At 42.8% G+C, this 62,917-nt stretch overlaps 2 protein-coding genes across 2 annotated transcripts in view; both read right to left on the reverse strand.

The window, feature by feature from the left end:
* Positions 1–332: 332 nt before the first annotated feature.
* HHLA1 (HERV-H LTR-associating 1) lies at positions 333–36,491 on the reverse strand. Its single transcript, XM_026659642.1, has 15 exons — positions 36,416–36,491; positions 34,527–34,586; positions 32,836–32,916; positions 32,282–32,365; positions 32,106–32,189; positions 30,392–30,475; positions 28,576–28,632; positions 28,374–28,460; positions 26,076–26,168; positions 24,494–24,721; positions 22,505–22,576; positions 22,178–22,249; positions 4,696–4,852; positions 681–763; positions 333–376 (listed from the first exon to the last, which is right to left on the reverse strand). Exons 1-15 carry the CDS (start codon positions 36,489–36,491, stop codon positions 333–335), a joined length of 1,362 nt encoding a protein of 453 aa, XP_026515427.1.
* A 22,426-nt stretch (positions 36,492–58,917) lies between these two features.
* Positions 58,918–62,917, reverse strand: part of KCNQ3 (potassium voltage-gated channel subfamily Q member 3) — a 247,554-nt gene continuing 243,554 nt past the window's right edge. The window contains exons 12-14 of the mRNA XM_026659953.2: positions 61,691–61,789; positions 60,991–61,075; positions 58,918–60,031 (exon numbers count right to left, since the gene is read on the reverse strand). Of these exons, the coding sequence (XP_026515738.1) occupies positions 59,294–60,031; positions 60,991–61,075; positions 61,691–61,789 (922 nt within the window). The 3' untranslated portion in view covers positions 58,918–59,293. The remainder of the gene's footprint in view (positions 60,032–60,990; positions 61,076–61,690; positions 61,790–62,917) is intronic.

Raw genomic sequence — 62,917 nt, forward strand, 5'->3', positions numbered from 1 at the left:
AAATTATTTCATATTTATTATGATCTCTTTAATGTAATTTTGGACAAAACTAACAATCTGCGTACATTAACAGACTTTATTGATATCTTTTATAAAGCACAGTTTAAAAATCTTTTTAAAATATTTCATTACAGTTAAATTTATTGTTTGAAGTTCACCTGGTTTTATACATCATATATACAATCCTTTGGAGGAAAAACAATCTCTAGAAAATAGCTGGTTGATACAAATATTTGTAACTAACATAGATAGCCATCAATTCTTGTTAAATGGAAAAAGACTACTAAAGACTGCCAGAACTCTTCTCATTTGCAGTAAATTCCCTCAGTGCTTTAGACAGATTTACAGATGTTTGTAAGGCATTTTTGTTTTAACGCTGGAAGAACAAAAGAAAATCACACTCAGAACATATTTCACAAGGAGAATTTCTAAAACATATTGTAAGCTTAATTATACCTTTTTATTTCATAAATAAAAGATAATAAAATAGCTATTGGGGAAAGACTCTTAATTGCTCTGTGGAGATTTAAAGCATCTCGTTAATGATTTTTAGATCACGAGCGGCTCCATAACCTTTTGCAACTTTACTGAGCCAGATTTTCAGCGGCTATAAATTGATATACCTCCACTTTGACACATTTAATAGACTATGGAAGAGTATAGCCAGAAAGTTTACTTACTTTGTGAGTAAGCCATTCTTTTGACCCTTTCACAGACGTAAGTTGCATTTTTCAAGAACCAGGAATAGTATTCAATACAGTACCTAAAGATTTAGTCAAAGTTAGGGGAGCAATATCGTTTCATTTATTGTGATTTTATACGTACATTTTTTCAGGTAAGTGTTCTAGTTTAAATAGACAAAAAATGTATGCTGCATATAAAAGCCTGGATTCTGATTTTGTTCATGTCGCTATAAATCTGGAATAATTCCACTGAAGTTAATGGAGTTACCCATGATTCAAACCCTGTGGCTGTCAGATCAGATACCGTCCCAGAATATTTATCCATTGATAGCCCAATTCCCAGTCTTTACTCAAGTAAAACGGCCATTAACTACAATGGGAATTTTGCCTGTGGGAGGACTGCCTGACATTTTATTTGAAGATCAGGTAATTCTTATAAGACTTGTGCTTTCAAAGATAAACACAGTTAGCCCAACCTTGCTGTCACCCTAATAATGCAATATAATGGGCTGACTCCATATATTCTTTTTTGCATGGGACTATAAAGCCTACACTGTACACATTAAATCCCACTGAGTCAATGGGGCAATGCTGAGTCACACCAACTGAAGATCAGACCACTATAAGCCATATTACAAGTGCAATGTCATCAGGGATAATTACCCAATGACACCTACTAGGGATTTGCTTCAGACAGATTTGAATATAGGGACTAATCTAAAGACCATTGAAAGACTCCTATTGATTTCAATGGGCTTTAGATCAGGCCCATAATGGAATATGACATATTTTCTAAATAGAGATCAAAGATAGGTGAGGTCATATCTTTTACTGGACCAAGTTTTCTCTTGTATCTTTCACCAACAGAAGTTGGTCCCATAAAAGATATGACTCACCCACCTTTTCTCTCTAATATCCTGTCACTGACATTGCTACAACAATGGAAGATATTTTCTAAATGTCTTTTCTTCCATTCTATATTTCCATTTCTCATTCCCACATGCGGAAGTTCTTGATTTAATTGGCTCAATATAGTTTTTCCTCTCAAAATTCTTAAGCTTTCAAGGCCACCAATCAAGTATACAGATTCTCATCTAAAGAAATTATTGTCCACATTCCTCTCTCTTTCAGGAATAGGGATTAATGGGAATAGCCCAATGCAAGGCTATCCTACTCATACAGAAGTATTATCAAAATACTGAGAGGTCTATATTTGTAACATTTATCAGTAGCTCTAACCGTATTTAAACATTTGGCGATTTAGAGTAGGATTTTTTAAAGCACTTAACATTGCCCTAAGTCTGCTTCCAGTGAAGTCAATGGCAGTTTTTTTTATTACACACTGTCAGGACAATGCTGAGCACTTTTGAAAATCTGTCCCATAAAGCACACTTAAAAGAGCCATTTTTAACAGAAGAGTTTAACAGAGGAACAACTTGAAGGCAGCACGAAAAGGGTGCTGAGATGGGCATGCCATACATAGAAGCCTTGAGGACTATATGGAAGCAGGAAACCACACACAAACTCCTTCCAGCACAGAACATATTGTTCTCTCTCAATTGTTCTTTCAGCTCTGCTAATTTGACTCTGCATTTTGTTGGTGTAAGTTCTGGGAACAAGTGGCTCTGCTCTGGGTGTGAGAGAGCTCCTCCCCTAGCTCCCAGGTACCTGATTTTCCACAAGCTCATCACTAACAATATTTAAAAGTTAGGAAAAAATTATGTTGTCCCCACCCCGCCCAACCTACAGCCAACTAGAAGAAGTCTAAAAATGATTGTCCTGGGTTGTCCAGCTACATGCAGAGTTCAAAGCCCTCTTGGAATAGAGGAAGACAATCTAGTGCAGAAACTGGGACGGATCAAAGGATAGCTCAGTGGTTTGAGCATTGGCCTGCTAAACCCAGGGTTGTGAGTTCAATCCTTGAGGGGGCCACTTAAGGATCTGGGGCAAAATCAGTACTTGGTCCTGCTAGTGAAGGCAGGGGGCTGGACTCAATGACCTTTCAAGGTCCCTTCCAGTTCTAGGAGATATGATATGATATCCTGAGCCTAGGGAGGGAGCATGGAAAGAGGCACTGTGTATTTAAAAAAGAGGGGAAGAGGCATGGTTAGTTGAATGCCTCAGAAAGTATATCACTTATCTAGGCAATGAACCTTGCAGCACCTTGCAGAATCAACCTAAGCAGCACTTTTCCTTTACCAACAGGATTTTCTATTGCAAACACACCAGCTGCTATTTCTGTGCCTTTTACATCACAATGTTTTTGATATTATTGGGGGAAGAACCCTGCTGGTGAGGAGCCTATTAAAATATGTACTTCAGTGCTGGTTCAACATCGAGTCTGCAACTGGGATTTCAGAGGGACTTTCATTTTACAGTGACAGATTCAGCTAAGCGAATGCCTCCAGTTTATACCCATCTCATCAGGCACATGATGCTCATTAATTGTGGCTGTATGGTCGGCGTTAACATCAGCCCAAGAACACAGTGAACTCAGGAGATCTGCTACCACCAGTGAGCTGGATCAGGCCAGGCTGCACTTGCATTGCTGGTTAACAACACATGGTTGGAAAATTTGCCAGTGAACCATTTTTGTAAAGGAAAATGGCTTTTTTTTGACAAAATGGACTTTTCTGCAAAAAGTGTCCAATTTTCTCATGTTTTTTGGGCAAAATAGTGAAATTAAAATTTTTAGTTTGTTTATTAAAAACCTCAAAAAATCAAAGAACATTTTTGACAAAAATGAAAACTCAAATAATTTAATGAAAAAAAATCTCCACCATCTCTCCTGTTTACGTTCAATGCTGGTATGATTCCACTGACCTCAGTAGGATTTTGCTCTCTAACAGCAGGGCTAAAATGTGGCTTTTTATCGTGGAAGTATGCACGATCTCCTCCTACTTTTCCTGTATCTATAGCCAAGCTACCAAGTTATGTAGGAAATAATCTCCTAAACCAGTCAAAGCAAGAGGGCTTGAGCTGTGCCAGATGGTTTCTTCAGCGCCATTTTCAACTGAATGTATGAGCAGGTGTTACTGAGTTTTCTGAGAATTAGAGAACTACAAAACACTCCTCTGCTCCAATTTACAACCGAGAAAGAGAATCCTCTATTGTTATACACTTCAGTGTAAATAGCCGCCTGAGGCCTATCTCAGGGGAAGCTGGAGAGCAATGGGAGAGGCACATTTTTCTGGTTCACACAATGACTTTCATCTTGTGTTGGACACATGCAGTGGCATCCAGCCATGGGATTTTTCACAATGAGGCAGGTAAGTGTTAACATCCCCATTTTACTGATGGGGAAACTGAGGCACATCATTTAGGTTATCCACTCCTGGGCTTTATTCCCAGCTCTACTTCCAACTTGCCCAAGGTCACGCAGCAGCAGAACAGAGCCCAGGAGTCCTGCCTTTCCCAGTTTCCTATTCTAGGCCTGAGGGAAGATCCTGGTCCCTCAGCTCCATCACTGTTGTGCCCTCTCCTCTCATTGGGTGTAGGCACTACAGCAGAGCTGGGAAGGGGGTGAAGGAAACTGTCCACTCCCCTGATCCTAGAGCTAGTTCCACCATCAGGGGAGTGGACAGTTGCCTTTGCCCCCTTCCTACAACCCTGTGCCTAGCTGGGAATCTGACCTCTGATGATGAACAAAACCAACCTGCTAGAAGAATGTTGCCCCAGTGTACTAAACAGTCCTTCCAGGCAATGAGTGGCCTGTGTGAACACAACATTCAGGTTACCTTTATCCCAAACGAATCACTGACTGAAGCTGAGGGACATGCCCTCTTCTCAGACTCCATTTTGCCCGCCTGCCCCCACATAAATCCCAATCCCAAGTGATTGGGCTGATGCTTCCCTGAAATGCGTCCTCCCTGCATGCTTGATTGTAAGGTCCCGTAGGGCCAGACTTGCAGACTTTTAAAACTAACTGTTGGTGATTGGAAACTGTCCTTTGAGAGAGCAACGCAGACCATCTCAAGAAGGTAAAAGATGGCAAAAGGAGGGCTAGATTTACCTCATGGCTTCTTTTCTTGAATTTCTTCTTTGATTGACACAAAGGCACTGCTGGAAAAATTTACACAGCTCCATCACGCAAGGATTGATCTTTTGAGCCATAAAGGTAACAGGAGGGGAGTTCATGGATGGCTCTTTAAGAGTTGCCTGTGGACATCCTAGAAGAAATATAACTCTGAACTAGTGTGAATACTTGGGAAAGATGCTGATTGACAAGTTCATTGCACTAAATGTCATAAAAACCAAACCTATGTGGGACAAAACTAATGGAAAAACATAGTACACAATTTGGGAGATCTTTGAGTTTAAAATAGGGAGGTCTCGGCTCAACCCATGCTAACACCTATTTAGCACAACTCTAAGGAATCTTCTTCTTGAGTTCCTATTTAGTCTTTTACAGAGCATCATTTATAAGTGGAAGTTCAATATAACTGAAACTGCAGCTTTGCAAATTGTGATGCACTGAAAAGATTGAGAATTTTATTCCATTTCATTATAAATGACATTTTCTATATCCAGGTTTCACTTTATAGAGGATACAAAGGATTCTGACCTACAGTTTTGCACCCATTCATTAAGAAGGTCACTGACAGCCTAAAGCAGAAATGTTTCCCAGGTTTGGACACCTCATTTTTATTAATTCTAATGGGAATTGGGCATCCAGTTCCTTTAAGCAGCTCTGAAAAATCTCAGTCAAAATACCTTAGCTGTGGGTGCTTAGATGAGTATATGGACTAAACAGTCTCTGGTGAAGGGTAGGCTGAAAATTTGACCCAAAGCCTGTAGAGTAATATTGTTTCCATTTTCATTTGTATTTCATACATGTTTTCATCATCTGCACTGAATGTTCTAGCTTCATGAATTCCCAAACCTATATGATTGAGGTCTAACAACAATCTCTAGATTCACTGAGGCTTCTCAGTGCAATTGTGATACTGTACCTTCTCCTATAGACTTGTGATGATCTGCTGGAATATGAATTGTTAAGTAATGCATCACCTGGTTCATATTTTTGTCCCTTAGAGTGAAATATGCCGGAGTTCACAGATGGCAGCCTCTCACTCTTCTGCACCTCTTTTTATATATCTGTTTAAGAACAGGAGAGCAGAGGCTTTGACACTAGCTGAAATATTACTGAGCAGGCATTGATGTTACATTTGTTTCTTTGTTTGATTTATATGATAACAAGCAAATGCAACATCCGTTTGATAAGATCTAGATTGCTTTGCACTGGCAATTATATTACCAAGAGGCTTTGACAAAAATTTCCCCATTGGGCTTTAATAAACCCTATATATGATGTGCGTATATGCTTACAGAAAGTGTTTTTTCACTTGTTTCTCTGTTTAAATAAAACCACTTTCTCATAATGAAGAAAAACCTTGCAGAGCCTTTTTCATGTTAAGTGCATTGTCCAGAAATGTTTGTTTCATTCCCTGAAAACTTTATTGACGTTACTGATAGTGTAGCACAGTATTTAAGGGTGCACACGTGTACAAGAAAACATTATAGATGGATCTGAGGTATCCGACCCTGAAAACCCATTTAAAAAAAATCTGCCTTTTGGCACAAGCTGGTTTGTTACAAAAAAAAGAAAATTTGCTCTTCCGAAATATTTTCACAAGCCCCGGAGGCAAGTCTTTATTCTCTGCTAGGGATGATCTCATAGAGTCCAGAGACGCAATGAATTCTGCCAAAGGCAACGAAATGGAACGAAACCTCCCTTCAATTTGATGGCAAAATTTTAACACTAGCGTCTTGGCCACACATCCCTGTTCTCTGCACCCTGTGACATTGTTAATGTGAGGCTTCAGTCAATGTGAGGCTTCAGCCAGTCAATGTGAGGCTTCAGCTTTTCAGACTGTGCCTCTTCTACTCTTATTGAGAAATACCATTCTCAAGCACTGTACTGGGTAAGCCAGGCCAACATTTTAGTAATAACAGCTATTCCCCCAATCCAAACAGGAATTTTAAGTAAATATTTTGTTTTTTAAAACACTTTTATTGATTTTGTTCAGTAAATATAGAAAACATCCTGCCAATCAAACAATTCAGAAGGCACAACCGAATTTCGCCACGAGGAGGTGGTTTGCATGGTGACTATTAGACTTTGCCCAAAGGATCATAACTTTTATCCTACAAAAAACAGAAACTCAGAGGTGAGGTTGACTTGGGATAAATAAACTGAATTCAAGTACCAATATCATAGGTCCAGTCAATTGATTGACAAATGATGCGGTCATCCATTGTGAGGTGACTGTTTCCTTCTTTAGCAGGTGCCTAGAAGAAGGCTGAGTTTTTACAGTAGGCACAATCCATGCTTACTGCCCTGGTTCACACCCCGCATGGCTGATGCTCCTTTTATCATGGCGCAGTGGCCATCAGTGAATAGTATTTTGATGGATTCCATCCTTTTCTCTTATTCTAAATGTGGGGTTTAAAGATGTTTCATGTTTGTTTGTTAAAAGCCTCCTGATCCAACTGGGTGGCCTCTGGTGGTTTTAGTAGAAGACTTTCTCTCATTGCAGTAGTTTCACTTGTGCTGTCATGTTTTAATTGATATTTTGGATTGTGAGGCTTAGCGCACTTGAGATGAGAGAGGCTTCTGAAATAACACCTTAATGATTGCCCTGTCCTGTTCATTCCCTTTGAAGCATCTGGCATTGGCCATTGTTGGAAGACAGGATACTGGGCTACATGGTCTGACCTAGTATGGCTGTTCTTAATGAGCCTTCCATGGTAATGAAAGCAAACACCAAAGATGAACACACACTTCAGATGAACTGTAATGGCCAAATAGTTTAATTCCATAGTGACTGCACAGGTCCTATCCTCACGGACCCATGAAGACAATGGTCTGGTGAGTTTTCCATTATATTTAGTAATTACCGTAACTTTGGTTGTAATTACATAAACTTCACATTGAGTTACTGGACCATTTACCCGAAAGATACAAATGGATCACCTGCAGCTAACATGACTTCCAAAGGGTTTTGTGGGACCTGTTGGGATGCTGATATTGTTTCCTTAGTCCCTGTGTTTTCTTTTTTGTTTATTAAATGTATGCAATGATTTCTTCTCATTGTAGGGCTATGTGGTTCAATCTCTCTCTCTTGCTCCACTAACCCATCTTCATTTCTTAGTCATTTCTGTACATTGGTCTCCAAAAAGACTCCAAATTTTTATCAAAAAGAATCTCCAAAATAGGCAATCTCTTATCAACATCTGGCCCGATTTTTTACAAATATCTTCTCTGTCTCGTGGTGCCATATTGAAGCTGAGGAAGTCACAGTGTGAAGTGCAGAGCTGCTTAGCCACCTCTTACTGCTGATGGTGTGTAGTGACAAGGAACAGCTGAAGGATTTTTTTATTACAGCAGAAACCAAAATATGGTGCCTTAAGGACTAAACTAGACCTGTCCCAGGGTTATTTTAGATGGAGCATTTGGATTTCAGAAATGTCTGTGTTCTATTAATTGGCTTCCTGTTTCTTTTTGGGATTTTTCCCACCTCTCTTTAGACTTCTTCACCCCCTCCACCATCAAAGACATACTGCACAAGTAGTACCTGCTCGCCTGTTGCACAATGATAAATTAATGTTAGGAAATAATTTCATGAACCTTTCACTACCTATGCTAAGAATGCATCAAGGATATAAACCTCCATCTTTGAGAACAGAAGCAAAGCACTAATTACCTGGGGTTAGAAAGAAGGTTCTCTATTGGTATGTTATTAAAAAGTTATGAATTATGGAGTGGTGGTTATATTTTCCTTTGATAAATCTGGTACTAGCCGCTATTTGACATGGGACTAGACGGATCATGGCACTTCCTACAAAATTTGTAGAAGTTATGGCATATGACACTTCAGATCTCATTACATGAAAATCCCCAGCAAATACTCCATACATTAATGGAAACAATCTGGTATGCGCACATGAGCAAGACTTTCACCACTAGCTTGCAATGTAGACAAAGCCTGTGGAGAGACGACATTTCCTCACAGGTCAATGTCACTATAGGAGGACATTTCACTCTAAGTAGAGTTGCCATTTCTGCATATAGCAGTACAGAATACTGAAACAATTCCGGTCCACGTCACTATGTGTTATTTTTAAGTGCTTGATAGCTCAGTCACAGGATAGGATTAAGGTCAGGTTTTTATTTTGTTTTTGTGGGTTTTTTTTTACATGCAATATAATGTAGAGCTGGTCAAAATGTATCTGTTTAAAACTTTTTTATGATACAGGTCTTCTATTCAAAAATGAAACTTTTCTGCATTTTTTTTATTTTTCAGATTTTTTTTTCCATGGGGAAAAAAACCACAAAAATTGGTTTTCAGTCCCCCCTCCACACCCTTCCCCCCTCCTTTTCAGTAGCAAAAAAGGGGAAGAGAAATGGGGGGGGGGAAGATGAGAAAGGAAGAAAAACATCTTCATTGTCAGTTTATGAAATGTTTTGTTTTTTTCAGTTTTGAAAACCAAAAAAATGTTCCGTTTTTTTTGTTTTGTTTTTTAGTCAAAGACAAGCAGCACCACCTTTTTAGTGCCCTGCATGTTTTTTGTATTGTGTTGTCCTGCATTTGCATTTAACTAACACTCTCAATATGGGCAAAAAGAACAAGGAGTACTTGTGGCACCTTAGAAACTAACAAATTTATTTGGCCATAAGCTTTCGTGAGCTAAAACCCACTTCATCGGCTAGATGTCAGCAAAGACTCAATACAATTCTTGTGAAAAATGCAAGCTTTAAACATTGGCTGGTGGGATAATTGTCTTGTGCTCTGCCACTTATCTTTTAAGTGTTTTTGTGACAAGGGGAAGTATTTTTTGTGAGCTCCCTGCTCTTGTGATGCAGTCTCATGGAACAGGAAAACATCACACGCAATGTTAGGGGCCTAGATCATTCTTGCCGGCTCCTCTATGCACTGATCTCCTTTGACCCACATGGACAGAAAAGCTGTATGGCCCCATTTCCCCTTCCTGGAACCTGGCAGAAGAATCCCCAGGAGGGAGTCGGGATCCTTGTGGAGGGGATCAAGACCAGATCTAGGTTGGGAGACAATGGTCATGGTGGTGGAGGCCCAGGACAATGCTGCCCCTCCCCCTCTCCTATCAACCCTACAGAAATTAGGCAGAAACTGTAGTGCAGTCCTGAATTGTATTATATTTCTCATTGAGCCCCTCCCTAGTGGGAAAATAACAGTCACAAGGAGTCCCAGTCACAGCCTTGGCCAGGAAAGGCTCTAGTAGCAAAACTACCAAAGAATGGAGAGGAGATGATGGGAGACTTGGAGACTTCTTGACTCCTATAGGGCACCCTCCCTAGAGAGAATGATTTGGGGGCATTCACAGAGAGGGACACTGAACGTTGTGGAGCAGATGGAATGCATGGTGTTGGTGACACTGTTGAAGTTAACTGGCTTCAATCAAGTTGCTCTTGGATTTACGCTTGGGATCAGGATCTGGCCTTAAATCTATATAAGATTCCTTACACACAGGATATAATCTCTCTGAAAGAGTAATTGCATTTTTGGGTCCAAATACCTCACATTCTTTATGGTTTCTGCAATCTTATGTTATATGATAGGAGAGGTTATTCCACTTACACTTGGATTAATGAAGCTCTGTTGAAATATGCCTGAGTTGTCTAGTGCTGACATGAAGTTTAATATAAAATGGCATCCAGGGGCTGGAGGAAAATGAAGGTGCTGTCAATCTGAAAGAGATTACTACAAAGCAACATCTGCCCCCTTTGGAACTGGCCAAGCTAGCAGTAAAATTGAACCATCACTGCATCCCAAACTGCCACGCATTCTGACATCTGGTAAACATCTGTATGTCAAGAGTCCAGGGAAACTTCAGATATTGCACAAGCACTTGCTCAAACAGGCAAGAGCATGTAACTATCAGCTCATTTAGTGGAAACTCCACTTCAAGTGTTCCTCTGCCCTACAACAGTTTTGCAGCAATTCAGTGAACCTGTCTCTTTACTATCATTTGACACTTATGATTTCCCATTTAATGCCCATTAAAACTTACTGGTTTCTTGTTCTAATAAACTGTCTTTAATGACATCACATTGAGTCTGAATTTTAGACATAGACTGTGTACTGAAATGGATGTTAAAGTTACCTGATAATGCATATATATAAATATACATATAGCTCCTTTCTTATAGGCTCTCAAAGCTCTCTGCTAAGATAGGCAAGTATTATTCCCCTTTCACAGCGCTTAAGTGATTTTCCCAAGGTTAGAATGGGTCAAACAACTTCTGATGGAATGGTTTTCTATTAGAAAATGCAGTTCTGTTGAAACCAAAATGTTTTGTGGGAACATGTTGATTCTGATGAGCTGTTCAATGGGAAAAAGTTGAAACTAACTGTTTCAACTTTTTCGTTCCATTTTCATAATGTTGAAATGTTCTGTTTTGATGTGCTCACCTGATTTCCTATATAAAATATTAACACACATATATATAATGTGCTATTCTAATGTGTTGACACTATCAGACTGAAACCTGTCAGTTTCCCAACTGGAATTTCTGTTCTGTGAGAAAGTTTGACTTTTTGTTCTAAATGAAAATGAATTTTCCACAAAAAGCTTATACAGTGAGTTGGTGCCTCTCTGACTAAGTGAGCACAGACCTGCGAAGAGAACTCAGGAGTTGTGACCTTCTAGTCCTCTGCTCTTACCCCTGGTTTTGTGCATACAAGAACACTGTGGGATAAGATATAGATAGCTAGGAACAATGGTTTTATCACTTAGTATGAGTGGAAAACTGTCTCTGCTGTGGTGATTTCATTGCTTTCTTCGGGCAGGTCAGCTTACTAAGTGGAAATATAACTATAGTATTTAATAATGTTGACATTGCAATATAAATTGTTATTTCTTCTTGTAATGTTCACATAACAGTATGGTTTTCAAATGAGACGGATGGATCTGGTTCCTCAGAAGGACGTGTCAAGCAAGCCTGCCTCCTGCTGGCAAGTGCCTAAAAGTCATTTTTGGGAATAATACTCTGTTCATTTAAAAAATACTGCCACTGCATTCATGCCATTTATGTGGAACTCACTGTGTGTGTGAGAGAGAGCTCTTTACCATTACCTGTTACAAAGAGGTCCTCCAATCCCATGTTCTGCTTCTCACTGCCATTTTACAGAATTATGTGACAAAGTCAGAGAACACTTATACTTGTGGATTCTTGGAATAGTGCTTCCCCAGACATGAGGTCCGCGAATTACTTCATCCTGTGGGTGACGTCAGTTTTATACCGAAGGCTTGATTCATCCATTGGGTCCCCAGAAGTTCTTGCACAATGGTGCAGGCTGCCTATAGCCTTCTTCCACGATGAGACCCAACGCCAAACAGTGCACCCCACAAAGTGTCTGGTGCCTGCCTAGCAGGTGCCAGGATCAGGTGGGCTGAAGATATTCTGCCATCCATACTCTGTATATCCCTGTGCCTCCATCAAGCCCCAACTAATTACATACAAAGAGTCTGATCCTGAGAGGTGCTGGTGTTGCTGAGAATGCCGGGTGCTTAGGATGAGGCCCATAGGTGTTGCACTGTCTGAACCGCTGTTTATTTTGATGATGAGATAGCCTGATAAACCATCAGATCAAAGCAAAGGTCTGGAAAAGGAATTTTCCGCACTCTGATTTACTATAGGATTTGCAACATTGCACATTAGTCATTATTGGAATGAGGGTTGCCTTCCCTTAACACTTCAGGTAAAGGTCTCCAGAGCACTGTTGATCCCTTACAGAAACTCATAAGACGCCAGGTAAATAGCTAGCTAGCTGGAATTTCTTTATTTCTAGTTGTTGCTAAAGGGACATTTAACCTGTCTCCGATTCTGAGGTCCTAGAGATACCCATGATTTCCAGTCTTCACAGAGAAGGCCAAGCTGATCTGAACCAAACACAGAGCTTACAATAAAAAACACCACAATCAAAAACATCTCTGTGCAGAATCATTTAAAGAACGACTGCGGCATGGCCCTCTGCTTGCCAATCAGGTATGTGAACCTAATTCTTCTCTAATTCTTCATTTCTCACCATGTAGGATACAAAGAAACCAAAAATACATCCATTAGTTATGCTAATCATTAATTTCCAGTGACAACCAATGGGTGCTATGGGGAATAAGATATATTCACCTCTTAGAATGGCTACATATATTTAAGCAGAAGAAAAACAACAGAGATCAAGAAGGACAAAATAATTAGCTACCTACCATCATTGCCTGCGGTTTGGAAGCCTTCTAAATTCAGAACTTCTTTCTAGTGTCTAGTATTTATCAGTTGCCTACTAGTGAGTAAGTTTCAGTAGAAACTCCCCAGTCGAGAATGCCCAGTGTCCCAGGCTACCTTGCTCTCTCTTCTTGTCACTGCCTGTTTTGCTACAGGTTGTCCATCATTTGGGGTTTTATGCCTAATTACTTCTTCCAGTCCAGCTCCATTGCTTTTCATGGCTGACATCAATTTCAAGCTATAAATATGCATTATACACAGGTGAAAATTACACCTCTTTAAGAAACGTACATCATCTAGCTCCAGTTTATGTTCCAATGCTTTGAATTTTTACTTCTCTGAGGCTATGTTTACACTACAAAATTATGTTGACCTAAGTTATGTTGGCATACAGCAACTGCAGTGATTACATCGCTTGTGCATGTGCACACTATGCTACCTGTAGCAGCAGTGCGCGTCCTCACCAGGAGTGCTTGTATCAGTGCAGCATGCCGTGCATGTCAATAGGTGTCCCACCGTGCAACTCACCACTGTTCCGTGCCTGGTGTGTTAGGAAGTTTTTGCAATGCCTTGTTTTGCAGGGGCAGCTAGGAGCATGGGGGCAACTTCCCACAATGCAGTGTTCTCCATCCCATCACTTGTACTGCAGCCTATAATATTTTGCATCTTCTTTTCAAAAATCCCCTCAAACCTGTGCGGCCTTCCTCCCTGTCAGCCATCTCTAGCAGAAGCATGGCGCCTGCACAACTCTGCACTATTGTCATGAACACTGGAAGCACAGGGCACACAATCCTGCAGTGTTGGCAGAGCTGCATGACGCTTCCTTGGAGGCAAGATTGCTGTGGGACATAGAAAGAAACAATTCAAGGTTGTTGGTGGTGATCACGGAGCAGCTAGAGAAGGTGACGCGCCAGTTCTGAGCCTGAGAAACAAGCACTGACTGGTGGGATTACATCGTAATGCAGGTTTGGGATGACGAGCAGGCTGCAGAACTTTCAGATGCACAAGGCCATATTCCTGGATCTGTGTGCGGAGCTTTCCCCAGCCCTCCGGTGCAGGGACCCCAAAATGAGAGGGGAGCAAGAGGTGATTGCACTGTGGAAATGAGCAATGTCAGTTTGCTACCAGTTAGGCAGGAATCAATTTGGAGTTGGGAAATTCACCGCAGGCGCCATTGTCATGCAAGTGCGCAGGGCCAGTAATCACCTCCTGCTACACAGGACTGTGACTCCGGGCAATGTGCAGGACATAGTGGATGGTTTTGCAGCAATAGGCTTTCTGAACTGTGATTGGGAGATAGCTGGCCTGCATATCCCTATTTAAGCAGCAGCCCACCTTGCGACATAGTACATCAGTAGAAAGGGCTACTTTTGTATGGTTATGCACTTGCTGGTGGATCACTTTGGATGCTTTACTGACATCAGTGTGGGCTGGTCAGGGAAGGTGCATGGCGCATGCATCTTAGAACACAGGACTGTGCAGAAAGCTGGCAAGCAGGGACTTTTCTTTCTTGACCGGCGGCTTACCGTTGTGTACATTGAAATGGTAATAGTGATCCTGGGAGACCCAGTCAGTCCCTTGCTCCCCTGGCTCATGAAGCCATGCACCAGCCATCTCGACAGCAGCAAGGAGCGCTTCAACTACAGGCTCAGCAGGTGCCGAATGACAATTGAACGTGCCTTTGGTTATTTGAAGTGTCACTGGCATTGTTTTCTTATGAGATTGGACCTCAGAGAGAAAAAGTTGCCAATGGTTATAGCTGCCTGCTGTGTCCTGCAGCATATCTGTGAAGCAAACGGGGCAAAGTTTCTGCTGGGATGGAGAGCAGAGGTGGAGCGACTGTCTGCTGAATTTGAACAGCCAGATACAAGGGCTATTAGAAGAGCTCAACACGGAGCTAGATGGCTCAGACAGGCTTTGAAAGAACATTATAATAGTGAGCCTGAGCAGCGTATCTGGCTGTAGTGTGTCTCTGCAGCCTTGCTCTTTTGCAGCCCAGTAGCATTCTTGTAGTGATTGCTGTGTATGTAGGAATATAACACTGTCAATGCACCTATTGTTTGTGAATGATGTTACGGTTCTGTGACAAAAAGAAGTAACAGGAAACTGGAGCATGTCAAACCTGCCCAGCACCAAACGTTGTGAATTAATAGAAATGACTCTTTATCCAAACAAAATAGAATTTTATTCCATAACATGAACGAGGCACTTCAAAAAAAAAAGCATTTAAAGCTTAATAAATTAAGGGAGCAGAACCTATGAAGGGGAACAGAACCTATGAAGGGGAAAGAACAGTCATTTCCATTTCAGGTACACATACACCAACCAGGGCTTTCACAGGTCAGCGTATGTAAAGCTGTGGTTGTCTTTAATGTCCCCCAGCATGGAGTGGTAGGAATAGTGCAGCGACCCCTGATGCCATGTGGAATGTTGTGGGGGATGGTGTAAGGAGGTCCCGATATTGAGTTCTCTATGGGCTACAGAGGGAGGCGAGCACCAGATTGTTGGACCCGCAGATCTACCAGAGTCTGCAGCTTCTCTGTTTGCTTACTGAGAAGCCCCACTATATCCTGGTGCATCTTCCTCTCCTTTTCCTGCTGGGATTCCTGGGCCTTTCTCCTCTCCAGGCTGTTTGTAAGGGTGATCCTCCAGGCCCTGATCTGGTTCTCTGAAGCAGCACAGGCTTGCAGCATTTCCTGGAACATATCATCTGAAGTCCTCTTCCTTCTCCTCCTTATCTGGCTCAGTCATTCCATGGGTGTGGAAGGGGAGCCCCTGAAGGCCACAATACCAGCAGCTGTAAATACAACAAAGAGGTATCATTGTCCAGTGTATTCCCAATGGAAATCGAAACTTAGGATACTGCCACACTCCCATTGATCCCCAAAAGTTGTAAGCACTACATTCTCACTTCTCCTTGGGACCAGTCACACCACTTGCCTGGTGAGTATGGCCCGTGGAGAGGTGGGGGAATAGCTCACAGCCATGACTATAGCTGTACAGGGCAATGGAACTCAATACTGGCACCATTTTCCACAGGCAGTAGTGATTTTAGCTGGTATCTCACTCCCGAGGGTAACGGAGGCAGAGAGCGCACAGCTGCTGCTCGCCTGGGTACTGCAATGGTGCCTGCTGAGTGGCATGGGAAAGTGTCCTGCCAAGGTGGAAGAAATAAGGCAGCCCTCCCCAGAAACCTTCGGCAGAGGATTGCAGAGAACCTCCATGAAAGGTTCATCGAGATCTCTACAGAGTATTCACGGGACATCTCGGTGCACATAAACAAACAACTCTGTGTGGCCTCCCTCTGCCTAAACTCTGGAGGAGAATGAAAAGCAGCTGGGAACTCTACCTCCCTTGGTAGTTGCACTACCTCTTCAAGCACAAGTTTAAAAAAAAAAAAAAGAGTAAATCAACAGATATGTCCTGCTACTTTGGAGGTTCCATCCCTGTAATTTCAAAGCAAACTGCATACTCACCAGAGGTTCCTTGGACTCGTCTGTGCTCGACTGGCTGGACGGCGGTAGAGTCAAAAACATGTCCTGGGTCGCTGCACAGCCGGATCCCCATGTCACCTGTGCCCCATATTCCTCCTCCTCCTCCTCCTCACTGTTCACAAAAAGGGCCTCTGACTCGGGCTTCTTGGAAGTATCCACAGTGGTGCTGGGGTTGGTAATGGGGTCTCCGCTGAGGTTGGCTTGTAGCTCTTTGTAAAAGCAGCAGGTCTGCAGCTCAGCACCAGATCGATTGTTGGCCTCCCTGGCCTTCTGGTTTGCCTGCCACAGCTCCTTGGCTTTCACGCAGCACTGCTGCTGGTCCCTAGTGTAGCTCTTCTCCTGCATGCCCCAAGCAATCTGCTCACAGATATCCACGTGTCCAAGGCTGAGTCAGCGCTGCTCCTGCACAGCCTCTTCTCCCCACAGGCAATTCAATATCTCCTGCCTACTCCAGGCGGGAGCGTGTCTGCAGCATGTAGCCGGCATTGACAACTGGGCAGTTAAACTCAACAACGGAGAGTTGCCAGGTGTGCTCACCAAGTGGGCAACCAGGAAAAGGAATGTCAACAACTCTTGGGCTTTAAAGGGGTGGGGCAGCTTGCAGTCTAGGCAGCAGAGTTCACAACAGTAACCAGTGTGGTCAGTGTGGAGGATTGTGGGACAGCTCCTGGAGGCCAGTAACATGACGTAAGTAACACAGCATCTACACTATCACTGCACCGACCTAACTACATCAACCCTGGCTGTCTGCCGCTCAGGTGTTATTAAGTCGGCGTAGCAGGACACTTACATCGACGGGAGCCAAATTTAAGTGAAGACACATAGACAGCTAGGTCGACATAAGCTGCCTTGTGTCAACCTAACCATGTAGTGTAGACCAGGTGAGAGAGTACTATTAAAATAAGAAAAGTGCAAGTACAGTGCCCAAGCATTTGGGAAAAAAACACAAAAGATGGCTGAGAGCAAAGAACACTGGCTCCAAACTCCCATACAGGTAAAAAACAAATGAACAAAATATACTGAGACGCACTTAGAGAGTTAACACTCCCAAGAAGTGTGATCGTGCCTGACTAAAGAAAATTGGATGTTTGCAGTAGCAGCTGCACGACATACATGCACACGCCCACATTTAGATAAGGGCTCGTTGTGAATCAATAACCAGACGGCCGAAGACAGTATGAGTTGGTATGCGCAAGAGCTTTCCTGAATCAGAAATATCATTGTTAGACTGCCAAGTAAATCTGAACCAAGGTTTTGTTTCCAAGTCTCTGCATGAAAAACCCAGGGGTTGCTGAAAAAAAAACCTCTCTACCTTCCCTGAGCATGCTGCTTAGGAGACATTGGCATAGGGAATGCAACGTGCCAGTTCCATCTCTCAGGCAGCTCCATTAGCACAAAAGGACCACAAGGAAGCAGTGTTTGCCTTAAAAAACTAATTGCAGCCCACATCGTTAGTTCTTCATATTGCTGCTCCTATTTTGACCAAGCAGTTATCACAGGAAGTTCTGTGCTATTCAGATTTATTAAAAACCCATTTCAAGCTACTACGATTTTCTTTGACAATGTCAAAACATTGTGTTTTATTTTTCCATATGCTTCCAATTAATCTATCACAAAGTCCTCCACAAAGTGTCCCTCCCCTATCTCCTTTGGAACTGTATTGGTACCTCTTTATTGGTACCTATTTATCCACACCACAGAGATATTCAATTTCCTATGTGCTCAAACCCACCCATGGGTCTTCATCAGAGAACCCCTCAATTACTGTTTATGGAAATGGTTACAACACACAGATTAGCTGGACATGTTTCCCACTCACTCACCTCATTTCCCACCTCCTTCCCCAAATGATGGATACAGGAATTTTACTGTATACTTTTACTTTCTAATGCTGTATACAGAGTGTAGGAGATAGCTCTTCATTATACAGCGGTTCTCAAACTTCATTACACCACAACCCACATTCTGTGGAATCACTCCTGTCTGCAGAAAGCCTCTTTGGATTCCATTTACAGAAAGTGGCTTTGAGAAACCCTTGAGCTTTCATGTGCCAGTTGCCTGATGCCCCATTCCCACCACTTATTTCACTTCCGAATGCTGGGTTGGTTGTTCTTTGCCCTACCTTGCCCTCCCATACAATAAAATTACATTTATCATCAGGAACCATGGAACATCTGCTTTAACTCCTCAGGCCCAGCAGCGCTCGGAAGTTAATATCACCCTTCGAAACAGAAAAGGTCTGGCTCAAAGCAGAAACGCTGCCGCCATGCCTGACAGCCCGGCTTTTCTGTGGGAACACAGAAATCATTTCATTTTGATCACATGAATTAGCCTCATGGGATCCACCGAATTTCCTTTCTCAGGAGCACTTTATAACTGAAGAACAAAACACAAAGCGGAGCAAAATAGGACAGGAAGAGATCAGAGTCTGGTTCATTGAGTGCTTTGAAATATAAAGAACATGGGATAAATTTGCATCACATCACCCTAACCGGCTTTAATTAGCAGACAGGATGAGTGAATGTCATGTCATGGAAAAGCAGTTCACATATTAACATGGGGGCGGGAAGAATGAAAGTACACTCAGCCCATCATTTCTGGCTTTTGACCATGGCAATTCAGGAATGGAGCAGCTATCCGCAGCAGCTGAGAGGGATGACAGGGGGTTACCTGTGGATGATCACAGGGTAAAGAGTACCAGCATGACAGGGTAGGTCACAACGAGAAGTATTCGGCTGCTGGAGACCAAAGGGAGAAAGACTAGTAGGGAGTCAGAGAGTGGGGTGGTGGCCACGCTGGGCATAGAGAGGAAGGAGAGTAGGGTGGGCAGACTGAAAGTAGGCAGGGGGCAGTGGGAAGCAGAGATACATGTGGAGAGGAGAGGTGGATGTGTGCTTTGTGGTGGCAGTCTTCAGACTGAGAGATGCGTTGCCTGATTGGGAGAAGGTCCATGACAGTCATTATGAGCTATTCTCAAAAATGAGAATGAGAATTAAATGAGTATGAATAATGAAAAGAGAAGTAACCTTTCTGGAATTTGCTGGTAACTAGGCAGGAAATTGGTGTGAATCAAGTGGGAGAGGGAAAAAAAACATTCAAAATCTATTAAGCACCAGCAAAACGTCAGCAGCCATTCTACCTTGTGCCAGGACCAGGTCATATTGCACCAAGCATTTGGGAAAAACCAGAAAAAATGGCTGAGAGCAAAGAACACTGGCTTCAAACTCCCATACAGGTAAAAAACAAATGAACAAAATATACTAAGACGCACTTAGAGAGTTACGTGCCTGACTAAAGTGTCAGGACCAGGTCATATTGCACCAAGCTAAATAGGGACGGGTCAGCAGTTGTCAGGAGACTAACTTGGTGGTGTGGTACGTGGTTTGATGATTCAGTAGGTCACATTCTTTTCTCTGCATTACTAACTAGCCAAAGGTGCTAGCACCAGTCTGGGGGCACTGTGCTGCACTGCTGTATGATGAACAGTAGAATCAAGGTCTTGAATACTCATGGTCATCAAATATCCCATGGCACTTTCTGAATGAGTCACTGGGGTCCTGGCTAGATTCTAACTGGGAAATTTACATGCTTAATTAAATTCCTTCCACTGTTCCAGTCACACATGCTTTTCTTTTTCACAACTTGTCCTACATTGTTGTGCAGCATTGCTGTGCACTGTTAAACAGCTTTCATGTTCCACCCGAGAGGTGGCTGAAGTGAGCCCTTTGAAAAGGCACTCTGGGGTGCTCCAGATTGAAAGTCACATTATAAAAACAGGTATCATTGGAGAACTGAGTTCAGTGGCTGCTCTCAAAAGATAGCTTATATGAGTCAAATAAAGTGAGATTAAGGCTCAGTTTTTCAAAGCTGCCTGTAGGACTTGGATGCCAAATTCCCATTAACTTTAGTGGCTTAAGTGGCTCTGAAAATGTTTAGCCTAAATCAACATACAATCTTAAAATGAGGTATTCACATTCCAGTCCAGGGAAGGAATTAAGATCAAGTGAAAATCAAGATTAAAAACCCTCAAACCACCAAATTCCACTCTTCTGCCATATGAGGCACCCCCATGGATCAAGGTAAGATTATTCTAAATGCTTGAGTTCTTCTCCAGCCCAAACCTCAATAACCCTTTGAGTTTTGCCAGTCACTGACTGCAGCTGGGGAAACCATCTTTAGAGTTTGGTTTCCCTTAGCTTCCGTATGGCTCACCGCAGCCAGAAGACTCAAGTAGGAGTATGTAGCTATACATACTGAGGCCTAAATGTGGAACCAGCAGGGACAAGAACTGCAGCAGGGCATGAAGCTTCAAAATGCGGCATTAATTATTTTTGTACACTATCAATAACATTTCCTTTGGCCTTGTTTTCATCGCCTGTATTTCTTCCATGAATCATTTGCAACCAAGGCAGTGATGAGCCAGAAATACAACCCATGATCCAATCACCTCCTGAACGTTGAGAGAGCTCAAATTCAGCTCTGAATTTCTCAGCTTGGGGCTGGCTCTAAAATGAACTAGATAAAACCCCAGATAAAGCCTCACTCCTGAACTTGGGGAAAGTGTGGATCCACACACCCCTACCTAAATAGTTGTGTGGTTGGAAGACAGGATGGCGTTTGGAGTGTGGGTTAATTGAAATGGAATGGGATGTTGGCTTACGTCTTTATGTTTATGAGTTTATGTTTCTATTCTAAGAGTCATACCCATGCATCACACTCTTACTGAAGTCAATGGGAGTTGTGCTTAAAAAAGGATGGCAAGGTGTGGCCATTTACTTTTCCACTTCAGCAGTCACACTAGACATGTTTCTTCCTATCTTAAGCATACAGTATAATGGATAGAGCTGTCCTCACCAAGTTTATTCATGTCCTATGATAAGCACTGGCAAACATCCGTCAGATTTCCTATATTTCTGGCTGCCGTTGTGTTTAAAAGCAGAAGTTTCCTTCTGCTCCCTGAATCATGTTTAAAGCTTTAACTTGATTTGCTATGCAGATTTAGCCTAAGTCTACTTCTAAGCTACTATGTCTTCCAATTGTCAACTCTGGACTAGATGACTTGAGGCTAATTTCCAAAAGAGTTCAGGGCCAGATGTTCATGGGTTCAGCACCCACAGTTGGGCCCAGATTTTTCAAGAGAGCTCCTTCTAGGCATCTAAATAGGGCCCAGATTTTCAAAAGTACTCAGCACCCATTGTGATACTTGTGGCCCCAGCTACATACCAAAGCTGCACCTAATGTGCTGAGGTCTTGTGAAAATCTAGCCCCTGACGGGTATCCTTGATGTGCTGATATTTATATCACCGAAGGTGGTTGGCCTCATCCTGAGGCTTAGGGACTGCCAGACTGGTAAACAGTCTTGATTTTCTTTCTCTAGATTACATGTCTTGTGTAAAGCAACAGCGATTGACTTTTATTAGTAGGAGTATTTGAAGCATGCTATTTTCTTTTGGATAAGGGAGTTTTCAGATTCTCCCCAAAGTTAAAACCAACACATGTAACACATAGGTGAATGCCTTTTTAGTAACATGTTTTATATATTAGAGTTACATGACTCACAAATGGAACCAAAGTGAAAGTGGCCCCTTTTATATATGGGAGCACACAAATATATGTAACATCAAAATATGACATACTATCACATATTTAAAACACACCTGCCTTTTTCACATGAGGAAATCTGAGCAAGTGTATATTGTCAATACCCCCATTTTTTGCTGCAGAGAGCAGGTACTTACTGGAAGCTGTATGCAGTTTTGGTAACACTTCAGGCTTGTATACAGGGGTAGACAACAATAATGAAGGCAGATCTGTTATAAATGAAGGGAGGAAAAGAATATATCAGGCCCTGGCATTTTAATAGAAACATATGGCAGGTTCAGTAAAGGATCAATAGACCACATAGAATTACACATTTGACAAATCATCTGTTTATATATGTGTGTATGTATGAGCCCACATACAGGGACAAATTAATTAATTCCTCTATCATAAATGTACCAGGCAGCATTCTTTACAGGTTATCTCAAAACAACCTCAGTCTTGTACATAAGAAATAAACTTACCCGACTCCGTTTGGATAGATACTTTGGTTACTTCAGGAGAAGCTGGCTGTGTCCAGAATGGATACATTTCAGCTATGGGAACAAAACCAAACATGTTTCAATATCATTTTAATTGTTATGATTTCTTACCTGTATAATGCCAACAGCATGCTTGGTGTGCTATAGGCAGATAAAGACACAGGACTCCTTGAACTAGATGGCATATAAAATATGGGGAGATGATGAAAGGTGAAGTTCAACATGCATATTGTTAGTCCCACGGTTTTGGCAGGTCACTAATTAGGTGAGGGTAGACATGGATTTACAATATGCCCCCTAGCATAATTAAAAAGGCCGGGAGCATGTCAGAGAGGACTTTCTAGGCATACAAGCCACCGTGGCAGAAGGCCCGGGCATGAGAAGAACAGAAAGTGGCTGATAGCTAAGTGGCTCGCGTGGAGTGAAGAAGGCTGAAGAAAAAGTCAGGAGCATGGAGGCCTTGGCTGGGTAAGTAGCTGCTGTAGGACAGTCCTAATAATTTTACGTAGCTCCCCTACAATGATGAAATCTCCTCACTAGAAAGAGGAAGAACTTTCGGCAAATCCTGCATTTGTTCAGCAGAGATGGAGGGCACTGGTGAAGAGGTACCCGCTGCAGAAACAAAGAACGTATATTAAACTGTCCAGCCAGATTTCAGAGCTAATTCAATACGAGTTACATAATATATGTCTATGGGAAAGAATTATGGACTAGATTTTCAAAAACATCAAGTGATTTTTGCGTGTCCAACTTGAGACTGGAGCTGCATGGAGAGAGGTCATTCCATTTCGTGGAGGCGCTTCATATTTCAGAATTAGTTTTTGTTCCAATTTGGAATGAAAACCCAAAGTTTAGAAATTCTCTGTGAAAGAGAACGGTGCCCCAGCTCCAGGGCAGTCCACCAAGGGACCTTGGAAGCCCTGGGGCTCTGGTTCATGGGGAGCCTGCATGATGGGCTGCCCAAGAGTGCCTGACCTTGGAAGCCCTCTGTCCCCAATTGGGCTGGGAGCCACAGTGCTTAGGAGTCATGGCTTCTAGGCTCTCAGTTCCCTAATAGACCCCTGGGTGGGCTGCCAAAGAGCAGGAAGGGAAAACTGGCAGGAAACCAGGCATGTGTGTGCCAATTCTGCCACAATTTAATCGAAATCAAACCATCTCCATGAAAAATCACTTGTCACTTTTGAAAATCATGGCCCAAGCTCTTTCCTCATCTGACTTGAAATCTTTCAACTTTGACACGTACGGAAGCAAAAAGTTACATGTGCTGGCTGCTGATGATGTTTGTGGGAGCTTTGATCTCTGGGTGGGCAAGCTGTGCCCTTATATGCACACACTAGCTCTCGTTTGGCCTTTTGAGGTACCACCAACCTAACTCGCTTCTCTTCCCTTCTTATGCTCAGGTTTTCGGGTAGAGGTTGGGGTGTTTAATGTCTGGAGGGTCAGAAGAAGAGTTTCTATTGTTCTTTGCACCCCTGGGACACTGCTCCCTGAAAATGACAGGGATCGGCGGGGGCTGATGTAATTTGTTGAATTTGAGGACTGTTTCCTCAAGATGGCAGCGAGCTCAAGCCTGATGCTTTTCCTCAGGAAGTAACATTTCAGTGGATTGGGGGCCACAGAAAATCCATGGCTGGATCTAACAGGAGCTGTTTTTCTCTCCCTTCCCCATCCTGTTAAGCCCACATTCTCCTTCCAGCACACAGCCCCTGAGTAGCTCTGCAGAGGGTAGGAAGTTGGGCCAAGAAAGAATCATTTCCCCGGGCTACAGAGTGCCTGAAGAGTCACTCCACAGCTGCTGCTCCAATGCGCTCCCTACACAGGCAGGGAGGACAAGCTGAGTGATCACATGAGCAGGATTTGGCCTCTAAGCCTCACTGAAGATGTATAAGCAAAGGACATAGCCTACTGAGGGAGTGAAAGCCCCTTATGTTCCCAGGCATCTGATCACAGCAGACCATTCTCTGAACTCACTTGATGGCTGCATTTGGGGTAAAATATCATAGCTTTCCATGGTAGTAGGAGGCGGCCTTGTAGTGCCATGTCCTTTTGAAGCATCTGTCTGTAACCACAAGGGCAGCTGTAGAATTGGAAATCCAGATCCTTTCAAACCAATAGTCTTTGGCCATGTGGGAAATCTTGTAGAGAGGATTTCATCTCCTTTCCATGCAACAGTCTGTTCCCAGGAAGGCATCCTTGTCGCTAAAGCCATAAAGGAGCAGGAAGGCTGTTGTTATCTGATGGCACATGGATGTACACTTCTACTGCAGCACAGCCAATGCCAAAACATCCAGAAAATGGCGAGCATAACACTTTGGGGAACAGTCATGGCTACAGTACATATGGTAAAACCTGTTGATTCCTAGTACACGTTGAATGGCAACTACTCAACCTCATTAGTGAGGCCAGGGGAGAGATGGATGCATGGTATAATTTCACTTCATTCAACATTTTCTGTTTTCTGAGTGGAAAAAAAAAACCAAAAAAGTTTTCAAAAAACAAACATTTTACTGAAAAGTTTTCTGTTTATTGTAAAAAAAAAAAGGGAGGGGGGAATTAAATGTTATTTTTTAATTTTTTCCCCTAGAAAATAATTCTACTGTTTCCTAACCAGCTCTACTTCTGAGCTAAGAGGTGAGGGTTAAGGAGGGGGAATTGTGTGAAGGGCATGTGGGGAAAAAGAAGAGGGATGAGTTTGGTGGGAGTGGTGGGGGGCAGAAACTGGGATTTGAGAAGGATTGGGGAAATTGGGTGGAGGGAGTTGAGACTGGGAATGTGAAAGACAGTGAAGGTTTGGTGTGAGAGGCTTGAGAGACAGCTCAATGGAAAGGGAAAGGGTTTGGGGATAAAGAGAAAAGTGTCTGTGAGAAGGAAAAAGATGAATATTTAGAGATAGCTGGGAGAGAAAAGATGGTCCAGTAGCTTGGGCCCTGGCCTAAGACTTGGCAGATGTATTTCAAATCCCTGCTTTGCCACAGACCTCCTGCATCTCCTTGGGAAGTCACTTAGCCTCTCTGTGCATTCATTCCCTATTTGTAAAATGGGGATAACTAGCTCTTCCCTCCTCACAAGGTATTTTGAGGATAAATACATTGAAGACTGTGAGCTACTACAGTAACGGAGGCCATGTATGTACCTTCAATAGCTAGATAGAGAAAGAGGAGACAGACTGGTGGGAAGGAGGGGTTTATGGGCAGAATTAGTGAGATTTGGGAAGCATCTTGAACAGTCTCCTCCATCTCACATGCCCTGCAACCACATTTCCTTAATTCACATCCCTCCTTAAGACACTTCTTCTGTGAACAATGAAGTTATTTTAAAAAAAACTTTGGGCCACTCTGTGCACAGAACTTCGAATCCCCAATCAGACACTATTAGCCTGATGTGTAATGTTTCTCCAGTTTACATATCTTGTGCTTTAGGAAAAGGCTGTGCCTTCCTCTAGATTTTGTCCTGCACCGAGCACACAGTGGTGCGAACCAAATAAGAGACATAAATGCATTTCAACTAGTCTGCCCAGGAGATTCAATATTTAGCTCTGAGGATACTTGCGTACTTTTAAATGTCCAAATGTCTTCAGGGAGCTCGTCCATGATCTTGTCAGGGTCTTCTCGTAAGGTCATTAAGCTGGGAAGAATTGAGTCTATATCTTTTAGTTAGTAAAAGTTAGAGTTAGTCGTATCCTATCATGCTCATAATCTAAAACAAATTTGATAGCATTTGGATATGTAAATCAAACACACGGGTTTAGATCTAGTTCTGGTGTAAGAGAAACAACCATTGTCTTTGAAAGAAAAGTAGCTATTGGGCAAAACGTCTATATGTTTTTACTGTTTTCTTAAATAGGAGAAATAATTCTCTTGGACTTAATCATGCACAGGTAAAATTCTCATTGACTTCACTTATAATATTTGTGATGTTCATATTGAGCAGAAGATCAATTCACCAGTGGAAGCGTGAGGCCAATGCTTTGGGGGGAGGGATAGCTCAGTTGTTTGAGCATTAGCCTGCTAAACCCAGGATTGTGAGTTCAATCCTTGAGGGGGCCACTTAGGGATCTGGGGCCAAATCAGTATTTGGTCCTGCTAGTGAAGGCAGGGCACTGGACTTCATGACCTTCTGGGGTCCCTTCCAGTTCTAGGATATCTCCATTTGTTATTTTAGGTGTAGCTCAATCTACCATGCAGTTTAGGTTACTACAACAGGTGTTACTGTAGCAACTGGCCAAGTGTGTCTTATCCCCCTCTAGTGGCTAGCTCACATAGAAGATAAGAGCTTATTACTGCTGAGAGTTAATGGAGTTAGTCCTTTAAATCAAGTGCAGTAGATTTAGTGTGGTTTTGGTACTGACAGTTCCTAGCTCTGGAGATCCTATTTTCATACAAGTGTTTGTTATTTCGGGGACATTCACCTAGATTTACTTTCCCAGATGCGTATCTATGGAATGAACACAAGTGTCTTACAAACCTTACAGACTATACTAGATACCAAATATCATCCATTCATCTCTATAGGAAGAGACTGGGCTGCAGTGACTGACAAGTTCACTGCTAGATAGAATGCTAGCTCCCTCACCTCCCATCCATATCTTAGTCCCTCCAAACATCTGGAGAAGCCACAGCTCATGGGGTCATGACTACACCTACCTCTCACACCACACTCATGTGGTGCATAAAGAAAAGACTCTCCTTTTCTGCCCCTAAACATGGTACCAGCATGTCACGCATCCACTAGACACCTCTCCATTATCTCCCACCTTTCAAAGAGATGTGCAAATTCCCCACCATATCTCCAACTGGGGTAAATGCAACACCTTTCCCCTAAATGACTATGCTTTTGTATCCAAATTAGAAATATATATCTCTGGCTTCTTTTCTCTCAGTAAGCAAACCACAGACACTTCCTAAATCTTACACCAGGCACTTAAGACCACACTCAAAGGATAAAGCATTAGATGAACATCTAATCAAACTTCTTATTATTTTCTATTAATTATTTGTGCTTTCTGAGAGCAAATTCAAGGCCATAGTAGTGCTGTTGAATCAAATCCTATAAGGTTTTGAACATCTACAATCCCCAAGGAAGTCAAAGGGCTATGGGTATGCTCAATACCTATCCCCACTTAAGGGCCTGATTGAAAGCCCATTGAAGTCAATTGGAAGATTCCCAGGGCTTGTCTACACTACTGCGCGGGGTCGATCTAAGATACGCAACTTCAGCTACATGAATAGCGTAGCTGAAATCGACGTACTTAGATCTACTTACCGCGGTGTCTTCACTGTGGTAAGTCGACAGCGGACACTCTCCCGTCGACTCCACTTATGCTCCTCATTCTGGTGGAGTACCGGAGTCAACGGGAGAGCGTTAAGCGGTCGATTTATCGCATCTAGTATAGACCCGATCTGGCGGGTAGTGTAGACAAGCCCCCATTGACTTCAATGAGTTTTGGATTAGGTCATAAAGGTCAGACCAGGGCTGGATTTCCAATTAGGCACAATAGGCACGTGCCTAGGGGCGCCGGTGTTCTAGGGAGGCCTTACCTTTCTAAAACTGTGTGGAACACAAAGGTCAGCTGTAGGCAGGGGGGGCTCTGAAGATGCTGTGCCTAGGGGCTTGTAAGGTGTAAATCCAGCCCTGGGCCAGACACTTCATCCACTGAAATCAATAAAAGTTTTGCCTTCAATGGATGAAGAATCTGACCCTACATTTGGTGATGTGCCAGTGTTGCATTTAACTCATACACAGTTTCCTGTGGTTAATGTGTAGGATAAACAGACAAGTAAATCTCTTCATTCATTGCAGTGGTAACACGAAAACTTGTTGTTATTCATTTCTTCCTTCAGGATGTACTTACCCAGGAGCGCAGACATATTACTGGAAAATGTGTAATTAATAACAGGAGATTTCTCTATCATTTCCCAAAAGTCAGACATATTTCTGCCTGCAAAAACACATGCACAGAAATAACAAAGCGGATTAAAGTAGTAGATTCTTGAATCAATCAGTGCTGTAAGTGTAAGGGTTATAGTCTCGGAAGGGATAAGTTCTACATTTACCTGTTCGGCCTGCCATCACGCAGATATAGATACAGTCTGAATCATTGCTCTGACTCACTGAAAGGAAAACAAATGTAGATCAAATGCTTTTTATTAGTGTACTTTAAAGGAGTTGAACTCATAGCGTCAAAATCCACCTAGTAGGGGTGACTACTAGAGCTGGTTGAAAAATCCCAATCCAAACTTGTTTTTTGACAGAAAATTCAGTTTTTGACTAAATTAAATTTTTCACAAGTGTCTGCTGTCCATAGAAAATTCCAATTTTCTTCAAAGAAGCAAGATATTTCAGTTGAAAAGTGAAATATTTTTATTTGAATATGCCTCTGTGGTGTCTCGTAGGAACTGTAGTGTAGGTGCCTCATGTTCCTTGTCTCCTCTATGAGCTAGACTCCTCCTTGTGAACTACATCTCCCATGATGCACCATATGCAGGGATTCCCATGATGCATTGCCTCTGTTGTCCAAGAGGGGAGATGGTGGTACCTCACGGAAGATGTAATCCAACTAGGGAGTCCACCTTATGCAGGACAATGGGAACATAAGACATCTGAACTACCATGAGGCATTGTGATAGCATTTCCAAATGAAAATATTTTTGTTTTCAGCTGAAGTATTTTGGTTTCTGGATGAAATTTTTCAATATTCAAATTTCCTCCAAAAAATAGACCAAATATGATTTTTTCCCTTTTTTGTCCAAATTTTCCATGAAAAAAATCCCCATTTCAAACCAGTTCTAAGAGCTACTCACCAGTATAAGAGGAGCCTAGGTTGGAAGAGTCCTGTCTTAAGTCTGGTTCACTCCCAAATGTACAGTTTTTTAAATAGCAAATAATATATCAACAGTTGTTTTTACAAGATTACCAATTAACTGCACCTCAGAATGTGAAGTCTTCCTATTAATCTGTCTGTCAATATAGTTAGGAAATTCTGCAATTTTAAGGTAATATTATTTATGGTTTGATTATGCAGTCCTTAGTCAAGTTGATGTGCAGTAGCTCAGATGAGCAGTCTCTAAAGTCAGTGGGATTCCTTGTGGAGTAAGTTGCTCCCAGATGTAAGGAAAGGTATCAGAATCTGACCCTGAGTTATATAAGGCAATTGACAGGATTTTAAGGGTAATAACCAAATCAAATAATTTTCAAATGGATATTTATCCCCTAAAAATATTCAGGAAAAGTTAGTCCCACATTTTGGTCCAGATTCTGATACATATACTCAAGTTGAATAGTACCTTACTCCAGGAGATAATAATAATAAGGATAATAATAAATAATATCCAGGACTTATAATCAGTAGATCTCAATGCACCTATAAAGGCATATCAAAGCACCAGTCTACAGATAGGGAAACTGAGGCACACAGAGAAGAAGTGACTTGCTCAAGATCACCCAGCCGGTCAGTGGCGGAGCTGGGACTAGAAGCAATGTCTTTGGAATCACAGTCCAGCGCTCTATGCACTAGGCAACATTGCCATCCCCTGTCCCACTGAAGTCAATAAGTACTTGTGGAGAAAGTTTGAAGGACTATTTGTGGAATGTGATACTAAAGTTGACTAAGGGAACCTTAATCCAGCCCTAAATTAATCCCTTTACATTGTTGGTCATATGTTACAAAGATGCTGACAATAATTCATTACATTATGAAACAGAGTTTTAATAAAAATATTTTCTCAAGGTGATGGTTTACAGTTGCAGCCCCTATTCTGTGAGGTCAATACTGCTGGTGAAGCAGTGCGGATAGCTACCACCTTAGTGTTCATAACATGCCCTTTCTATGTTCCAGGAGTGAACAGGACAATGATAAAAAGAAATGCACACCTGAGACAATGGAGGTTGATTTGAAAATTTCTGTGAGGTAACTGGTGGAGTTTCCAATAATATCAACAAGTAAAGCTGTAAAATCTAGAAGACAAAACAGAGCAGGTTTACAATCCGAGGCCCCAGTTCAGTAGCCCATCCCTGTTCAGCAAAGCACTTACGTATGTGCTTCACTTTTAGGCACGTGCTTTGCCTTTGATTTCAGTGGTAATTAAGAATGGGCTTAAAGTTAAGCATGGGCTTAAGTGCTTTGCTGAATAGGGATGGATTTAAGTACAAACTTAAATACTTTGCTGACCTGGGACTCAAATGCTTATCAGTAGGAATGCTCTGAAATATAACAGAGAGGTTAAATACTGCATACAGGGAAACCTTCCCTTATGTGTACATGGCCTATGTGCCACTGAAATCCCACTTAGGTGCTACATAAACTCCCAAAATAAGACTTACGTGATGCCAAGGCCTTCACTGGCCCTCTACACTGAAGAGAAAATCACTTTTAGAGCCAACACTGTGGTATCAATTTTAGCAGCTTTTCAGTACATGGCATTTATATTACAGCGAACTTGTGTAACTTGGCTTAGGAAATCAGCAAGAGAAAGGAATACAGGCCACAAAGGTAAGCTTAGCCCCCGTGGCCTTTAATTTGTAGACAAATTGCTTAGTGTTATTCTCTTTCCCCTAACTTCTGTCTTTTTATCTTCCAAACCTTTTATTACTTTGCTTGCCAACCCATAGGAGCAGTTTTGTTTCATATTTGTACCATGCCTAGCACGATGTGCCCCTGGTCCATGAGGGGTGCTCTTATGGGCTATCACAATACAAGTAACAAATAAATAATCCTAATTATGGTAGTGCCCAGAGTTCCCAAGTGGGGCACAGGAATCCCATTGTGCTAGGTGCTGCACACACATATGTGCAGACATGAGTTCTAGCCCCCCAAAGTAGGAGAAATAACCAGGATTATGGAATATCCTTTTCATGTGTCACAGCTGGGACACTGTACCGGCCCAGAGCCATGCCCAGGTTGGTGCAAGAACAAGGGGCACGGAAGCACCATATGACTCTGTAAAACAGCTGGATGCCAAGTCACCAGCGCTGGGAAATGGCCAGGTGCACAAAATGGGAAGAAGTGGCCTCACACACATTCTGGAATTTGAACAGTGCTCAGAGGGGGTGGGGGGAATTTGTGCAATGGAGCTCCTCACCCCACTAAACTGCCCTATATAGACCCCAGTCTTCTTTTCCTCCTTCCCCCACTCTGGGCTTAGAGGGGTTTCTGCAGGCTTGGTCTGGAGGAACCCCTGGACATCTCCAGGGAGCTGAGAGCAGCTAGAGAAGCTAAATTGTACTATAAAATTGAACCCACGGATATCAACTATTGCTGGGAGGCTCTAAAGGGGCTGTCTTTCCCCTCCTTTCCCTATGAAGAAATGCAGGGTTTTTTCCCCCAGTGGCAACTCATCTTGTCTGCTTGGCTGATAGCTTCATCCCAGGGCTGCCAGGGAGCAGTCTTCTGGTGCTCAGTTCACTGAGTCTCTCCAGTGCTTCAAACTAGCCACTTACCATGGCTTTTGACTTCAATGTGACTACAACTCTCTCATGAAGAAAGTTGCAGGACTGGGGCTGAGAACCTGCAGCTCAAATGGAAACAATTTGGCTTAAACACACTCAACCGCCAGCCCGCTCTCAGTCACACTGCTTTTACACCCACCTGTTAAGTCATTTGTCATGTTGTTTAAACAGTAGCAATACCTCATAGGGAACTTGCTGGGGTCAACATTTTTCAGGTTAGAAACTGCAAAGAGGGACAGTGGAAACTGAAATCTTGATGGATTCACCTTCTAAGAAAATGCATTTGAGAGTAGAATAAAACGGTATGGTACCCACTGTTATAAATGGCGACCGAAACTTTGTGGAAGGCAAACGAGCTGTAAGAGGTAATGCTCAGCAAAGAGAAGAATTTTTTGGTACCTGCAGAAAAATGTGCACATGTCTATTAATGACTTGGATGGGTTATTTGTAACCCAGCTATTGAGTCTGATATAACAGTGGCATGATTTTATTTCTAAAGCACACCATACAAAGACAGTAGACAGATGCATTTGAATTTTGTTTTCATTGCGATCTAGCAGAAATAATTTTAAATCACCATTTTTAATTTTAAGCAAACAAAACAGTACAAAAATAGATGGTGGTTTGGGAGGAATGAAAGGGCAATACAATAAATGTGGATCAAAGAGATCACTCTAAAGACACCTTGTTAATAATTACGCACACACACCCACACACACCATGTTACAGCAACTCATCCAAATACAGCAGTATACCATACTGTATTTTTACAGCTTTGTCCCTTAACTCCTTTAGCTCCATATTTCAACTTATGTGGTGCTGACAGTCCACAACATGTTTCACATCCTTTTGTAGCACAACAATGTTACCTTTGAGAGCTGTATTTAACATTCCGTTCACTAGTTCAGTCAGGTTAATCGCAGCCAGATCAACGGATTTGGCAGGCAGCTCTGAAAAAGAAGCAGCATTTCTGAACATCAGACAGTGCTAGGAACCTGTCAATGTGCTGTGTATATATTCCTCTAAATGACTTGGATAAAGTGATTCAGTGAGACGCTACCATCTGTGGGAAAATGAAAACATCAAATTGCATATTAGGGCTAGAAACAATGTCTGGTGACTCTGAGAAGCTAAATATACCATGAGAGCAATGCAATAGCTGATACTAGAATCAGGTGAGAACAGCAGGGGCAGTGCTACTTCAAAATGAAGACAGGGCACTGTATATGCATTCACTAATTAAAAGGCACTTTTGACAGTGTTCCTCAGTGCTCTGCTGTGGATGCCATATTATTCAGTAAAATCCTAGGATGTTAGAGTCCCTTAGGGGGCAACGCACATTTTCATTAAAGTGCCGATTTATAAACCACACTCATCTGGAAGAAGTTTTCTCTTAAATTTCCACCTGTGCATGTTGCATAGAATTGGAATGAAGATTCAGCTATTTTAATGAGATGCCCTGATTGGCCGAGGAGAATAACCTAACTAGAGCTGGTCAATTTTTTAAAATTTGAGAACATTTTCTGATCAGAAATTGCTAGGGCTTTTTTCTAACAGACAATTTTGTAGAAAATGTTTTGTTTAGTTCAAACATGGCAATTAAAAACAAAGCGACAGGGCAGGGGGCGAGGAGGGCATGACTGAGCAGGGGAGAGATAGCTCAGTGGTTTGAGCATTGGCCTACTAAACCCAGGGTTAAGAGTTCAATCCTTTGGGAGCCATCTGGGGCAAAAAAAAAATCTGTCTGGGGATTAGTCCTGCTTTGAGCAGGGGGTTGGACTAGATGGCTTCCTGAGGTCCCTTCCAACCCTCATATTCTATGACAAACCCAAGCCAGGAAAAAAATCAGTGTTGGGCAGGGGAAAATATTCTATGACAATGTCTTACCATTTTTGACCAGCTCTGAACCAACATGTTACAAACATGTTCTCTGACAAGTGGAAATGAAAAACCCAACTCACCTAACTTGGGTATTTAGAACAACGGGAAAGCTGCAGTACATACAGTGCAACTAGGAGCCAGGAAGAGACATAGAAGCCACACAATGTGCTATAGAAACCAAACCACTCCTCCTCCTCACTAAGAACCCATCAAAGGTTAGCAGGATGGTTTCTGGAACGTAAATGGAGTTGCAGCCCGTGTCAGGAAGGCGCCAGCCACTGGAAGCGGTGTCCGGTTTGGGTACATGTTAGGATGAGAATGAGAGCGTCCAAGGGAACCAACAGTTGGCAGGAGGGATGCTCATGGAAAGATGGATATCATAGGAAGCAGCAGGAGAGTGGTCTTCAGTTTGCATGATAAACAGGGAGATGGCTGCTGAGTCCCTTTCCAGGGTTTCAGGGGAATTAGGCATCAGGAATGGGGTGCGGTTGTTTCTAGGGGGGTAGCTGTAGGGAACAGTGGCTGTGGAAGGGTTTGCCTGGCTGCCGTTCCTGAGTGGAAATTACTGAACAGGAGTCCACTCACCAAGCAGCGCCCATTGGGCTAGCTACCGTACTTCTGACTCAAACTTAACCCCACACAATCAGAGTAACTTCTGAAGCCATGTGCCAGGCCTTACCTGCAGTAGCCAGCACTGGCACACTCTTCTCCTTCTTATTTTCTCCTTTTATGCCTGCAGCTGTAAAATGGAGAAAGTGGAATCTGAGAAATGACTTTCCCACTCAAATGACCAACCAGGAATCTCCAGGGGTTTCTCTGTTGCCAGCTGTGATGGCTGTGAAATGGTTGGACAATAGTATTGCGAACTAGTCCATCATTCAGAGCCACACGTTATTTCTATAATGGCAGCAGAGCGTGTACATACCAACAAGGAAGAATCTGACCCTAAAATGACCTAGCTTTTAAAGGAACAAAGGTTAAGAAATTAGCTTTTCTCTCCCCTGCCCCCGCCTCCTGCCCCGCCCCGCCTCCGGCCTGAGCTTGCTTTCAGTGAAGTCAATAGCATAACACCCTTCAATTTCAGTGGTACAGGAGCAGGCCCTTAATACAAGTGAGTAACTTCCTTTAACAGGAATCAAAGGAAGAAGAGAGCCACAAAGTGTTATAGAGATTGAGTGCCAGGTTTGCAAGCACCATTACCCATAAGATGCAAAGGATGATGCGGCATGCCATCCTGAAAACGGTGACCGCTACACGCATGCTGATTAGTCAAAGCTTGCTATTTGATATGTTACTGCTTCTTCTGGGTAGTCGTACAGCTAAGGTGCTGGGCTGGGATTCCAGAAATCAATTCCTGGCACTGTCTTGTGTTACCTCGGGCAAATCACTTAATCTCTCTGTGCCTCAGTTCCCTGTCTGTGAAACGAGAATAATAATACTCCCTTTGTTTGCCTTATAAACTCTTCAAGGCAGGGACTGTCTCTTCTCCTGTGTTTGAACCAGGCCCAGTACAGTGAGCCCCTGGTCTTAGCTGGAGCCACTAGAAACAACCATAACACAAATAATACTTAAGAATGGTAATGTTGAAGAGATAGGCTCAACAGTGCTGGGGAATGAGGTCTTCCATTTATTTGCAGATCATGTGGCCCAGACAGCATCAATGCAAACTTCTCAGGGCAACATACCTCTCTACCTTAATCCTGGTGTAACAGCAATGACTTGTCGGCAGGCAGGATCGAACCTGGGACCTCTGAAGCTTAGTGTATGAGCCTCTACTGCATGAGCTAAAAGGCAGATTCTTCTAAGCCAATGCTGTGACAGGCTCATCAATCTCTAGATGGTCTAGGTGCCACTAGAAGGGGACAGAGCACCACACCAAGTGGGCATGGGCTACACTGGCAGGCTCAAGAAGATGGTTCATTGTGAGTCCCATCAATTGCTGGCCTCTCTGGTATGTTAATTAGTTCTAACACCTCTGTGACACAGAGGCTGTTAGGTAAAAGGTCTCATTCTTTGCAAACATCTCTCCTCAGACCTGAAAATGCACTACACCAAACACATATCTTACACACATCTATTTATCCATAAAGAGGAATATATAACATCTCTACAGAGAGCTCATAACTTGTCAAGATTCACAATCAGTGTGAGATGCCTGCATGGGTAATATTTAAGGAATAATGTATTTATATTGAAATTATGCTTTATGGACTTGGGGTAAAACTTAGTCACTGGGGCCAATATGTCTCAGTGATGGCCCATTTGGGCAGGTGGGACTTGTCACCCCACCCTGTCTAGGTGGTGATGCCACAAAATTTCAGCCAGTAATAGCATTTTAACTACCTAAGGAAGTGGAGAATCAGGAACGCTGGCCTGAGCCTGTATTTTGTATCTCCCTTAGGTGAAAGCAGGTTGGCGTGTCCTTTTGGCTTTGAGAGTGATGGATGGGAAAAACATTTTGGATGTTCCCAGGGCAATATCAAAGTGCACGTGCTGGGGAAATTACTTTATCATGTCTCAGAATAAATTGTGAGTGAAAGTGGCGTTTCAGACACACTTCACACTTACCCAAGTTCCATACGAGAAGGAGGCATAGAAATCCTGCACTCAATTTAACAGGCACATGCTGATGGAACCATGGCATTTTGGAAACCTACTTCCAGTCGCTTCAACTGTTTTAGGAGAAAGAAACAAGATTGTGGTGAGCCTACATGGATCCAATGCATTTGTCGTTTCAGTGTTTCCAACTTTTGCAATATTTTGTGTTGTTCTTAATCTCTGGATGCTAGAATCACATGAGAATCTTGGATTTTACTTGAAAAAAACAAAACAAAACTAAGTTTCTCACCCTTGTGATTGCAGAGAAAAAGCTAGAAAATGTGACCTGAAAGCTAAAAATCTCAGAAGGAAAAAAACCCCCAAAACATGAAAAAACTAAACCAAAAATCTAGAATTTCTTATTCGTGATTTTTTATTCAGACTCATGATATTTTGGGCTCTGTCTCAAGGTTTTTGAATGATTGGGACTGTCAATATTGCAGTTTACAGATGTTTCAAAGACTCATACTTAGAGCTGGTTAGGAAAACAAGGAAGAAGTTTTGACAGTTTTTCTTTACATTTGTCCCCCTCCCTTTTTTTCAATATCAGAAAATGTCAGCCAGCTTCACCATTGGCTGAAACTCCGGGGGGAGATTTCATGAAAACGCAGTCAAAAGTTTTTTTAATTTAGTTTTCAACGGCAACCTTCTCCATGCTCGATAGTTAATGGTAAGAATACACACTGAACTCTTCTTAGCCTCAGGATAATACTGCTTAATTAACAAATTATTACCATTTCTATTAACCAAGTCATCCTGATATTTACATTGTTAGAAACTAAAATAAATTCTGAAAATAGTTGAAGTATGATTCTATTGTAAAAATGTTATTGAGGGATTCCATGTTTAGTGTGTCCATGTTACATTTACTCCTCTTACAAGAGAAAGATGTTTCTTCTAACTGCTAGTCTTGCAAACTCAAACTGGGATCTGAGAGTCAAGCTGAATTCTTTCTACCTAATGCATCATTACCATTAATAAATAACAATAATAAGGTCTAGCTCTTATATAGCACGTTTTCGTCAATCTCAAAGCTTTTTACCGAAGATATCAGTATTATCCTCATTTAACAGATGGGGAAACTGATGCACAGGGAGGTGAAATGACTTGTCTAAGTTCACTTAGCTGGCCAATGGCAGAAACAATCTCGTCGTCTAAGTCTTAGTCCAATGTTCTATTGTCTAGATCACCCTGCCCCGCCACCTGTCCAAGCCTGTTGCTTTCTGTGCACAGGTTTAGCTGAAGGCAGACTGTAAGGCAATGCGGTTGTCCAGGTGACCCTGCACTTGGAACTTAGTTAACAACTCTACTGATGAAGCATGAGACAGCCAGTAACAGCTTACTCTCCCATTGTTTTATAGCATCTGTAAAATTGACAGGAGTGAAAAAGAGTGAAACTTACCTGTCACTAAAGTCAGCAGATCTGACTGAGTACAAACAGGGAGCAGATGTGCTGACTAGGGAGGTGCTAAGAGTTGTACTTTGCCATCATCTGGTCATTTCAGTTGGGCAGTTATGTATGGTGAGCCAAATAGGGTTTTTTAAAGCACTTGTCTGTGTTGAGAGTGATACTGAGCTGCTCCACCCCAAATCAGTCTTTTTGAGCGGGACAGAGGGATGGGAAGAGAGACGCTTTAGCCAGAGTTTTGCTAAATTTTAAATTTGAAGAGGCTTTGTTTAGCCACAGTGGGCAAAAGGTTGCTTTAATCTGCAAATATGTTATATAATTATATTAACAATGGCACTAGTCACATGATTAAAATTAAGCACATGGTTAAGTGCTTTGCTGAATCAGGGTCTAAAACAGCATAAGTAGCCTTGATCCACTGTGAAAGAGAACTGATGGAAAAAGACCAGAATTTGTCAGCCAGATATCACTGTAGGAAAGGTAAGTGAGAGCACAAAGCATGCTTGAGGACGCATGTCCCTACTGCAGCCTGTGGACAGCATGTGCATAAAGAAAGCATCAGTGACACACAAGTTTCCTTTTCGTCTCTCTGCTCTCTTCTGCTCCTAAGAGCATTTGACAAATTTGTTTAAAAAGCAAAAATAATTTTAATACAAATATTTAAGCCAAACTCTCCCATTCCATTGGCTCAAGGATTTTTCCTGTTTTATTTCTTTCTGTTGTGTGCATTGAATGAATGCCTGAGCTAGGCTCACTGTGGTAAAAGGAGACCAAATTCCCTTTCCATGCTCAGGGCTGGCTCTAGGTTTTTTGCCGCCCCAAGCAAAAAAAAAAAAAAAAAAAACCTCCGAGAGCACAACTGCCGAAGCAAAAAAAAAAAGGGGCCAGAATGCCACCCCTGAAATTGTGCCGCCCCTGAAATTGTGCCGCCCCAAGCACGTGCTTGGTTTGCTGGTGCCTAGAGCCGGTCCTGTCCATGCTCAATCTGCTCCCCGAATAAACAAACATGAAACAAAATTAACTGCTTTGATATGACAGAGTGGAAAAGGCCCCTGGGGACTGGTAACAACCACAAGCCCACTACTTCACTCACACAACATAGCTGGGAGTCTTGTGGCTCAGGGCGGGATGCTCCCTCACTCGGCTGCCTGGTTTCCAGGGGCGCATGCACTCTTTAGAATGGGGTGGAGCTTGTTTCTCACAGTGCACCCAGCCCGCTCTGGGAGCCAGTTTGAATGAGGGAGCCACAGTTCAGCCCCACTGGGCAGGGCCGGCTCCAGGCACCAGGCACCCAAGCTGGTGCTTGGGGCGACACCTGGAGGGGGGCGGCGCGGCGCTCCGGCCGCCGGGGAGAGCGGGGCCACAGCCGGGCTCGCCGCCCTGCCCCCGGCGCTCTGGCCGCCGGGAGAGCCGAGCCCCCGCCGGGGCTCGCCGCCCTGCCCCCGGCGCTCTGGCCGCCGGGGAAAGAGCCGAGCCCCAGCCGGGGCTCGCCGCCCTGCCCCTGGCGCTCTGGCCACCGGGGGGGCGGGGGAGAGCCGAGCCCCCACCGGGGCTCTCCGCCCTGCCCCCGGCGCTCTGGCCGCCGCCGGGGGGAGAGCCGAGCCCCCGCCGGGGCTCGCCGCCCTCCTCCCAGGGCTCCGGCCGCCCTCCCCTCCGGCGCCCTCCCCCCGGCTGCCGGGGGGGGAGCGGAGGCCCCCCCCGGGGCGGCGGGGGGGGGGGTGGGACGGCCTGGGGCGGCAAAAAAGCCAGAGCCGGCCCTGCCACTGGGGATGACTTCTGTGTTGAGGGTGCATGGAACAACAGTTGCTGCCCTCTCCTTCCAGCTCAGGGCCTGCAACTATTATTGGGCCTGGCACAAGCAGCACAAGATGTGGAAGTTCCCAATATTGCCAACCCCCAAAATTCAGAATCGTGAGTCAGACGCCCCAAAATCACAAGATTGGCTCCAACATCATGAGATTTTTTTAAAAAAAGCCCAGAGTATCTCGTGATTTTTGGTCTGCCTTTTGAGTTTTGAACTCCCCCTCTCCCTCCGCCTCGTGTGCAGGGTAATTACAATGTTGTCACCTCTCCCAAATGTACAGTAAAGTGATTCCCGGCCCTGTTGCAGGAGCTCTCACTGGGGGAAACAACTAAGATTAAATTACATAGATTTGTATGAAATGATGCCAGATGGTTGCCCACTACCCCGTCTCCAGGGGAAGAGCAGCCAGTCAGAGCTGCTGTATGTGGAACTCTGCACCCACCCCTCAGGAGTTGACACCATTCTCACAGGAGGGAAGGGGGCAAGAAAGAGCCCCCAGCTCAGGGTGGCTCCACCCCCTTCTTCCTCCTCCTTTCCTGTGAAAAACGAGGTAGTCTTCCCCCTGCTCCTCCCCCCTCACCGCTTCATCCCTCCAGCACCAGGCATGGGAAAGGGGAGGAGAGGGGAGTGACGGACCCCAGAGCTGCAAGTGGAGCAGAGGTGGGGGATGAGGGCAGATGTGGGGCTGAGGGGTGGGCAGAATTGATTGCTGAGCTGGGGGAGGGGCAAAGTTGATGTGGGTGTTTGCATAATTAATTTCTGGGTTGTGGGATGGGCAATTGCGGGTCACAGAATTAATTAGAAATGTAGGGTTTGGGGAGAAGCTGGAATCAAACAAACAAAAGGAAGTACGTCTTCACACAATGCACAGTTAACCTGTTGCTGGGGGATGTTGTGAAGGCCAAAACTATAACTGGGTTCAAAAAAAGAACTAGATAAGTTCATGGAGGAAGCTGCCGGGGAGAGGGGATCTGCCCGCCAGTTGCAGAGCGCTCGGCCGCCGAGCCCTGAGCCACCGCAGGAGGCGGCCGCGCTGAGCGTGGGGCGTGATGGCTGAGGAGCCCACCCGCTTCGCTCCTCCGGCCGCGCCCGCCGCCGCCCCCCCCCCAATGGCTCCTCCGGAGTCCAGACGTGCTGCCCCCGGCTCCGCCTGCAGGAGCCCAGCGGCGGCCCGGCAGGCTCCGCTTTTTAAAAAATTGCTGGGCTGCCCGGGCGAGGGAACCAGGAAGCTGCCGGGGAGAGGGGATCTGCCCGCCAGCTGCTGCCCGCCCCACTGCTCCGCTCCCCCCAGCCCCCAGGAGAAGCGAGCAGCGCCCGTCCGCCACCCCTTCCCCCGTGCCCGGCCCCTCCCCTCCGAGCCCCTCCAAGGGGGGGCGCAGCATGGCCGCAGCGTGGCCGGAGGAGCCAAGGGGGGGAGGGGCGAGGAGCGGCCGGAGGAGGAGCCAAGGAAGGGCGTGGCCAGAGGAGGAGCCAAGGGGGGTGCGCCTTATTTATGGTTGCTCCCGCTGCACTGAGAAGCTGGCTACGCCACTGCCAACAGGTAGCAGTCAGAGCCAGAATCATGTTACTCGGTACACTCAGGTGTGTTGGCAACACTAATTTTCACACGCGCACACTGGGGATAGATAAGGGGAGTTTAAAAATGTGAAGACAAACAAAAAAAATATAATATTGTCTTTAAAATGAACTCTCATGATTTGAGAAGACATCCAATGATTTTGAGGGGGGTCTGACTCGTGATTTTTGAACATTTGTTGATCTGAACTGTGGATAGCTCTCATCTACCATAATTATTACTTTTGCTAACGATACTGTATGATTTTTAAATGGGAACTATTTCTTGAACCTGTGGGAGAGAGGACCTTATACTAAAGTATGTTTTTAACCAACAATTATCTGTCTAAGATCTTTTCTTGGCACATCCGCACATCTCTGAGAACAGGCTTAATCTGGCACTCAGCAAAACACACGTAAGAGTAAATGGGAAATTTTGCTTGGTGTAAGAATTGCAGTATCAGAGACGGCATTGAGTGATGCAACAGTATCAGCAGGCGGGGCATAACATTGTGTTTTTGGAGGGAGGATCTATAAATATGATAATTTCCCACTCATTATTCAGTCATGGAAAAGTAAACCATTATTTAAATATAGTAAACTCAGAATCCTGAGAACTTTCCCTCATCGGCAATTGGTCCTCAAGTCCCTTTAACATCAAATTGGAGAGGTTCAGAGCGACAAGAATGATTCAAGTTCTGTAAAAACTTGATTACAATGAGAAATTTGAGAAGCTCAATCTATTTAGCTTAACAAAAAGAAGAATAAGAGTTGACTTGATTGTGGGGTGAAATCCTGGACCCATGGAAGTCAATGGGAGTTTTGCTATTGACTACCATGAGACCAGAATTTCACACAGGGTCTGTAAGTACCTGCATAAGGAGATGTATCTGAAACGAGAGGGTTCTTTAATATAGCTGGTCTGTCAGGAAAATTTCCACAGGAAATTCTGATATTTTGATTTCTGTTTTTGTTCTGAATTTCCACAAAATGAGAATTCCAGACAATTTTGATTCAGAACTCTCAGAATGTTTTGTTTTGTCCATGTTCAATTGTTTTGCTACACTGATGTTGACATGTTTCATTTTGATAAGGTACAGATGTTTTGCTAATGTCAAAACATTCTAATATAAAACAGTAAAATATAAAAGTTGAATCAAAACAATAAAGTTGGAACAAACTGTTTATACCTTATTGAAATTAAACATTTTGATATTATTGAAATGAAATGTTTTGACATCAGAAAAATTAGAAAATAAAAATGATTTTGCCCGTCTAAAATTTTGTTGAAATTGATACATTCCTGCAAAATGTTTTAGGTTTGATGAAACTGCATTTTCTGATGATAAACTGTTTTTTTGACCAGATCTACTCTTTAATCTAGCAGACAGAGACATAACAAAATCCAATGGCTGGAAGGTGAAGCTAGAAAAATTCAGACTGGAAATAAGGAATATATTTTTAACAGTGAGAGGACTTGACTATTGAACAGCATACCAAAGGATGTGGTGAAGTCTGTACCACCTCAAATCAAGTTTGGATGTCTGTCTAAAAGACATGCTAAAGCTCAGCCACACGCGATGGCCTGTTTTATACAGCAGGTCAGATGAGACGATTATCATGATCTCCTTCTGGCTTTAAAAATCTATAAATCTATGAAATTTGCATGATATAACAGGGACTGGAGAAAGCAAAGCTTGCAGCGGGCAAAGCAGAGGTGGGAGATAGAGGAACATAAAAATTGCCATACTGGAAAAATTAGGAGAGAGATGTAAAAGGGACTGGGAAAAGTAGCCAACATAACAGAACAAGAATGAAGTACGATGATTTGAGTGCTAAAATACTGTGGCTATGGAGAGAGACCTACCTCTGCCCCAGAAGTATATGAGAATATTCAGATTTTTAAATCAAACAATGTCATTCTGCATTAGAAACTCCCACCTGATATTATACCATATCTATTATGACATGATGAAAACATGATATGGAAAGATAAATCCTCAGAAAACAAATCTTGAAATACTGCTGGGGAAGAGAGATTTAACAACATCAAAGAAGTGAAAGCAGCTTTGAAGTAGGATTAATACACATTACTAAAGATTTGATCATGAACTGACTTTATATTGGTACAAGCTTTGCCTGAGGAAAGAATGCAGGATTTGGCTATAAAAGACAAATGCCCAGCTCATTTAACTATAATGGATACATCCTTGTTATAATTTTTAAATGGTAGCTTTCCTTTTTTACCGATACTAATGTGAGCTTTGCAATGAGTGAAATGCACAATCAGACTAAAAATATACAACTTCTTCACTGTCAAAACTAAACATTTCCAACGATTGTCATTTGACAATGTCTTTTAGACTGATAAGACACTCAGTACTAAAGAGATGGGCATGACAAAAAACACACAGATAGACCCTGAAAGCTTTGTTCCAGTGACCATTTTCCTCCCTAATGCGTCTCACGTGTAGGTTGACAGTCAAGCTCCTAGCCACAAATACTAGCATCAATCAATCTGATATGCTAATTCCGCTTATTATTTATTTCAAATTAAATTTTAATATATATGTATAGCTTGAACCAGGTCACCGACACACTTAAATAACACGCAAGCTTTTAATCCAACCCAATGTTTCTAAAACCCAGATATAGCAAAAATGGTTTTGGTGTTGATAACAACCTCAGCAGTTTGGGTTACACTTATGTGACCCTAGAGATTCAGGACTAAGTACCTCTTCATTATTCTTGCCAAACAAATATCTCAAGGTAACTAACTTATTAGCTATGCTTCATTTGCACCCACTTTAATGTGACAAGTAACCATGCAGGTTGAAATATTCTCTTTTTTCCAACACAAAAGGAGTCCAATCAGATACCAACTGGTTCCCCCCCATCTATAGTGCTAAACAGAGCAGAACAGAAGTTAAGAGGCTGAAGGAGAGAAAAGGGAAAGACCTCGCATACTAATTTCTCTATCTCTGTTCAGTTCCAAGATCTAAAGGTCACCCTCTCAGGTTTAAAACAAACTTTGAAAAACAGGTCTACAGAAATCTTCTCGGGATAATATGAAAAAAGAAGTTAGTTCAACTATGATCTTGACTGAATTTCTACAGTCATCTGATTTGTATTAGATAAAAACTTTACACTTTCTACAATGTCTGAATTTAAGAAATCATATGTTCTGAAAACTCTCTCCTAACATTCTTCATTTCCAGCAGCCTCAATGATTATTAATTGCACAGACTGAAATAGATTCTTTTAGGTATCTCTGCATAGCAGCACCATTTAAAACTATTCACATTTTGAATATCTAGTAATCTTTTAATACTCACTTACCTGGCTTCTCCTGATATGATGATTAACTTCAGAGAGTTTAAATAGACAGGAGGTTATCACACTGTTTTACTAAAGTCTTAGTGAAAGACAATAGTCTGTGAGTGGACAGGCTTAATAAAATTGCCTTAAAAAAATCTTGTGAAAATGGTATTATAATCCCAAAGGCAACTAGGCTAAATGAAATAGGATCATGTGCAAGCAAAGTGCCTGTGGTATGTCCTGAATTGAATCCCTAAATGGAATGACTTAGCAGCAGTCCAGGTCAGGATGTGAAACCACTTTGGGCAGTAATTACTTACACTGAAAAATAGAACTGAAAGGATTTTTTTCCCCTTTAAAGGGACAGAGCCTTCCAATGTGATTAGGCCATTTTTGATGCTGCAGGTTAGTCATTCTGGACAACAGATACTGTAGATAGGTCTGAAGAGAATGGTGTAGACAAGTTGAAATACAGCTCAACTACAGTCAAGTAGATGAAACAAAAAGCCTGCTAATATGGAAAACTTCCCGGCCATTGCTTTAGATGCGTGATGAGGGAAGAGAAGAGTTTAGAGAGTGACTATAGTGGCGACATGAAGAAATAACAATGGCACTGAGTCATGTGTCACTGCTCTACCCACTGCATCCAAAGCATCACAGGAGGAAATGAGAAGCTCAAAGAAAGGTCCCATAACCACCTCAGTCCATGAAACTCAACGTGCTCTCCAGGCATGAATGAATTAAGCCCCAAAGCAGCCATGTGTAGTAGGGAAGTATTATGACCCCCAATATACAGAAGAGGAAAATAATGAGTAGCAAGTTAGACCCTGGCCCTATTGAAGTTAACAAGAGTTTTGTCATCCGCTTCTATGGTGCCAGGATTTCACCCAGCAAGTTGAAGATCCAAAGTTCCAAAAGTGGCTTGCGATTTTGAATGCCTTCTTTTTTGGGGTGCCCAACCTAAGTCCTGATTTTCAGAGGTCTCACCCCAAATTTAAGACACCCAGCATTATAGGCTATATTTGGAAATCAGAACTTACAGGGATTGACCCAAAACTCATTGAAGTCAATGCAAAGACTTTGACGTCCCTAGGCTTTAGATCAGGCCCTAAGAGACCTGCACAAGGTTATGAAGGTATTTATTCGGGGGGATAGCTCAGTGGTTTGAGCATTGGCCTGCTAAACCCAGGGTTGTGAGTTCAATCCTTGAGGGGGCCATTTGGGGATTGGTCCTGCTTTGAGTAAGGGGTTGGAGTAGATGACCTCCTGAAGTCCCTTCCAACCCTGATACTCTATGATTATTCACCATTAACTATGGGTGCTGAATAAGCAGGTGTGTATGTGTGTGTGTGTGTGTGTGTGTGCAAGCGCACACACCTGTCCATCTGTTTGTTCTCCTGGTGGTTAGATTACTGGCCTGGGATATGGAAGACCCAGGTTTAAATCCCTGTTCTGCCTGGTTCAGAGTGATCTGGGATGAAAAACTCTGCTCTGAATCAGGTTAGGTGGAGAGTTGAATCTGGATCTCCCACATCCCAGGGTTATAGAGTTTGTTAGGAGTCTCGCTCTCTCAGACATTACAGCCCCAGCAAAACAGCACATTTGGGTGAAATCTCATTTTGGCAACACTGTTCCAACCAGCTCTATGTGGCAGTCACTTGCATAATAAAAGACAGCTTCTGTGAATTGTGATTGAATGCTGCAGCCTGAGTAACTTGGGAACACCTTTTGTTGAAAGGATCTGCCTTAGCCATACACAGATTTTATTGCCATTGACCCTCGCTCAATATCTCATCAACCAGATTGGGATGAAAGTGTCCAGTATAATGACAGACAATAACAGCCGTACCTGAGAAAATGTGTTTTCTGGGAGCAATTCCAAAGCGTTTGATGTTTGGACGTGAAGATAATTTGACTTTCAGCAGGATTTACATCATACAGCGTTTCATCTTTGAACTCTGCAATTTTAACTTTGCCCTGCTGTGGAGTGATGCTCGGCTAATCATTGGAACATGGTATTGTTCTGCGACAACTTTGACTCAGGAAGCATTATTAGGAACAATGCTGACTTCTCACTCAAAACACTATCCCGGTGAATTATGTGGTGCTTTCTCAGGGGTATAGTCTTTAGGCTTCATCTATGCCTAATGAGGAACAAACCAATCATTATTTCATTGTTTGCTTACCAAGAGAGGAATGGTGAGGACCACAAATGATAGATTTTGCCCAGATTCTGCTGTATATTCACTGACTTGTGTATTGGATATATGATCATGGAGTCAGTGCCTTTAAAATCATATAACACCCCTAAGTAAGAATCAATTGTCAGACCAACAATACTTTCACCCAAGAGGATTCACCCAATTCTAATCAAATTATCTTAGGACAGGGCTGTTTTTTGGTTAGGGCAATTCAGTAGGTTCTGATGTGCTACCGCTGGCCTAACCCACAAATCCCTCTGTTCCAAGGAACTTCCGGAACCAAGGTCCAAAAGGGCCCTGCCGGCCACTTCATGACATGCTCTGATAAACCAGGTTCAACAGAGAGCATCTCTGCAGGTTATTTGTTTTCCTCTGTCACAATTGTGTATTTTTTAAATATGCCACCCTTCAGCTAACTGGATTATAATGAGAATTTCATGTGTGAAATCCTGAACTCCTTGTCGACAATAGGAGCCTGGCCATTGAGTTCAGTGGGGTTTGGATTTCATTCCCCCGTTTTTGAAAGGCAACAGGTACTCTTTGCTAAATTGAAGCATTAGGTTTGGAGTATCTAGGGCTCAGCTCTTCAGACCCGCCAGGCCAATACATTGAGTACCCCTGGGGGTTTCTGTAAGGGTTCCTCTGCCTCAAAATATCAGTCATTAGAACGCCACTAAGGGCCCAATCCAAAGCTCATTGAAGGCAATGGGAGTCTTGCCACTGATTTCAGTGGGCTTTGGAACAGGCTCTATGATAGGAAATGCCCGATTTTCTGTTTGCAATTAATAAATCAGATGGATAATTTCCAGTATCCCAGATCTCTCACTTTAGAACATCAAGGAATTTTCTCAAAAGCATTTCTCAAAGTCTGCGTAGGCTAAAATGCTCTGTATAAAAAATTTGACTGGATACCAAAAAACAAGTCCTTTCAACAAACAGAATTTGGCAGTGCTTTAAAGCATGGAAGTGCTAAATATATTACCCATATCTCAGCTCACAAGGAGCTTGTAATCTTCACCTAAAGGGAGCCCAAAGTTTTCACTAATTAGCAATGGATTGTACAATGAGAGGAGAACGGTATGTCAGTTATTTCTGCCACCCTCATTGGCAGAAACTCACCTCAACATGGAAAACAGGCCAGTTTGTCTGCACCAGCTTATGGGACAACATGAGCTTAAGACTCCAACTGCCTTAGCCATGGAAGATGGGAGGCACATTCACTTGAGGGGGATAAGAGACAGAGGCACTCTGATAATATCCCTGAAGAAGACATAGGCTGGCTTCTCATCAAGGGAGCATTGCAACAACAAAACATTGGGTTCTGCCGAGAAACACAAAAAGCTGCTTGGATGGGTGGGTCATATTTGCTAAGACGGTCAGTATGCTGTATAGAGTGAGAGCAAGGGGCACCTGGAGATCAGACTGGCCAGGAAAGGATCCTGAGAGGAAGAAAGAGAAAGACACATGGAGGAACCAGCGCTGGACAAAGAATCAGCCACATCCATTCTGCTGCTGCTACTTGTGTGACATTGGGAGCAGCTGCTCAAATTTCATGCTTCTAGGAGTCCTTCTGCTAGGTCCAGACATAGGACAACTTCACATGCCCTCCTGATGTCAGTCCTGCATAAATCATGAATAAGTCGCAGAGGAGGGAGGCTGTGTAGAGCTGGATGGAGCCAGAACACACATGCTCATTAATGCTGCTGATGTAGGATGCTATGTATGAGTGTCTCTTTGAGGATGATTACAACTACCCTGGCCCAAATGTCTTTGTTTCTTAACTTGTGTTGAGGTCTCATCCGGCCCAACATTTCTCTGAGTCTATGATTAAACTACTCAGGCCAAATTAACCCCTGGTGTAACTCTGATAACTTCAGTGGCGTTAGAGTCGAGATAAATATGGCATGTGCAGCAAAATTCACTTACTTGGCAAGCTTCTGATCTGGATGATGGCCAGGGAAAAGATTCAGTGCAATACATTTCAGTGCCTGTAAACAATGGATTAATGGCTCACCTATGTAGTTGTGAAATGTCCATCTAAATGTCATCCCTGCTGCTGTCTGCAAGTCTTTGCAGTAGAATCCTGCTGGGTATCTCTCTGTTCGCTTCATGCTGGGCCCTGTGCTATTATGGTTGCTAAGCAAGTCAAATTAATGTTAAGACAGTCTATGAAAACAGTTTAATGCGTTTGATACTGTACTGTTCTTGCCATGAAAGTAAGTCAGGCAATAGAAAGTATTTGTGCTGCATTCAATCTTTAAAGCAATAAAACTCCTAATCCAAACGAATGCAACTCAAAACTCAGAAGTAACTTGCTGTTTCATTAAAAATATTGTTCATCCTATTGATATTTATTGAAATTTGGCAGTAAGGGAGATTGGAATTAGCCCCTTAAATTGATTTCACACCAAGGTAGCTCCATTGAGCTGTTGAGTTACTCCTGATTTACGCTGGTGTTTGAGTGAGATCAGAATAAGGGCAAACATATTTTGCACGATCTGGTTTTCAGCAAACATTTGCATTCGCTTTTCACACGCATTTCAACTTTTGAGCAGAGTAGGTTACCTGGTGGTAATCATGTGGCTGCAGTCATATGGGCTTTCTTCTGGTTCCCTCATTTGCTCAGTGTACTCCATTTACTCAAACAGGGTCAGACGCCAGTAGTGTTCAGCTTTTTAGTAGAAGAGGTCAGGGGCGGCTCCAGCATTTCTGCCACCCCAAGCAAAAAATTGGGCGGCGGCAATTGGGAAAAAAAAAAAAAGCCGCGATCGGCGGCGGCAGTTCGGCAGCAGGTCCTTCGCTCCTAGAGGGAGTGAGGGATCTGCCGCCCCCGAATTGCCGCACATGCCGCCCCTCTCCCTTGGCCGCCCCAAGCACCTGCTTGTTAAGCTGGTGCCTGGAGCCGGCCTTGGAAGAGGTTGTATGTAGTGTGCTCCATGTGAGCCTTGTTAAAACATTCGTAATTCAACCTCCTTCAGTTGTGTGTGTCTGGAATTTCAGTACTGGACAGATATTTAGAAAACACTGATCCCTTGTCAAGATACATTTCACTCTAGTCACTTTTTTTTTTTTACTCAGGGCTTGTCTACACAGGCAAATAAGTGTGAAATAGCTATGTTGTGAACGTAGAGCACAATAGCTATTCCACATTAACCTGCACCGCACAAAGGCACTCTTAGTTCAGCATAAGTGTGTCCGCACGGGTAGCTAGTGCGGAGCAGGTATTCAGCAATAGCTATCCTCCATTTGCTAGTCCAGGCTTTTCCCCCATGTAGACAAGCCTCCAGAAATCAAGCATCTAAAAGTCATGCCCACCTCCATTCTTTCTCAGGAAATTCCACTGCAATGATATGAAACACACATGGAAGTTTCCACACAGCCCCAGTGAACGGACTGTAACTTACCCAGAGACGTGAAGCGGCTTCCAAATCAGCTGTTCATGCAAAAATACAGCCACACCAAACAACGATAATTAAAATGAAACTTTAAAAAAAAGCGTTATCCCAGTGAAAACTACCACATGAATCTGGTCACAGACAGCGCTTTGGGAAAGTTAGCAATAACAAGGCTTTGCACATCTATATCACCTTTCCTCTAAGGATGTCAAAACATCAATCATTAATAAAGCCCCACAACATCCCTGTGAGATAGGTAAGTAGCATGATACCAATTTTACAAATGAGGAAATTGAAGCATACAGAAATGAACTGATTTGCCCAGGACCACGGACCAAGTCAGCGGTAGAATTGGAAAGAGAGAACCCAGGAACCTTGACTCCCAGTCCCATGTTTTAACCAGTAGATGCATTTATTCCATATAAGCAGATTCAGGGCAGTTTTATGTGAGGCCTCAAGGCACAGGTCAATTGACGGGCTCTCCCAGGAGGGCTAAGAATAGAACTTTTGGGCTGAGGCTGGAGCCTGGCTCTGAAATCCATCGAGGGGGAAGGGTCTTAGAAGCTGGGGTCCAGTCTGAGCCCTAACATCTACACTGCTATTTTTAGCCTGGCAGCGTGAGCCCACATCAGTTGACCTGGGTTCTAAGACTCGCTGCTGCATTTTGGGTGATTTTTTTGCTGTGTAGACGTGCCCATAACACTTTTACATTGAGAATATTATATTCTGCATGTAACTTGGCTATATTTTAATAAGCTAGTAGGTGTTTTGAATTTCTGGTTTTCTATTTTTAATACACTTCTTTTCCTATTAAATGTCTGGGAGTAACTCTTATTGCAACTGAACCAAAAGAGGATATAGATATTGGGGCAATCCCACCACCCAGATCTCAGTGGGACCATTTGCAGGAGCAAGGAAAGTGCTCTGGATCAATCCTGCACTGATGAAGTCAATGGGAACTTTGCCACTGACTTCAGCTGGGGGCAGAATTAGGCCCCATGTTCCTCACACTTGCCTGATTCTAACACAGATTTTAAAAATAAATGAAACTCCTCCACATGATAATTGAAATTTCTATTTATTAATAAGTGGTGCAAGTTTTTAAAGACAGAACATAAAAAATCAGGTAAGAAGTATTGTTTGCATAATATATTGAAATAAACATATTAAAGTTGTTCAAATATCGGACAGTGCCAGAATATAAATTACACATACAGTTTAAAAATTACAATAAATAATATTATAAAGAGCACTAAAGGCCACTTGTATAAAAGTTGTGTTCCCTTGTCAGCCAGAATCTGAAAAGCATCTTTGTAGCCTGGAGAAAATTTCAGTGAGCAAGGCACAAATACTAGTAATAATCATATGCCCTAAACTACAAAACAAAATGCAGTTGGCTATGTAACCTTACATCTTAGCATATTTTTAAGAATGAAAATTGGATTCCACTTCCACTGTTTTGCCTCACGTAGCTGCACTAGAAATGGTTAAAAAGCTGCTTGTTAAGGATCAGATCCTGCAGCCTAAATTTTCAAAAGTGACCTGTGATTGTGCAGGGCCTCAATTTTTGGGGCACCCAACTTAAGACACCCCAAAGTGGCCTCATTTTCAGAAGTGCAGAGCGCTGGCCCACTCAAAATCAAGCCCTTCAAAGGTGTCTTAAAATGGGCACCCAAAAATCAAGACAACTCCAAACTCACGGGTTACTCTGGAAACTCTAGGCCTGCATTCCTTGTGCACCTGAAATGCCAAGCTAACTCAATGGGAGTTTGGGGTGTCTAAGGATGCAAGATCTGGCTCTTCGTCACATATTCTGCAGTTACAGGGACAAATTCAGTCCTGGTGTCAGTTTCCATTGTAATCCACGGAGTCATAGCAGAGCTGAATTTGCTCCTTTAATCTGTATTTTCTGACTGCTATCGCGCCCAGCCCATCCCATTCTGATCCACCAGTGGATCCTTATGCTTACATAAAGCCCATCTGAAGTCAGTAGGATTTCATCCAAGTGTGAATTAGCATGCAGGATCCTGGGCCACAATTTGCAGCGATAAAACCTTTCAACTATTTCCTCCTAGAATCTTAAACAATGCAGCAAAGATATGGACAAAAGCAGAGCAAACATAACCCAAAGTCATTTTAGGGACAGATCTGGTGTCCTTCCACATGCTAAAGTCCTATTGATTTCTATGGGATTTATACATATTAAACTACTATAGGATCAAGCCTAAGAAAAGCCAATAGTCATTATTTAAACTTATTAGATTTTTCTTGTAGGAACAAACTCCATAAATGGACCGTGAAACTGAGTTTGATCCAACAAAATAATTTTTCATGGCATGTGCACTTGCAATAATGAAACCCTTAAATTTTTTTTTTTTAGGGAAAAGGAGTTTAGATGACAATAAAGCTGCAAGGATAGCTGCACAATGTAAACAGAGATTACCTTTAAAAAAATGATATATGTGCTTTACTTGTTAGAGAGAGTCAGCGTAAAAACATAGCTAACAAAAAAGTGCCCATTTCAGGAGGAATAATGCTGAGAGACTCAATCCATAAATAAAGAAAGATTAGTAGTTTGTACCGTACAACCAGGACCTTCCCCTGCTCCCATTGAAAGAGAGGTTAACCATTGACTTTAGGGAGAACGAGATAAAGCCCTAAATACTCGCCAATTATGGAAGATGAATACAGTGAGAGTCATATTGCAAGAAGCATTGTTAAGCCCCGAAATAGATGCTTGGTCCCTAGTAGGCATTAAGAGTTAGCAAAGCATGGATTCAGACATTTAATCCTATTTAAGGTTAATTATGTAAACAAAGAGTCAGTGTCAGCCCAGACTCAAAGAAGGCCTGTCCCAGCTGTAATTGCTAGCAGTAAAACCAACTCCAGGTGCTAACAGAAGAATGGTGTAAATCCACTTCACTCCTGCTACGAAAATTAATGCTGCTTCAGATGCCATTGTCAAGTCAAATACTGAGCAATGCCTCTCTATGTGGTAAGCGTACTTTACAAAACAGCACATGGCTTTTTAAGTACTGCTTTAATGCAGGCTAATAATCCTGGACACTGTCCTTTATTTCAACAGAGCACAAATATCATGTCACTTCTGTGGTAAATGTACAAATTACAACTATTAACCCTACTCCATTATAATCACATGATTAGAACCTAGGACCAGATCCTCAAAGGCATTGAGGCTCCTAACTTCCATTTGGAGCCTCATTATCTTTGAGGAACTGGGCCCTTGTGGCTAGTTACATTATCCATTAAGAAAAGGCACGTGGGGCTAAATTTTCAGACTTTCAAATTTTCAGAACCAGATTTCCAAATGTTTTCTATTTTATGTGCACATGCAACCCCCTTTCCCCCACATTTGAATGCACAATCAGGAAATGCACACGCGGTATCCTGTAGACAGCTAACTCCCTGACTTGCATACGCAAAGGCCAGTCTGCACACACAAACCTGGGATTCACACATGATTCTGGTGGGCACAGTTTTGGAGGAAGGTTTTGAAATTTTTGACTCACAGGGCCAGCTCTACAGCTCGTGTAATCTGGTGCAGCTCCATTAAGTTGAAAAGAGCTATGCCGATTTACACCGGATGGGGGCAGGGCCCTAATGGACATATTAGATAATACACAACAAGTGCAGAGTAGTTAAAAGTCCCTGCAGATTACTTTGTAGTTACACTTAGCAGCACAGATGGCTTCAAGATGCAAAGTTTGAATCTGGACTTTCCCAAAAAGTTTGGGCATGAATGGGTCTGAGATCTTGGTTTGGTCTATATAGAAGACTCAAAGTTTGGGTGCTTCTCTGCTGAGTAGGCAAAAAAAAAATATTTAGGAACTAACCTGCTTTTCTGGTTTGGACAACAAAAGATAGTACTTCCTCTTTCATTATTATGCCGCTACCTACTATTTCCTGTCCACCGTATCCTGTAAGTAAAGGGTGATATTTGTACACTGTAAAATATAGTATTACAACTTTTGACCAATTCTAGAGATCCTTTCCTAGTATTTCCTCAGTCTGTGCTCAGGCTAACTCTCACTGATTTGGTGGTTTGCCTGGATAAAGACTGAGCAAGGTGCCCCCCCATCTTCTTAGCCCCTTGCTATTCAAAGTATATGGCCCTGCTTTATTTAAAAATTATGCGCTTGTTACGTTGTGATTTTATTGCTGTGCAGTGTCCTGATTCTAACTAACTGACACGGTCTTACTTTGATAGGTGATCTACATAGAGTCATAGAATCACAGAATATCAGGGTTGGAAGGGACCTGAGGAGGTCATCTAGTCCAACCCCCTGCTCAAAGCAGGACCAATCCCCACCTAAATCATCCCAGCCAGGGCTTCGTCAAGCCTGACCTTAAAAACCTGTAAGGATGGAGATTCCACCGCCTCCCTAGGTAACCCATTCCAGTGCTTCACCATCCTTTATTATAAATATCATTTTTTCCCACTGGTCAGCACTAACGCTAAACCTGAAATGATGAATTGTTACAGGCTAAATTGAGTGGGTGCAGGCAAGTGCTGATACGGAAAAGCAGCGTTTATCTACACCCATAGTCTCAACCCAGCTGCTGCTCCATGCAAAGGACTTTCCGCACAGAATACGCCAAAGGGGGGAGTGAGCTGTGTCAGATCTGTGAGGTGTGATGGACAACAAACATTAAAATGCGCTAACCAGACCTCCTGAATGCAGAACTCGGCCTCCTCCCACCTCTGTTACAGAAGACCCTCAGATGTCAACTCTGTGGACTTCAGAGGAGCCCAGCAGTTATGTCCGGCCTAGCCACATATTTAATTACAATCAAATACTAAGAAGCAGCCCTACTTTGACTTTAAGAATATCATTAATATTTCATTGTGTGGCTGCATTAGTCTTACCCTGTGTTCCCAAGCTATGCATTGCTTTCCCCTTTTAAACAGTAAAATTCTCCAGTGCTGCATATCAAGTCAAATCAGGGCTCACAGCCCAGGGTTGATCTTTCAACTTTAAGGCAATTCAACTACTAAGTACAGACATGGTAGGGTAGTCAGTGATATTCCCCTTCCCCTCGCCCCTTTAGGACTACATTGTGATACGTAGACATACTGGCTAAATCCCTGACTTAGTTTGTTTCCTTCAAATAATGTCCCCTTAAGATTAAAGTATTTCATTTGTTTCCTTTTTTTCAGAGCATTCTGTACTCTATTTCACATTCCGCTTTTTTTTAAAGAGTGCTGTAACTCGCTAAAATCAGAACGTGTCTAATATTCACCTAGACTTAACACTGATAAGGTTTAGTTCTATATTGCTGTATCGGCTTAGGGCTAGACGGTGGCTTTTAAAGCCTGAACTCCAATGCAGAGGGATGAAATAGGGTGGTGAGGGGTACAGAGGTGCACTGCATTTGCTGCAGTCAATGGATACATTCTGAACGACATTTTCCAAAGCGGCCTTTAATTTTGGGTGCCTTCAGTTTTGGTTGCCCAGTTTTAGACACAGAGGGCCTGATTTTCCAAGGGGCTGAATATCCACAACTTCAACAAGAGCTGCAGGTGCTTTGCACCTCTGAAAAAATCAAGGATATTTGTCTTGTAACTAATAACATACAATTTCACTCTGTCATGGATCAGTGAAATAGTATTATAAACAGAGACAGAGCTTTTCCTTCAACCATGACACAGAAGGGACAAATACACTACCATGCACTTGTGTAACGTAAAACACAGCTTTAAGTTCAATGCAGGTACTTCCAAGAATCATTGACGCTGCCTAGAAAACTTGTGAAAATGCCCTAATTGAAATCAGTTCTACCTCTGACAGATATTTTCTCTATGTCTCTAATGTGGGGTGTGTAATGGAACCAAACACAGAACAGCTGTTGAGATCAATGTACACAAAATGGCTACAGAAATCAGGCCTCATGTCACTACGGCCATTAATCTAAGAACAGAACATCTGCACATACCGAGCCCCCTCTTTAGCTAGTGTAATTGGCCCAGCTCCATTTACTTCGATGGAGGTAGGCCAATTTACAGTAGGTGAAGTTCTAGTGCACAATGAGTTTGTCACCTGAAGTCATTAACAGGACAGATCCCCAGCTGGAATAAAATGATGCCACTTCATTCATTCGAGTGGAACTAAGACAATTTGCACTAGCTGAAGAAGTGATGGATTATGATTTCAGGTGAGGAGGAAGCAGCAGCAGGAGCAGATGAACTCTTGAGGAAAAAAAGATCCTATATTCTTTCAAATGGTTGTGAAGAATGAGAAAAGACAAACGGCCAAAAAAAAAAAATCAATCACACAAGCAGAATGGTTCCTAAATAAAATGATTTTCATGAGGTACCATCAACTCTTTGAAGTGTCAATAAATAGACACAATGATAGGTGGGCAGAAACCAACAAGGCAACTTTCCCCTGAAGTGCTGTGTGTAACATGGATGTGTGAAACCCTGCGGCAGGGGCACACTGGAAAACCAGGCCCAAGTATTTCACTACCTTGCTGCAGGACCACGTGCGCTAACAATGCTAAGCTTTATCGCTACAGGACAGTACCAGCAAGACAAACAATGGTCCGTTCATTGTGGCTTCCGTGGGCCAAATCCTTAAGTTCTTACTCAGGCAAAGCTTTCAGTGGGCCCAATCTTGAGGATCCTAACTTAAGGGTCAGATGGTGTCTGGTCCTCGGGGTGCACAGTGAAGGAGAAGAGCGTAGTGACGGGCAGAGGTGCTGCACCTCCAGCTCTACTCCCAGGCACTAGCCAGCAGAGCTCTCTGGATGGAGGATAGGAAGTTGCACCCCATGAAAGGGTGCAGAAGCAGGTGCATGGATCTGCCTGGCCATTGGCTCCAGGAAAAGCATTGCTACCTGTTTGCGTTCCCCCTTGGGGATGCTAGCTCCACACTGCCCCTGGCTCTGCTAAATTGTACAGTCTACACCTTAGGTTTCACTCTGTTCTTACTCGATCAGACACCCACGGAAAAGCAAGGAAGAGCTTTGCTTGAGGAAGGATTGTACAACGCCTCAGCATATGGACCCGAAAGCTTAGCATACATCGCTAGGGAGCCCCTTGTGGAAAACACAGAATCATGGCTGAGTCACTCATTAGATAGATACAACCTGTTAGGCCACCCAGCTGACCCTCTCCTCATGCAGGCGCCGTCCCTAGAGTCTACGGAGGATAATGCTGTACTGTGATTGCAACCTCTCAGTAGCCCTGTGTTGGCAAATCAGTTGTGCGGGTAAAGGGGAGGGCACGGGGCAGCTAGGCAGGTTGTCATCACAAGATAAGGTGCAACTACAGTGGTGGCCAGCATTAACTTCCTTATTAACAGGCAAGATCTAGCAGGAGTCACTGTGATATCTCACTGTCATCATGTTTCATATCAGGTTCCAGCGAGATAAAGCGTAACCTCTTGATATATTTTGCAGTAACTGAGTAGTCCTTGTTGGTCATCACTCTGATAGTCAGGACCAATTCCCATTGCTAATCCCTTGCAGGTGTGTATGGAGTAACACAGGCACACATCCTCAAAGGTCATTAGGCTCCCAACTTCCACTGAAATCAATGGGAGTGAGGTGCACAAGTACCTTTGAGGATGTGGGCCAGAGCCTGTGCGGCTCCACTACATAAGGAGCGAAGGCATTAGGATCTGGTGATGAGCCCCATCCGGTACACAAGCCCCTGCATAGCTTGGAGCTCTGCTTCACGGCAGTTCCCAGGCCCCAGCACACAAGGTGTGCTTGAGCAGGCCAAGTCTAGAGTATATGTCCTGGCTCCTATGTTCCACTATTCCCTCGGTAGTGATGACTCCAGCCGCTAGGCTGGAACGGCTTCCAAGCCGTGGTTCCATTGTTGCCCCGTGGCCTTGTGGGAAAGTTTCTTTCCCCACTCCCTCTCAAAAAGCTCCTGTGCCCAGTTGAGATACCTGGATGGGGCCGGGGAATGGATCTGTCCATGCTTGTGGCATTGTTTAGAAATATGCTATTAATCATGTCATACATTTATTTAGATTAGTCCGTTTACACAAGGAACAATAGGCCATTTCCTGCCAACATCCTGAATGTGGAACTCCCATTAAATAGAGTAGTTGTACTTTGCACGCCTAGTGTGCCTTACATCTGAGGGTCTCAAAACGCTTTAAAAACATCAGTGAATTGAGCCTCCCCCCCGTGTGAGGTAGGGAAGTATCATCCCCATTTTACAGATGGGGAAACTTAGGCATGGATAAATTAAGTGACTTACCCAACATGACATGAGTCAGTAAAAGAGCTAGGAGTAAAACCCAGGAGTTCCCTACATTAAACACACTTTCTTTTGTAGCTAATGGTAGTTTTGTACCAATCTCAGTGGGAAGTTTGGCCCTATTACAAATAAATAGAACGAGCAAACTATTTTCTACAAAATAAGATTGATTGTAATCACACTAGTGGTGGTTTTATAACCTCCGATGTTGATTTTCAAAGCAGCAGTCAAAGGGATTCAGATTTGTGATTTGCATTAATGGAATACGTGTTTCTAATTCCCCCAAATGGCTTTGTAAATCTCAAACTGTCCCTAATGTCTGTTTTACATTGCATTTCATACACTCATACTTGTATGATAGGGGACATGAGACATCTTTCAGCTACAGAAATTACGTTAAATCAGTAACACACTTTGATCTGACCTTTTCCCTGCTAAAAATTTTGGAAGATTCTGGCTAGTCTGGATAGAGAATTATTCACTTGCATTGAAAAATGGGCATTGATATGGAGCAAATAATTTATATATATTTCCACATCAGAACATTGCTCCCGAAACTATTTTTACTTTGTTGCTCTGTTTAAAAAAAGTAGCATGAACCATCACCTCTCACCTGGCATTGCTCTAACCCTCATTATATTGAAGAACATCAGATAGATATGTATCACAGAAGAAATTAGCGGTACCATTTATATAGTGTAAAGTCATGCAAACCATGCTCAAAACTATGCTGCTTAGTTTTGGTAGCATGAAAAAAACTGCATTAGTAAATTGTATGAAATGGTGCAGAATGACTACCACTAATACCACATGCATCTTATGCAGCCATCGGTGTTTTGAACTAGTAAGCTTTGGGTGTACAGTAAGTGAGATATACAAAGTATGTTTACATTACACGGAGAAGTCAACCAGTGACCCCCCCCCAACCATTTTTAAACTGGCTTGTTTGAAGGGGTCCATATTGAATCTGAAATCCCATCCCCTGTTGAAGACAAAGGCATGGAGCCACTTGGTGTAAAAGGGTCAGTATCTGTGTCTGTTTCACCCTCTGCTAGGTAGCGTTTCTCTCTCATCCAGGTTGATCCTCCATTTGGACCAAAAGGGAAGTCTTCTTTGTCTTGGGAGATACTGAATCCACTTGGGGAGCGTTCAAGCTCCTCATGGTTGACGGAAAGAAGGGATAATGGGGTGTCGCTGTCTCTTGTCAAGCTCCTTTTCTGCCTTGGAGATATCCTGTCAGAATTGGGGCTCTGCAGATCCCCTTGGGACTGGTACCTAACTCGGGAGTCTATGAATGTGAGTATAGGCAAAACTGTTGGCCTTTCTGCATATGAAGTCGAAGAAGGCATGGCCTGCAACTTGCCAGAGTTTTGCCCACCTAATGAAAAAGGGCGCGAAAAATTCATTGGATCCTGTGCTAAGAAATCATATGGACCGACTTTGTGTACTGGAACCTGGTGAAAGTTATAAGGAGTTTCATGAGTGCAAGGCTCAGAGTATTTGTAGATTATGCTTTTCAATTCAGAGTATCTGTTTTCCTCTCTCTTCTCTTCTGCTGAGGAGGCAGCTTCTTTCAAAGGACACAACTCAGTGACTTGTACTTGCAGCTGCTCCATATGTTGCATGTGCATATCGACTAGAAAATCCAGTTTCTTCCCCATGTCGTGAACCTGAAAAATACCAGTTGTGAGATTTCAAACGGTTCATGGCTGGTCATTCAATGCAACAAACACCAGTTGTTTCCACGGGCACATTTCCCTCAGCAATGATATGCTACCACTGTCACAAAGGCAGCTACAGGAGAACGCTGTGGTTTTCTCATTGGAGCCTGTGGGTGCAAAGTATGTTTTAGCTGCCTGATCCATTTACCTGAACTTGTTTTATCCGACTCTATGAATTCTGAGAGAACAAACTTCTTTCTTTTTTTCAGTTCTCAGTCAGTCGTTAAAGCCCAGAAAATATAAATAGTGATCAAAAGTTGTTGCCATTTATGGTGATTTGGTGGTCTGAGTACTGTTCCCAATGGGAAAGTGTCCATATCACTAAGACCCACATCATGATTAGTAGCTTTTATTGTCAACCACAATAGAAAGGCCAAGGACTGACCTGGCCCTGGACACTGAACTCCTAGTTGTTGCTTCTGAGTGAGGGTTAAAGCTCAGGCTTGACTTCCTTTTCCTGTGGGAACAATTTGTGCCTGCATTTTTACATCCACAAAATAAACTGCTGATGCAAATCCAAGCCATTGCACCTTCACATTTTTTGCACACACAGTCATATATTTAGAAGTGCAAGTGCTGTGATCTGCATGGACAATTCAACCGTTGGCACAAAAAGGCACCTCTCAAGTAGAGGCCATCCTTCTGAATACTCTATCAGCATCAGCAAAGGGAGTATCATGTACAGACAAATATTCAGAGATAGCCCAAAAGCAAAGTGCCAGATCTGAACAATGATGAATTTTGAGGAGGTAGGAAATCTGGATTGAAACTTCATGGCCTGGGCCCATCCCACCAACCAAAATGAAGATGCACCAACTGCTTTGTAAAACATGCACTATTCAGTTAACTAGCAGCTTCATGGAAAACTAACATAAACGTCTCTTTCTTTTAATCCTGAAACTACATACCTGTCTTTCAACTTTAACGAATTTGCCCATCATACTTTGGTCTTCAGTATCTGCTGTGGATGCTTTGGCTACATATTGATCATTTCTAAAAGGAACCAATAGTCTTGTTAGCACTTCATGTTCCATTTTATTACAGCAAGCTATTTGTGTAAGATAACAGAAGTAAAGGGTTATTAATTATTATTATTATTATCTTAGCACCTAGGAACCTGAGTCATAGACCAGGACCCCATTGTGCCAGGTGCTATACGAACACAGAACAAAAAGATGGCCCCTTCTCCAAAGAGCTTACAAACCAAGTATATATAAAAGCACAGACCTGACTAGCCACCACATCACTCCAGCTTTACGTTGGTTTAGTGGGAACCAAAATCAACAGAGCTACACTGGAGTAAAACTGGAGTAGCCCAGTGGTGAATCAGGCTTACCATCCAATGTTCTTATACAACACCTTCAATCCATTACAGAATATCAAGTCTTTTTTCTGCCATCCCTATTTCTGCACAGTTAAGTTAAGAGAAGGATGTTTGTCCAGCATGTAATTTGTCAGCCAAAAATCCACTATCTTATGATAACAAATGCTCATTCCAACTGATAGCATTTCACATTCAACATCTGTTAACATGGTACCACGTTGGCTAGGTGATGGAAGTAACTGCAAAAATTTTAGGACACGAAATGTTAAGCAGAATAACTTCACCTGGGAGATTGTTGTGAAGGGTAAGAAAAAGCTCCTCCCTTTTGGGATTTCTTATGCTTGGGAGTAGATGGAGGTCCAGGGGTAAAAATCATATCTACTCTGAAAGAAGAAAAGAACAAGATATGATAAACATGCCCAAGGTCTTCTTTAAACACCTACAGGAAATGCAAACTGCGCCGTATCCCTCCTGCAATCTATATCTCAGCAGTACGATGAAGGAGTGAGTCTAGTGTTAGGGCAATAGCCTGGGATTCCCAGCTCAGCCACTGACTCATTGTGTGACCACAGGTAAGTCACTTAGGCCACAATTTTCAATCTTAGGCATTTAAAAGTAGCACCAAGAGCCATATTTATGCACCTAAATTAGTGGCTTGATTTACAGAAATACTCAAAACCAGCTGCTGCTCCCAGTGATTTCAGTGGAGAGTCACTAGATTTAATCCAGCAGAATGGGAACAGAATTTGGCGCAATATTTGCAATCCTCTATAACCATTTTAATAATCTAATAAGTTTCTAGCAGTTTTCATATTTAGTTACCATCATAGTTTTCATTATTATTAATTATTTTAGTGGTTTGAAACAAAAAAATAGACACTTCAGGCTGCACAAAGAATCCCACCTGCAGAACATTTGCTTATATTTGGAACCAAACTGGATGGAACATTTTGAAGGCTCTCACATGTTCCATTAACTTCTTTTAAAATTATTTCCCCATGTTCAAGCACTTCTAATCTAGAAGTGTTAAAACATAGCATGAAAAGCCATACAGGTATTTCCAACATGACCAGAAGTGAAAGACCTGGAAAGCTAAGGAAACCACTTGCTTTTCTGAAATTTCCATTCAAACGATACAGAATCCAAAGGTTCAGGTAAGTAAAGATAAGAATCTAGGCTGGGATTTACAAAGGAGCAGAAAGGAGCTAGCTACCCAGTTCCCACATTGACATCTAATGAGATTTAGGCTCCTAAATGACTAAGGCCTGGTCTACACTAGGCTTTTATGTCGAATTTAGCGCCGTTACATCGAATTAACCCTGCACCCGTCCACACCACGAAGCTATTTAGATCGACATAGAGCTCTCTTAAATTCGACTTCTGTACTCCTCCCCAACGAGAGGAGTAGCGCTAAATTCGAAATGGCCATATCGAATTAGGCTAGGTGTGGATGGAAATCGACGCTAATAGCTCCGGGAGCTATCCCACAGTGCACCACTCTGTTGACGCTC

This window comes from Terrapene carolina, unplaced genomic scaffold (assembly GCF_002925995.2).
Source record: "Terrapene carolina triunguis isolate 2854851 unplaced genomic scaffold, T_m_triunguis-2.0 Scaffold58, whole genome shotgun sequence".
Lineage (NCBI taxonomy): Eukaryota > Metazoa > Chordata > Testudines > Emydidae > Terrapene > Terrapene triunguis.

Bases quoted from the DNA above. Each gene is read 5' to 3' on its own strand.
- HHLA1 (XM_026659642.1), bottom strand. From the start codon at position 36,491: ATGCCATGGTTCCATCAGCATGTGCCTGTTAAATTGAGTGCAGGATTT. The intron at 24,722-26,075 runs GTACGCAAGTAT...TTATGGCTTTAG, and splicing joins AGACATTTGGACATTTAAAA to CGACAAGGATGCCTTCCTGG. The intron at 377-680 runs GTAAGTAAACTT...TTGTTCTTCCAG, and splicing joins AAGAATGGCTTACTCACAAA to CGTTAAAACAAAAATGCCTT.